This window comes from Argiope bruennichi, chromosome X2 (genome assembly GCF_947563725.1).
Source record: "Argiope bruennichi chromosome X2, qqArgBrue1.1, whole genome shotgun sequence".
Lineage (NCBI taxonomy): Eukaryota > Metazoa > Arthropoda > Arachnida > Araneae > Araneidae > Argiope > Argiope bruennichi.
Genome location: NC_079163.1, coordinates 28,710,095 through 28,782,183, shown reverse-complemented (window position 1 = coordinate 28,782,183; position 72,089 = coordinate 28,710,095). Strand labels below are relative to the sequence as shown.

At 30.0% G+C, this 72,089-nt stretch overlaps 1 protein-coding gene across 6 annotated transcripts; it reads right to left on the bottom strand.

Moving 5' to 3' along the window:
- Window positions 1-17,783: 17,783 nt before the first annotated feature.
- On the bottom strand, window positions 17,784-66,448 carry LOC129960765 (flavin-containing monooxygenase 5-like). 6 transcript variants are annotated; one of them, XM_056074390.1, is made up of 3 exons: window positions 66,314-66,448; window positions 22,313-22,993; window positions 17,784-19,366 (listed from the first exon to the last, which is right to left on the bottom strand). In XM_056074390.1, exons 2-3 carry the CDS (start codon window positions 22,955-22,957, stop codon window positions 18,455-18,457), a joined length of 1,557 nt encoding a protein of 518 aa, XP_055930365.1. In that variant the 5' UTR covers window positions 22,958-22,993; window positions 66,314-66,448; the 3' UTR covers window positions 17,784-18,454. The 6 variants fall into 6 exon arrangements, with proteins under 6 accessions (XP_055930365.1, XP_055930367.1, XP_055930362.1 ...); XM_056074392.1 differs by lacking the exon at window positions 66,314-66,448 and adding an exon at window positions 66,147-66,266; XM_056074387.1 differs by lacking the exon at window positions 66,314-66,448 and adding an exon at window positions 60,917-61,052.
- Between the last annotated feature and the right edge of the window lie 5,641 nt (window positions 66,449-72,089).

The window sequence follows — 72,089 nt, the reverse complement described above, 5'->3', positions numbered from 1 at the left end:
GCCGAAAGCTCCAACTGGGGAATATATAGAGCCTTGAGCGGTGCTACCCTTGATTTACTACAAAGAAGGTGACAGCTTTTGTTACCATTTTTTGCGTGAAAAGAAACATATACAATAGCTGCAAATCCCTTTTCCGAGGCATCGGTGAATCCAAGAAATGCGATTCTTACAGGAGGCTGTAATAGGATAAATCTTTGGATTTTAAGTTTTTTTAAATCTGGTAAGGATTGGACAAATGAAGTTCCATTCGTTGGAAACTGCTATAGGTAGTTTATCATGCCAATCTAATTTAAGTAGCCATAATTTTTGCATGAATAATTTCTTTATTTATTACAGGCCCTAAAAGACTAAGTAGGTCAAATAGGTGTGCGATCTGAAAAAGGACACCTCTCGTCGTGAAAATCGAATTGGTCGGAAGAGAAACTTTGAAACAAAAGATGTCTGAAGAACTATTCCACAAAACACCCAAAGTTTTTACAGTTTCTTCAGATAACTGATCGAAATTTAAGTTAGAAGACTCACTGTTTGTATGTGAGAAACTCTATTTGTGCAAGCTCATTCCTGCACTTTTAAAGAGAAGAATAAGCTCAGTTTTTAAAAGTTCAAGTTCATGGGGACTGGAGCATCCAGTTAAGATATCATCCAAGTAAGCATCTTGCAGAACAATATTAGCTGCAATGGGAAAGTTATCTTTCTCATCCATTGCAAGTTGCTTTAAAACTCGCGTAGACAGGTAACATGCGGGTGTTGTTCTATAAGTGACTGTTTTCAATTTATAAATTTGAACTGGTTCATTTGGACCTTTTTTCCCAAAGGATTTTCTGATAATGTTTCTGTTGGGGATTTATTTCAATTTGTTTAAACATGTGGCATATGTCACAGCTAAAGAATTTACGCGCATGAAGCATTATAGAAAATTAAGTCTTCCTGAATTGTATCTCCTTTACACAGAGCATCATTAAGGGAAATATTTAGATTAGTTTTCTGTGAGCCATTGAAAACTACTCTTAAGTGACGAGTGTGATTGCCAGATCTAAGTATACCGTGGTGTGGAAGAAAGAATCCATCGTCAGATTTTATTTCATCAAATTCTAAAACTTCATCCATATGATCTAAAGAAAGATATTCTTCAATAAATTCTGTGTAAAGAACTTTTAATTTTTTATCCCGGTCTAGACGTCTCCAGAGTTGATCAAGACGTTTAGACGCAATGGTTCTAGAATCCCCTAAATTTACATTCTCTTCAATATTTTGTTTGAATGGTAGTGAAACAGAATATCTACCACATGGTTTCCTTATGTGCGTTCTTTCAAAATAATCTTCACCGTATGAAAGTTCATCGTTAAATTTAGTTGGCACTCCGGAAATATTTTCTGTTTCCCAAGAAACAGCGTAGGGTGTCATCTAAGTTATTTAAACCCTTTGAAAGGAAACAATGATTTGGATAGCAAGATTCATCATTATAAATCCAAATTTAGATTCTTCTAATTTGAAGTTACAATTAGGCAATTTTATTTGGTTTGGACCAAAAATATCAAAAAGGAGTTCACTTCCTAACAAGCAAGAAATCTCTGAAGGTTGATTAAAATCTTTATCCAAAAGGATTCAACCTGGAGGAATTGTTAAGTTCCGAAATATTTATCATATTTGAAGGATTTACTTTTACTATCTCTGGAGAGAGGAAAAGTCAACATCATTCAAGTAAAATGTATCATCTGAGTTCGAAATCGCTGCCTTTGCAAAATGATTAACTCGTGAAAGAGAATTATTTAGACCTTGTACGGTGGAGTTTGTTTTTATTTTATTTAATCCTAACTTATCTGCTGCCTTCAGCGTTAAATAATTATTTTCTGAAGCCGAATCAAAAACGCAATGAAGTTTTATTTTGCCTTTTGGAATAAAAATCATAGCAGTATTAAGCAATCCTTTGCTAATTAGAATCGCTTTTGGAAGCCAAGGTTACTGATGACTCAGACGCTTCGCTCACTGCAGGAGAAATTATTTTTTTGATTAGTAATACATTTTTCTTCGCATAGTAAGATATCATGCATTGCGTCAAGATTTTTGTTTTTGCAGTTTATACAGTAAAAAGGACTGGAGCAATCATTAGAATGATTTGTTGACAGACAGCTATTACATACATGATTTAAATTAACAATTTCCTTTATTGACGAATGACTCTGCGTTTTAAAAAGCAGATTGTAAACGCTCGATACAACATAAAATAAACATTTCTTATTTTAGGATATTACAACCAACGGCTGAAAGTGTTTTTAAAGAGATAAAATAAAAACACAGACTACGTCAATTCATAGTGAACAGCGAGAATCTCACTCGTTCTATTTATTTTTACAACATAATCCTAGTTGCCAGATGCAACAGCAGAAAAACAGTTTCCTTTAACACAAAATAATATATAAAATATTTTTGCAGCAATTACTTCAAGAATAAACATGAACAATTATAACAATTAAACAAATAAAGACACTAACAATTATTTATAATATTTAGTTACTTGTGAACCACAATGACTTGCGATGATGAGTTGCGTTATTCACAACCTGTTCCTACACCTTCCTTTCAGGAATTGAAAGATTTTTAAATTTATCATATTTATATAAAGGATGATAAAAATTACATTCATTCATGACGCATTTTTTTATTTTGATTGTTTTTGGATAAAAGAGATTTAACTCTAGACGAATTATTATTTCCACTGAAAACGGAAGTTTTTGTTTGGGTGTTTTTTGCCGAGTTGGGTTATTTTTTGCCGAGAAATCTGGTTTAATAGTAGATTCTAGCTGCATGCATCTTAAATCCAAAAACGAAAGGAGTTTTCCTAAACTAGGAACTTTGTCAGACTTAATTGGAATAATCTTTGAGATTTCTTATCAATTTTATTATTTAACACGTGTAATATTATATCATCAGATAAAGGATTAGATTCAAATTTTAGATTTTTTTTAAGATCGTATATGATTTCTAACATTATCAATTGCAATAACAATATCTAATTTGAATAAGATTTTCATTATGAAATTTATTAATTTAAAGTATTTCGGATATGTGTATATCAACTAATGCTCACTTATTTTGATATCTATCTTCTAAGGCATTCAACAAATAATCGAAAGTATCTTGATCACTTTGAATTAACACTGCTTCGTTTTTTAAAGAACTTTTCAGATACTATATGAGTTTTTAAGTCTCATCGAATGATGGGTTGGTTCCAATAACATTCATAAATTGAGATTTAAAGAGCTCAAATTCTTGAAATTTTCCACTAAATATAGGCAAAGGTAAGACAGGTATTTTAATATTTGCTTTTGGAATAGTACAAACAGTTTCGCTTTCGTTTTCATATTTGGAAAGAAATACAAGAATGCTTACCTTCATTTCTTCAGCAAAATTTTCCAATTCAAGAGTAACTTCCAAAGCATCTTTTAAATCTACATCATCAGGCAGAGCCAGGGTCGGCCATCTAGGGGGTGCGGCGGGTGCTATGCACCCGGGCCCTGCGACTGAGTGGGCCCCACCGTGATTAAGAATTAAAATAGTGTTCTGAGCAATAATGGCGTTTACACGTACTGAAAGTATATAAGTTTGTTTCCACGTGGCTGGCTGAGCTTCGACTGACGCCGTTATTAGGCAATGGTCGCAATGATACCTATAAAAGGGGGGACGGGACGGGGAGGAAGTTGATTTTTGAATAAAGAAATCCCCTTTAGACATGTTAAGACAGAGCGGTGCGACTTCGGGGCGCTAGCGGCGGTCCGAAGTCGAGGCTGAGGCTAGGTTCAAATGGACTTGTAAATCATCAGCTACTATATACTTTTTTCTGCATCATACAAATGTGACCGATTCAGAAAATAATGACGAAAATGACAATAACAAATATGATAAAGAGAGTATAAATGATCCTGGTTTATGGTCAAATATTATAACTGATAAATTTAGAATGTTTTGTGTTAAAATCGGACCTGTGCAACAGAAAGAAGTGTTTGTGTTATTTCACAGTATAGATTTCCTATGTTTACATAAAAAGAAACAAGTGAGAAGTGTTCCATCCACATTTCAAAAGGATAAAAATATTTAATTTTAGAATAATATCGATTTTCTTCCATTTATTTTGTCTCTTTGCATTCTATTTCAAAATAAATTTAACACCATGGGGTTTATAACCATTTGTCACGTTTCCCTTCTAAGGAAACTTTGATTACATTCTTCGCGTAAATATTTTGATAAGATTTTAACATATGCATTTCTATATTCCAAATCGATTTAAAATAATGAAACTCGATGAAAAATTTATTCTCTGCTGTTTGAAAACGTAATATTTTTACTGAATAGACATCAGTTTCAGAAGAGCGATTTTTAAACGCTTTGACCTTACATAACCTTTAATCGGAGGAAATTCTAGATTTCGCATTTGAATGAAGATGATAGATAAAGAGTTTTGAGAAGTTTAGTAGTTAGTTTTGTTTATTTACAATGTATAAATATATTATTTGCCAATATTCAATAAAAGAATTAATATTTGTAATTGATGCATAATATATATTTGCAGTATACATATTTGCAGAATAAAGCACTATCCATTACTTAAATACTTCCCACTTCATTTATATTGATAATCGAATTAAAGTTGGATGCTAAGGAATGGGGTTAAATGTAAAGTAATAACTATTTTGAAATGCTACCGCTGTTTATACTTTCTTTACAATCAGAAATCGTGGCAGAAGTTAGGAGTTAAAGATGAAAAATAAAACATCGAAATAAGGTGCTCTCCCAAAATATGTACACATTTTGAATCAACATTTCATTAATAATAACACACGAAAATTTTATATTTCAAAGATGAAATCAATACAAACTATTAGACATAATAATTTGTTCAAAGGAAATCTATGAAATCAAGTTTTCGTGCTGCGATAGTAATTCGGAAGTATTCTTTTCTGTTCGAAGTATTATTTTTAAACATCTCCTTAATACATGACATAAGGAGATATTAAGAATGATACTTATTGGAACTTTCAACATTTCTGTTAAAAGTTTAGATAAACAATATTAGTCACTGTAGTCTCAAGGAAGACAGGTGCCATTAATCACCGGTTAACAAACTTTTGTACACAGTTCATAGCATATTCCGCTATTAAACAAGGAATAGTTTCCGTGTAACTGTAATTAGGGTAATGGAAAGAGCCATTATTCAGGAAAAAGTATCTTTTCAAAAAAATTAATTGTAAGAAATGAATGAATGAATATAATTTAGTATTATAAGATTTCCAATAACTTATAAGATTCTACATTTGTATTTATAAACTATTCGCATCTCACTCCAATGAGTTTCATTTTATGGTTACATGAAATAATATTTAGGGTTAGTATAGGCGTACTTACATAACATGGCGCTCTGGGTATATATCAAAAGAACGCTTCCCCCCCTTCCGCTTTTTATAAACTGCAATCTACAGTGACAATATGACAGAAAGAGCTAATATTGAAATTTCAATTAAGCTCAAATAATAATATAGAAAGAAATTTTGAACTAATATTAGATATTATTACAAACTGGGCGCCTTCGATGATCATTTGGTTCTTCCATCAAATTACTTATATTAATTTCATATGTCAACCAGCTTTAATTTAATTATTGTACTCATTTAATTTTCGTACCCTGAAAGCAATAAATGCTTCACACGACAAACCTGCAAATTAGAAACTCCGAAATTAAAGAATGTATTACTATTTAAAATAAATTTTGATTTATAAAAAAGGAAAATATTTGCAGTTTTGCACCAAATGTCTTGCATCACAATTAACTGTCATAAAATTGTTTAAATAGAATGGCTTAAAAAAAAATGAGACTTAATGACTTGTCTATTAGAGCTGCAGAGCTGCATCCCTCCCCCCACCAGAACATATTTTCAAAATTTAAACTTTCATTTTTTTAAATCAAATTTTTCACTTTGAGATTTCGAGATTCTTTGATTACTGTCACTTTGAGAATCCAAATATCAACAAAAACGTATCCCCCCCCATAAAAATAAGACAGGAATTGAGCAAATAAGAGAAATGCAAATCGGGATGAACCATCATGCAGTACACGAAAGACCATTTTGCACGCAACTTATTGGTAGATTTGAAGAAAAAAATCTAATTTTTTTCTCCATTTAGAGATTCTGTTGTTGCAATGAAAGTGAAGCAGGTGCTGCTATTTTTAACAATTCCATCCCGAATACAATTTCGTCCTTTCGATTTTTTTCTCTCTCTCTCTTATTGGATGTTTACGAATTTTGGTTTCGATTCTTGTTACCTTATTGAAATAGAGGTTACTTTATTCTACTCCCATACAAAGGTCGTCCAAGTTATCTTAGTTTTTTTTTTTTTTTTTTTTTTTTTTTCCCATTGGCCATTTATGGATTTTGGTACCGATTCTTGTTGTTTGGAAAGAAACACATTTGGTTATTGGATATTCATTTTTTTTGTTAGAAGTCACTCTTTTGAAAAAAAAAAAATCGTGAGTAATTTCCAAACATTACTTAGATGAAACTTTTTATGAGGAATAAATTATTATTAATTATTACATGTAAATATGATGAATATTGTAGATCCTTTATCACAGATCTTATTTGATATTCATTTTTGGACAAGTATTATCGAGCTGACTGGACGAAGATGGAAGTGAGTGTGGGAAGAGAGGATCTGATACTTTTATCTGTTGAATTATCACTTTAATATTCACATAATTTTTATTGCCAAATCTACAAGGAATTCATATCATATATTATTTATTGAATATGTATGAGATGCACAAAAAACTTTATACGTGGATTTGAAGTTGAAAATTTTTAGGTAACTTATGAGTAAAATAGGTTATTATTATTAATATTATAAAATTGCGATCTCTTGAAATTTTTTTTGAAGAACTACTAATTTCTAAAGAGAGGATCTGATACTTTTATCTGTTGAATTATCACTTTAATATTCACATAATTTTTATTGCCAAATCTACAAGGAATTCATATCATATATTATTTATTGAATATGTATGAGATGCACAAAAAACTTTATACGTGGATTTGAAGTTGAAAATTTTTAGGTAACTTATGAGTAAAATAGGTTATTATTATTAATATTATAAAATTGCGATCTCTTGAAATTTTTTTTGAAGAACTACTAATTTCTAAACTGATGAACCGCTACTGAATCTAATTAAGACTATTTATCATAGGTCAAAAATAAATTTAACATACTATAATTGCACATTATTTAGTTCATAATAATTTGTATATTTAAGCGAACTGTAACGTACAAATAAAATAAAATGAATAAAAACATAATTATATAGGCTTAAGAAATGCCAAATATAATTTAAAAATACAAAGATATGAAGATAGTCACGTTTAAACCCAGAATGTAAAGTTTTTAAATATTTTGTTTGGAGAAACCCAACTCGAGTTGGCTCCCAGGTTATAAAAAGGATTGTATGTTCACTAATGCTTGAATAAAGCCATTAGAAATTTTGAGAATCTTCAGAGTAAAAGTAAAACTTACTTTACTCCTAAGTGCCAAACCAATTGATTTCTGGGTTTTCTGCTCCCTGGTAATGGTGCCCAGGGCATTTAAAGATAGAACTACACCGTATGACAATCGCATTCAATCCATTCCTATTCAAAATTCCAAAATAGCAGGAAAATCGATCAAGAAATAATTGAATTCGGAGTTTTCAGTTTCTTTCATGCCTTAAGGGTGGAAGTCCGAAAGAATAAATAAAAGTTTCCTTTGACAGATGCGCGCCTCACCATAGTGGTACCCCTAAGCCACGAACTGTCCAATTAGTTACTAAAATAGTTCTAAAATCTAAACTAATAGGATTTTGAGAGAGATTTGTAGAAGCAAAAAAGTTTATGCGTAATTTTTAAGGAGAATCTCTACTATTTAGAAAGATTAATATATGCGTGCATCTAGAGACCAGACCATTTGATCTACAGCTACCAAATTTGGCAAATATATACGTCAGAGGATGGGAATGTGCACTCCAGAGAGAGTTTTTTCAAATTTTAATTAATTAAAAAGTTTAATTAATTAAAACGCGCTAACTTCCAAAAATACTGTTGTACAAAAATAAATTTTATATCGCTTCAAAATTAAAAAAAAATCTTTTTATTGATATTAATTTAATAGCAGTGCATAGTGTTACTGAATTTTAAAATTTTTTTAATTAATTAATTAATTTTTTCCTGATTTCCAACAATACATTACACTGTTGCCTGAAATTCTATGTACATTGTTTCATTATATATTAAAACGTGCGATTTTTTTTCCATTATTAAAAACTAAAGAATTAATATCTATATAGTTTACAAGGTAAATAAAAAAAGTGAAGGTACATTATTTCGAATTTCAGAAAACAGACAAACTGGATATTTACATTTTGAATAGCGTTATGATGTTATGGAAAATGTTATCTCCATCAGAAAGATTCATGTATACAATAAATAGAATTTAACTAAGATAATTAAAATAACATGGCGTTAATTTCAGACAGTTTGGCGAAATCACAAACATGAAATTATACCTAACTAATCAATCAAATATAACCAATATTCCTGGCAAACTAACTGGTCGCCTGAGGCGATTAGTATATAATATTTTATGGCTTGATCAGTAGCCAGGCTATTTTTCTTATAGGTGTTCTATGTTTTATTCTAAAATCACCAATATAAGCGAGATTTCAAAAATTTTCACAAATCCCTTAATTTCCGATTTGAAAGCAAAAGATCTGGAATTCCAGTAATATCCAGATCCTCTGTAGTAACAGCATATTTAATTCAAGATATCAGGATAGTATGAGTTCCGTAATTAAGCGAATGTTAACAGCAAACAGCAGCAAACTCGATTCCCTTAAGCGACTGCTTTTCTATTAGATTTATTAATTGAAGAAACGGCAACTTGCTTAGCAAAACAATAGGTTTGCTAAGCAAACCTATTGTTTGCTTAGCAAACAATTATTGTTATTGTTATTCATTTATTGCCTACAGTCAGTGATGTACCTACAAAAAAATGCCACCCAGGGCAAATTACAAAATTATACCCTCCCTTCTTTTTCTTTTGAAATATAATTCGCTTCTTTTTAAACATTTTTCTTCACATGTTTTATGCTCATGAGAATGGAAATTTTTAATTAGTTTTTTATTCACTTTCTCATGTAATAGTGTTCTGAATTTTTTTACAGTTACTAGTTTCCAATGAAAATAGGGTATTTCAGTAATTTTAGAGCTTTTAATCAACAGTTAATATATTAATTTATTTAAAAATTTATTTCATAGAGGTGCATCATCTATAAATTATTTTGAGAAATACTAATTTTTAGATTTCGAAATATTTAAAACTATGAATTATGAAATGCATTAAAAATAAAAAGTAGAAAATAATGAAATAAAGCGGTTTTAAATATCTTTTTATTAGTGTTGTAAAAAGTAGGAAGCAGTGATATTTTTTTATCGAAATTAAAGCAATATTATAAAGAAATACGACACAATGTACATAAAAGAAAGAAATTCTTCTATATTTATGGATAATTAAAATGTATTATAGATGTAGTTAAAATTCGAATTTAGTAAAGAGTTATTAGAGTATTCCTATAAGAATTTCACGCTTTTACGATTGTTTTAATATCTATGTTTTTGATAGACAAAAAAACTGATTAAAATAAAAAAATTATAAGTATTATAAAAAGATAAGAATTAAAAAAAATCATTCGTAGATTAAGAATACTACTGATGCGAAATAAAATATTTGCTATTCTAGCAGATTATTTTAAAAAATAGATTATATTCTTAGAAACCTAGAATGTTAATAGAATGTAATTTTGTTTCGTAATGGAATGTTAGATAACTATTTAGATTATGGGCATGCATTTTTTTAATAGATATGGTATAATGATTTCCGCACAATGATGTAACGTTAACGTGACTGCATTTGCTCAGGTTTTTCATGTCTTTCTGAAACCACAATCAATATCATAAGAAATAAAGAACTGAAAATAATGTATTTAATTTGTTAAAAGATTTTAAATCTGTGTTTGAAAAGTTTTTAAAATCAGCATATTGAAAAGGATTTTTTTTAATCAAAAATCTGCACCCCTTCCCCCCCAAAAATCTTAAAAATAGCAGAAGATTATAAAACTAAATTAATATCACAAGAAACAAAAATTCTTAAACATTCATCATACAAAAACAAAAATATATTACAAATATAATTACGAATCATGCAAAGCTTTTTTTTATCTGCACCTAATACTTTAATATGCTTTAATGAATTCTGTCCTGACTTCCAGATTATTTTTATCTTTTTAAAACACTAATAAAAGCTTTTTAAATTTTTAAAAATATTTATTATATCTCTGAAAATTTATCCCCAGGAGTGCAATAATTGAAAATACATTTAAACCTAAGTAATATTAATATACAAAATGCTTTTGAATATGATTTAGACATTACAAATAACTTCACTGTGGTTATTATATACGGGCAGTGCATTAATCTAAAAGTATAAGAATATTTCACAAAAATGTTTAAAACTGAAATAAAATAAAATCATTTGGGAATAACGTTTTATTAAAAATTATGCTAAATGTTCAAAAAAGTTTTAAATTGATTCTGGCTTTAATCACTTAAACCTTTTTGCTGTAAGCATGGCATATGTCGATTTAACGCAGTTTTCACACTTTTAATTCTTCCAAGCATGGTGGTTTATTTTCCGAAACGCTTATATCAAAATAAAAAATATATATAGTTCACTGGTTAAGTGTTTTAAAATGGAACCATTATGCTTTAGATACTTTAAAAGTGATATAAGAGGTTCATAAAATAAATTACCATGCTCGAAACAGTTAAACAACTGTCAAACCATTCATAAAAGCTATAATTCAATACAAAAATTACGTGAAATACATAAATATTTGAAGTAGTATTCTATAGATTTTTATTTGAATTAAAACGACAAAAGATATCCAAAATAGAAAATGTCATCTAATTATAGTTGGGAAAATCAGCTAGTTAAGGGATTAAAAAGTTAAATAGGATTCATATAAGAAATAATTTGGATATATTACAAAAAAAAAAAAAAAAATGCATTTTCTAAAAAATTTAGATCTTGTACTTGAAAAAAAAATTAAAGCGCATATTAATCACGTATTCCATTAGAAGTCGGCGTCCTTGCATAGGAGTAGCGCTTCTTCCCCGTGATTTCGGCTTACCGGGTTCGAATCCCGGTTCGGGCATGGTTGTTCTTCATCTGTGTTCTATCTGTGAGGTGTGTGAATGTGCCCCCCTGTAAAAAGGGGTTGTGCAAGCGAATGTGTGAGTTTCATCTTTATATGAGGTAGAAGTCAGACTTCTGCCCTTGGGTGCTCAAGGGTCTTTACCCTCACAAGCTACTGCGCCCTCTTTCTGTGGTAACGCGGACACGACATCGTCATTCCATTAGAAAATATCCATATATGCGAATAAAAAAGAAAGAATTATATATATATTAATTGATTAATTTTTTTGTGTATTGATATTATATAGAAAGTCTAGACATTGAAATAAATATTTCGTTAATGCATATAAAATACATAAATGCAAAATTGCGGATGCAAAAGCCTTGGTAAATAAATGAATGTATATTTTATAGTATAAAGAAACGCTATAATAAACAGAAATATTATAATATGTAAATAAATACATTTAAATATCCATTAAAATTTATCTATCAAAATTAATGCTTAATAATGTAATGTAATATAATGATTAATAATTTTTAATGTAATGTAATATAATGCTTAATAATTTTTAATGTAATATAATATAGTGTTTAATAATTTTTTTATTTTGTTCTTTAGGACAGATTTTAAATTCATTATATGGAATTAGGAGCTCACAGAGAAAATTTTAAAATGCTGATTGAAATATGAATTAAAAATTCTACAGTTATCAGTTTGACTATGACGTGCAAAATTACACTTGTTAATCATTTTAATAAACATTATTTATTTTCATAAAAATTATGCATTGTCTCCGAAAAATTTTGAATTGTTAATGCTTCTTAAATGTCATAAATTCACCTGCCTGCCTTTCACGAAGCTAAATAATTTCACTGTGAACAGTTTTTTCCCCCTCTGATTTCTAGATACTCCAAAGAGTAAATTAGAGTATCTTTTTTTTTTTGACTCTCTGAAGCTCTGATATTAATTTATTGTTACTTTCTTTGAAAATCAATTTATGGGAAAAGTGCAGCAGCGAAGAAGAACGTTTAGAACCTACTCTAACTTTTAAAATTTACTCTATTTCTTTCAGATTTTAACCGCACTCTTATAAAAACATTTTGAAACCTTTTCAGGATAATTGATTAAAAGGTACTCTTCTTACTATAAATTTTGTTTGCAAGGCATCATTTCTCTAAAAATAAAACACGTTTCAGCTAGAAAGTAGTTTCAGCTTTCTCCAAGATATTTCATTTCAAAATACATACAGTAATTTAATACTAAAATTATTGTATAATGTATTAAGCATATGAATTACGAACACAAAAGTTATTGCGTAATTTAAATAATTTAATGATTTGACAGCAAAGGCAAATTGTAATGTGTTTGTTAATATTAAAATTCTTTGGTGATAAAAATCACACTAGCTAATTTAGTGGAGAGAGAAAACGCTTCGAATTCTGACAAAAAAAAAAAAAAAACACCACTTAGTATCTATTTATTATTCGTTCTCGTTAATCATTTGAGAAATTGCATTCATTTATATTAATTTCATTGTCAATATTAACATAAATTGTACTTGCATATATTTACAAAGGTTTATGCAGTATTTTCTCTCCCTAATTTTTTATGTGTTTAGTAATGAAATTGAATTTGGTTTTAGTGTAATAAAATCCAAGATCAAACATTATCGTATTTTCAGGATATAAATTATACTTATATATGCAGATATTCAGAGCTAAAAACAATATAAGAATAGTAAAATAGTAGAGTGAATCTTTCAAAGCTAGTTTGACTCCTTTTACATAATGCCAGAAAAAAAAGATATTACTTTTCAATTTGAGTGAAATTAGAAAGATACTTTTTAGTTTGTTATTTATCATGAAGTTTAGAAGCGGATATGAAATCAGTATGGATATGAAGGCTACAACATTTATCTTTAGGCATATCGAAAGAAACTTTGTGGTGTTAAACAATTCCGACTTATCGTTCTTTGTCCCTTTCTCTCTTACCTGGACAAAATATTTGAACTTTCTCTTCCACAGAGGAGACTTTTGGCCATCGAATGTGTTTAACATAATGCTATTTTTATTTTGTTTTGAAAAACCTAGCTTGAATAGATATCCGACTGCCAAAAAAAGTAGGTGGGAGAGAAGGAATCCTTTTGGATTGTTCCACTTTGGTTGAAATCCTTTTAAAATCTTAATAACTTCGGATATAAAAGTTTTTAAAAGTAATTTTTTAATTACAACTAATCGATTCCTTAATTGTGCTGGCCCTGGTTATTGCGCCGAAAACAAGTGACCTGTCTGACCAACTCTGGTTAAGCCATTAGGCTCAAGATTAACAACAAATTAATGAAATGAGAGCATATATTGAAAGAGAATGAGTTCAAATGCCAACTGGCATGCAAAACTCCGTTAGCATTTCAATCGATCGGTTAATTAGCCGTGCCTAGACAATAACTGTTACAAATTTGTACACTTGTGATAAATGATGATAAATTGAGTAATGAGACTTAGATGTGTTGTTATAAATCTGTAATATTGTTTCCCCGCGCAGTTACTCTTAAAATAAAAAGAGAGATTTATATATGTTCATAATGGGTGCCGGGTCATTGATCGTAGACTTGGCGACAAAAATGAAGTTTCTAGAAAATACACGAATATCGGTGATATCTCTGCTAGGAAGCGAAATCTTTATAGAAAATTTTATACCTTGTCACGGAGACTATATAAAGACAGAGACGCATAATCAAAGGGAATCTTTCTTTAGAGACTTGATCTGGAAGTGAGCTCTCTAACTGCATTGTCACAGTAATTTATCAACGATCTGCGCTGTTTACATGTATTCTGTTAATTTCTGCAAGTGCTGTTTTTGTGTATGTTTAGGCTGTATTTTGCTATCAGAACGTCGTGTTTTGTTGCTGAATAAATCGTCTCTATTTGCTATCGAGCGAGCTTGTTGGATTTCTCCTCCGTGCACTCACAGGAAGACTATCATAATAACATAATATCTGTTTCTACAAAATTTGTTCATATTAAAGTTATGAAACCAATTATTTCAATTAATATGATCAGTTATTCCATGAATTAACTAGAAATTATATGAAATCACTAACAGAACATGATCATTTATTTCATGAAATAATTGAATTCTATACTTTAACAATAACAGATAAACTTTTTGGAACCCAGCATATTGATCAGAGAAGAACTAGGAGTATCTGATTCGCTGCTCCTTTAACTGTCAACTGAGATTCGTATTAATTCATTCGCTTCTATCTGCTTCGATGGCTTATTATTTCCAGGCAAATCTTTTCAAAGATATTTCAAATAGGAAGCAACTAAGCATATGAGATTCGGAAAGGCTTGAATAACCGACGAATTTTGAAGCAGGTGGTCGTTATTGTTTCATTAAATAGGATGATGAATTTTACTTATCGAGGCGCAGAATACTGCAAATTGTTTTCACTAAACTACTAAGATAATTTTGTGCCTTTTAACTCTATGAGCCTAGCTAGCGTGAGAATTCCAGTGAATCAAAGTCATGAGCCGTTTTTCGAGGGCGAAAACAGAATGGAATCGTCTTTACCTTCAGAGAGATAACAGGAGGGGGACACCTACTAAGCTATAATTGAAATGCGTAGTCAGTTTTTTACCGCCATGTGGTCGTCACTTACGATTTGAATGAAGGGTATGCTTAATTTGTTGTTACACACGTGTTTCGACGATTACACTCACACTCGACTATTTTAGGTGCAATTTTTTGTTTGCATTTTATCGTTGCTATAGAATTAAGAGTAAATTTTAAAAATAAATTAATTATAAATTAATTAAACATAAAACATTATTATTTTCGAATCTCCATCTGATTTTTTTTTTCAAAAGTGTATTTTTTTACTGATGAAGTATGAAAACATATGATGATAAAAATAAACTTGTCATTTTGAATTTGTATTTCAAAATTAGTATTTTTTAAACCTTTTAAAAGCATTTGAAAATTATCATGAAGTCTTCAAAGATTGGGAAACTATTTTAGCAACAAAAATCTTGAAAGTTCAAGTTTTTTTTTTATTTTATAATTATTAATAATTTAAATTTATCAATATATAATTAGGCATGCTGTTATTTGCTTTTGAACTTATCCAAAGTATTTTTTAAAACTTTGTAGATATAGTGCAATATTAAATAAGGTGTTAGTGACTCGAAAAATGAAAGGAGTCGAATGAAAAGGTTAAAAAATATATATATCTAAAAATGTATTATTTTGCCAATATAAAATTTAAAACATCTCTAATTACCAAATATCAGCAGTAATAAAGAATGCAGTTTGTAAAAATCTCTTCCTTTCTGCATTGTATATTTAATTCCCTGAAAAACTAATTCAGTAAAGATGATCGCGAAGAGTATCTTAACACAATTCTACCGCCTTTTGCTTCTTTTAAAAAAAATATCTATTTTTATATTAGTACATAATTGGGGGGGGGGCGGAGTTCTCTGGCAATATTTCACAGAAAAAACATTATCGTCATCGGTTCCTCAAATGATCATTTTATTTATTCTCGTAAAAAATTCTAGTACATGCAGAATTTTTACAGCAATTCAAATTAGACTCTAAATAAAAAACATTAATTTTAATTCAATTTCATAATTAAAACATAATAAATTTTATTCCAAAGAGTAAGGTTTTTGTATTTGTATAAAACTGAGAAGTTTTGACAAATGAGATAATAAATAAGTTAAGATTATTTGTACTTTTCACACGCATGTAGACATTTATTAATCGGTTCATGATTTTTCAATTAGTTTCACATAAGTTCCTTCAAAATTGAAACTGAATACAAATTTTACTTTATTTCTAAATTTTATTCAGCAATTGATTTTAATTAACAGTCACCATATTTTTTCTAAAATGTACTAATTGTAAAAAGGTGAAGAAGGAAACAGTAATTGTCGAAAATGTTATTTAATATATAATTGAGGTTTTTTGATAATGCAATAAATTTAGAAATCCATCATCAATCAATCAATGCCGCTCATCAATCAATGTCAAGGTTAGTGGAACCCCCATAGCGAGCATATGGTGCGCTCGTCGCGAAATACCTTTCACTCCTTAAATTCACCTTAATGCCTCAAAGCGCCTGAATCAGGATCCTGTTAGACGGGGCGATATCGGGCGAGTTAGGGCTCATAGGGTTAAAGACCGTGATCAATAACACGTTTTAATAAAATGTCTCCTGCCATGCTGAATTCAGTATATATACATGTTATTAAATATTGTTACTAAAGTTGTTTACAAATTGTGATGAATTTCAAAAAAATCAATGCACTAGACTCCAATATAAAAGATAAGCAGGAGATATAGCATTAATTTTTACAGAGCTAAAATCACTTAAAATAAAACGAGACCAAATTTCTTCAAATATCCTACAAATCGGATTATTATTAAATACTAAGCAATGCTGCTTCAAAAGTTTGATGTAGATTGATTAAAGCCCTGTTTAAAAGCTGTTCGAAGAATATTTTGATGCGACTCTGGCGATTTCAAACCGTGATTGATGATTCAGAGGATATTCCATTCTTTTATAGTCATACGAATTTGTAATATTACTTTCCTGCACAGCCAGTCTCATAGTAAGGAAGAAAGATTTACCGATAGTTTTTATGGATGCTGATCGGCCTTGGCGACAAATTTAATTATCATTCGATGAAAAAACGAAGGTTCTAAAAAATGCAAGAATTATGATATCTCTAATTAGAAACAGAGATCCACAGATAGTTCTAGAAAATTCTATGCCCTATTAGAAAATTCATATAAACGCTGGAAAGCTAAAAGAAGTCAAACAAAGGAATTCTGTCTTTGGAAGGTTGACTGGAGAGCGAGCTCTACAGCTACATTATGAGCGCCTGTTTAATAACAATTTGCTATTTAAACATGTGTTGTCGATTACTATTAATGCCATTTTTATATAAGCTTTGACTGTGTTTTGTTAATATTGTTTGGGGCTTTCTTGTAGAATTAAGTATCGTTATCCATTAACGAGCTTGTTGGACTTCTAGAGCCGTGCATTCATTGGATGGATTTTTGTAACAATAGCATCATTCATAATGACATTCAAAAGCGATAGTTAAACTTGTATAGAAAACTTTATCAAGAGAGATGTTTGAAATTTAAGAGGAAACAATCAGCTAGATTTAATTATCTTCTCATCAGTATAAGCAGTTCAAAAAGAAATATGAAGAATTATGCTTCCTCTATATAAAAAAAAAATTGTGGTTGTGGTACGATCGAGCGACTATTTGTGGGTTAAGTAAAAAAAAATTTCAGATGTACCAGTAATGAATTGTACTAATAATTTTGTGGAAATTCTTGGTGAAGTTTTGAGAAGTTTGATTCTTGTCTTTAATTTACTTCACAATACTTAACAATTTGATTATTTGCTTCTAAGTAAATTCATCGATAGCAATTACTGCGCTATTAACGCGCAAAAAATGTTTATTAAAGCTGAAAAAGAAAATACTTTATAAAATTCATGAAATTAACTGTGAAAATTTATTCAAGTCCAGTACTGTTATAAATTACAAAATGAAATGGAATTCAGTAGAATTGAAACATTTTAATACATATTAAAATGTGTTAAAGCGCATCATTTACAATATAAATATTTCGAAGGTCCAATATGATATACATTCAATGTAAAATCCAAAATTAAAAACCATTTTTTATGCCAAAATAGTAATATTACAAAATAAATTAATACAGTCATAACATAGAGAAAAATCAGCAATATTCACAAGAAAAATTACTTGCATGTCTTAAACCTTCCTTTAGAAGAATTGTTTCGATTTATCAATGAACATGATTAACATCAATGCTCTCACAAATGGAAAAGATTATTTTTCAATTATTTCTCTTCAAACATTGATGTGTACGTGATTCCTTGTGCAACATACATTACAAACTCCTGTCGTAAAGCGTGTTCATACGTATTATAACAACGTGTCTGCATGCACCAGATTATTTACAGCTAAGTTTTATTCGACAACAAATTTGCAGTACACAAAACTAGATTTAAATGGAATATAAATATCACATAGGAAACTAGGAAAATACACTAAAACCGGAACAGACTTTTGTTCTGCTCTTTGCTGTAGCCGCATAAACAAAACATTAAAATAAAAAAAAGTTACATTACAGCCATCACGCATTGACAAATTGATGGCGACTTTCATACCGAGTTCTCAGTGGAGCCAGTACTCTCTCTTTGTAATTCAGAATAGCATCGCGGGCCCCAGACCAAGCATGAGGCCCTTCGAGCCTGTATTGGTAGGGCAAGCAAGGACCCATCACACAAGCCCATGACAATTTAGGATCCCTCAAGAACATTTTTCTGAAGTTTGGTTTTGCACCAATGAGCTTTGCAAGCTCATCCATGTAAGGAATTGCATAAACTTGCATGCAGTTTCTTGCACTGGAATGGAGAAGTTTCGTTTCCTTTTCCGTGTTCAAGGTAATGTCATTGATGATATCGCCCTTGTCAGGAAAAGGTATCTTGTTGTTCAGAACATTTGCAAACCACCTAGCTTGCATTTCACACACCGGGAAAAAGCCACCCAATACTTGAGTCATGCCAATTATGGCCATGGAGGGTACACTTAAATGAGGTGGAAAAACATGTTTGAATAAAGGAACATGATCCCCTATTACTTGGAATATTATATCATTTAAGAAAGGAACTTTCAACTGATAACCAGTGGCCATTATTACAACATCAACGTTTGTGACGTCATTTTCGCCTCGGAAAACAACGCCTTTCTCGGTGAAATGCTTGACAGCACCTTTCAGAATGATGTCCCCGCTCAAAACTTTGCTTCCCAGATGGTCATTGATAGTTGGACGCTTCGTCATGAACCTGTGCGCTGGTTTCAGTTGATAAGTATTGTGATTAAAGTTTTTGTTCACTTGTTTTTCCATGTACCAAAATACAAGTCTACGGGGAAGTTTTCGGAATGCTGTGTTAACGATACGCCGATTGTAGTTCAAATCAGCAGGGAGTCCCTTCGGTCCAGGCCTCTGCACAACCCATGTCCCTTGTCTTGAGCTTAAATATACCTGAAAGAAAACCCCGTGTTAGAAAAAAAAAACAATTTCAATCCTTGATTATGGAATTAAATTGTCATTAATAACACAATATGAGAATATTATTTTATTTGATAAAGAAGGTTTTCAAAAATTAGTCAAATTATAAACATAATAATGAGCAAACAAATAAGGCTACAATATTGCCCTAGTCATATTTAGAAAGTTTATAGCAGTTCATATTACCTACTGTTTTCAGATGAAAGAATTCACGCCTTTTCTCGACTTGTTTGAATATTGAGCAAACAAAGTATTATTGATACGATATATTAGAAATAAACTATAATAATTACATAACTACAAACAGTGAGTGAATGACGTGTAAGTATTTTGCAAAGAGATTTAGGATTAAATTATTCAAATACCAAATTTTATATTTAAATCCTGATTTATGTCGCTTAAAGAGCATTTGTAAATAATCATTTCATCAGTTAATTAAAATGTTGATAAATTATAGATCTCACTTTCAAATTGAATAAAGAGTGAAGGAATTACTATATCAATTTTCGTAATACTTTTTAGCTCTTTAGGTAAAAATATAAACAAAATTGAAGGTTTAAATTAGAAAATCATATTTCTACAGATTCACCAAAGATGCAAATATATTTGTCAAATTATTATATTTAGAGCTATACCTCCATCGTGCCTTATTTTTATACTGGATTAAGTGATAAACTATTGCCCAAACTTAAGACAAAAAAATTCAGCACTGTACAAACCTTTTTATGTAAATGATAATTTCATATTATTTACATAACAAATGATCGTTAAAGAAAGGTGCTAATTTTTAATATTATATGGGAAAGCAAACGAAGTTTTTTGCAGATCTACAATCTTGCATGGCAATATTTAACCAATTTTCAATCGCCAATGAGAATCTTTATTTGTGGTGCAATGTGTTAATTAAATACGATGAAAAATATTCATTTCAATGTTGGATTGAAAATGAAACAGGATTTGATCTACCACGTCGGAAAGAATCAAATTCTTGACATCGGAAGTATTAATTTGCATTTTGCGTCATCGGAACATTTCATTGTGACTCTTTCGGATGTTCCTCAAAAACTGATTAATTTCAGCACGAACAGGAATTAATAATTAAACCCTCAATATTAAATTAAATGACCTTAGATTTATCGAATATATTTCAATCTATATTAGAACTTAAATACCGGAGACATTCAAATGCGTCCACAAGAAATCTACAGATGATTAAATGCAGTTTGCAATAGCAAAAATTTTATAATTGGATGCAATTCAGACTTGCTATTGTAGGCGAAAGGATTATAAAGAGCGCAGGCAGTAAGTAATATTATATACTTATTAAGAGGTAATGTTAATGCAATGAAAAAAAAGAGGGGGTATTTAGGTAAAGGTGTATTTTGCAGCGTAAAAAGGTGTATTAAAAAAAAAGGTGTATAAAAAAGGTAAAAAAGGTGTATTTTGCAGCGTACACAAAAACTCCTGATACAGAAATATATTGATTGTAAGTAATCACCGTTATTTACTGATGTTGATGACAGGTTAGGGAAAGGAGGCGATATAGATTTTCTGAAAGCCAATATTGAAAGCTGCCATGGAGGCCAAATATCATCGTGTTTATTTTACTTTTTAAAGCTAAATATGACAAAGTAGGGTGAAAAAAAAGTACTTTTCTTTGAGCATCATTTACTTTGACTGTGCCACTGTTTTTTAACCACAGGTGATTCATAAAAATAGCGAGATACGATTACATTAATAGAAATCCTGCGTCCATCAACAGCGCCTCATGTAAAACGCGCGTAATTGCTTAAAAATCCCGAATCTCTGCACTATGGAAAAAAATAAAACAAAAATCATCATGTCCAGTTTTGACCAATGTGATAAAGAGAACATAATTTAATATGCTTTTGATAAGTGTCAATTTTGAATTGGGGAGTTGAGAATTTTTGGAAGTTTTCGAACTATCATAGACTGCTGCTTTTCGCGTAGTTGATGGTCAGATATTATTTCCTGAATTCTGATCAACGATTTCACTCTCCGTAATACCATAAAAAATTATAAGTGAATACTTATCAAATAATTTCTTTGTGTTCACTTTCAAAATCCTTTTCGTTTATTTTCTTACACCAAGTATTATTTATCCTCAATTCAAGTATAATATTTTATAAGGAACAATTTCTTTAAACAAATTTTGGATAGTGAGAAATCGAGGCATCATTCAGACGAAATTAACCGTTTTCTTAGAAGCTTTGGCAATCAATCTGCTAAGGCTCTTTTTAACAAATGATCTGGAATGTAACAAGAAATTTGCAACATCTTTATTTATAACACAAATATAATAATAAAAATAAATAATAAAAAGGTAGCAATAAAAATAACAGATAAGGCAAGGCAATAAGAGTATAGGCAAGTAGGAAATATTTTCTTTTTGGTAAAATTAAATAATTGTTTTAGGTTGCTGCATGATAAAACAACGCCACAACATTGATTGGTTGGTTGGCTGGTTGTTTTCATAGGTTTTGGAACATGTTTTTTTAAAAATGTTTTGGGGAGGGGAAAAAAAGAAAAAAAAAAAAAAAAAAAAAACGTGTAAAGACAAAAGCAACTTAACCGCTACAATATTTTGGATTAACACAGAGCATTTATTTTTTCAATTCTTTTCTTTCTTGTTTTTGCCGAACCAAGAGTTTGACTAAGAACTTCAATACTGTAAAATAATTAAATATTTATTTTACATTTCAGAAAATAAAAATACCAGACGAAAAAAGACTTTTGAAAAAACAATTCTATTGAAAAAATAGATTAAATTAGAAATGTGAAGATTGTTAATTAACTATATAAATTTAGATATCGACGGAAATATTCGATTTTACGTTGATTAATCAATAATTGAAACATAATAAATCACAAGAAAATAAGTGGGAAACATTAACTCACTTGTTCTGCAACTGACGATAAATAAACTGCTGCATCAGCACCAGAATTTCCAGCTCCTACTACAAGAACTGTTTGATCTTTGAAAGGTTCTGCACTCTTTATGCTGTGAGTATGTACGACTTTGCCCTTGAATGTATCCAAGGAAGTGAAGCTAGGTATCTTTGGGAAGCCATAGCGTCCGATACAGACAGCCACGCCGTCAAAAACCTCAACTAAAATTCTGTTTTTAGCATTGTCCTTGATAGTTACTTCCCAGCGTCCTGTCCTATAGTTATCAGCTGTAGGCAAGATTCTTGTGACTTCGTGTCTGTATTTTATGTGACGCAGAAGGTCGTAAGCTTCCGCATATTTCTCGAGATATTTTAGAACGTATTTATGCGACATAAAATTGGGGAAAGACCTTGGTGGCGGGAAGTCGCTGAACGCCATAAGCTCCTTGCTGACATTTGCTACTGTGCTTTTCATAATTGAAGCCACCCCTTCCATTTCTTCTTCCCGGTACTTCCATAGCCCTCCTAGATCATCAGTCTTCTCATAGCACACTACATAAAAACCTTCTTCCTTCAGGCTCTTGATTGTAGCTAACCCACTTGCACCAGCGCCAATGACGGCAACAAGCTTAGCTTGGCTCATTTCTTCCAACATTTATGGGCTTGGAAAGGAACAGTCACACAGAAACATCTGAAATAGAAAAGGGAAATATTAAAACATGCAATGAGTACTGTTTAAGGAGATAATTTTCAACACCATCGATCAAAACAAAAGTATTTAGAATCTCATCTGATAAATTGAATTCAAAAATTTTGGCTATAATATGCTTTTGTTATTAATAAGAAATATCTCAAAGTCTTTGGCTTTAATATGTTTTGTTTTGATCTGTTTGTAATTTAGGAGAGTTGGGAAGTTTAAAAAATTATGATACTATTGCATTATATCTAATGATGATATATTAACACTAGAACGCATGATGTTAATATGTATGACTAATTTTATCACGGGGTTTTGATCATAATGGCTTTCATTGTAACTTTTGGCTTAGTTTATGTAATAAAAGAATATAATTTAACAAAAAACATTTAATATACTCGCATTGTTTTTCAAGTAATTCTTACAAAAGTAAAACTGATAATGATTGCGTCTTGATTACATTTACCAGTTAGAACATTTTAGTTCTAAACTGGATCGTAATAGGAATAAAATAGATCCCATTATAACGGCTGCAGAACACTTTGGATCAATTAATATAATTTCACATGAAAAATGTAATTCCATTTTTTCCAGGAAATATCTAAAAGCGATATATAAATGAATGTAAATACGTATTGATGTCCATCATTGCATAGATGATCCATAAAATATTTTAAACTTTTAAATTGCTAAAGCCGTCTTTTTGACGGTCTGGGTATAAATAGATATAGGTCATACTGAATATGGAAGTAAAAATGGCTGAGTGGAAATTGAATAGGAATATGCAACTGTTCTTAAATTTCATTAAAAGTCGTCATAAAGTTCTAGAACAATACATAAATTATATCAAAATTTTAAGCACAAAATTTGAAAACCGTCGAAACGACGGTCTTGGTAGTTCTAATGTTAAAACAACAGTATTACTAACACATTTATCACAATCAAATTTTATAGGACTTTCAAATAAAATGAAACAATTTATGAATGAAATGTTCTACAAAATTCACATTTGTAGAAGCAGTCGGGTAAAATTTAAAGTTCTACTGTCAATAATACAAAGATGTACATAAAATATTTTAAACTCTTAATATAACAGAGCATTTAAAACCTCATCGTTCTCAAATAAGCAAGCAAAAATCCTGTAATGAATGTAAAGCATTCGGTTATCTCGAACCGTTTACTAGATGTTGATGTTACAAAAGCACGACAGTTATCACAGGTTAAATAAGACAAAATCTCACAGGCAAGAATTATTATTCTCAAAAAAATGAATGAATCGATCAATAAATGTAATGAATAATTTCATGAGATTGTTGATAGGTCGAGATTTGAAACTTAGCTTTAAGAACAATTGGATTTATCCTTTTTATTTTGGAAATAATAAAGGGGTGAGTAGCTGAATATGGTGTACCGAAGCCAAACTACAAATGGAAAAACCAAAACTTTCTTTTTGGCATGACTTTGATAAAAAGTAAATATAAAAACGCGGTTTCTACCCTTTTTCGAGTACAAAGGTCGAGCAAATCAGAGTGAAACCACGTGGAACTGATAATAGTAACTAAGATGCAACAAAAAGTTTTTTTTTCCCAATAAAGTTCTTTTTCAAAGAGTTATCATGGAATATCTACGCAGCTGAAATAGATTAAGTATGTACTTAAATGAATACTCAACAGGTTGCTCGGAGTCTAAATAATACGGGATTGTTATATCGGTTTTCTCAAATCTTATCAGTAGTCGAGGACTTTGAAGCGCATCTACATGGAAGTTCCAATATTATCTATCAGGGTCTTTCAGTTTTTCAAACAAAAATTTAGTATTTGAAAACCATCGTTCTGCATTTGAAACTGTCATACTACTCATTCATGATTTGTATTTAAAAATCAGTATTAAAAGTAACATTAATAAGAAAGCTATTAAGGATTCAGCATCGTCTTTATTTTTCCCCTTGAAATTAACGTAACTTCAATTATTTATATTATTATCAGTAAAAGAATATTGTTAATTATCAAAAAAGTGCAGAACAATTCGAAATTTATTTCTCTTCTGTATAAGAGTTCAGATTTTCTATTGGCAGCCATGGTGCACGAAATTTCAAATTGTTTGAAACTTGATGTAAACTTTTAAATAGAACATTTCGAATAGAAAATAAGCCGATTAATTAATTCGTCAGATGGCAGCATTTAACTTTCCAGATTTTCACACCACGCATTAAAAGCAAAGACATTCCACTCATATTGACGGATTCAACGTGTGCCAAATACACATACCAAGCGATTAATTGCTATGAAATTGAGTCTGAAAGCTTATGAATAAATAGTAAATGGAATAAAATTGATCATAGTTTTAAATTTACAACAGAAAAATGATGTTGCCATATTCTTCTTTTATCGAAAATAATTTCCGTAAAACTAATGACTTTAAATGTTTCGTCTATGAAAGTCTTTCAAAGAAATTGTCTTTCTGTTTTAATAAAGAAGAAAATTTATTACAAAAGTATTAAGTGCTCAATTCGTTGATAATAAATTATCCAAAAGAATATTTATGTTTGCACGAGCAACTAGGACAATATAAAGTTAAAAAATAAAACGGAGACTTTTTGAATAATTTAAGAAAATGCTGAATCATAACTAAGATGTTTGTTAAACTAGAAAACACAGAAGTTTCAATCCAGCTCTTTTCTAATACAACTCATTTCGTCGTGACAGTTGGAAGAAATTCGGGTATTGTACGCTTACAACACGAAAACAAAAAAAAACAGTTTCATCCATCAGTGAGTACAAACAATAGAAAAGTTGTGTATTAAAAAATTCATGAATTTTGCATGCATCAGTCGAAATGTCCCCGTTACTGAAATGTCAACTTTTGGAAAAGAAAAGCCCAAACGGTTTGCCCATCCGCTTATATTTACAACTTTACAGTAAAAGAAGTAAAAAATCGTCACTATCCATTTTCAAACAACATAAAACAAACAATGAAGTTAAAATATGACAGATGTTAAAAATTACATAAGATATTTAGGGATTCAACGGTTGACACATTTTATGTGTGAACATCTGGACTTGAATGGCATCGAGAAAGAGCAAACAATTTTGATCTCGGTTTTGAGAGAGTGCAATTTTCGTTTCTTCGCAATTTACAGAAGAGATATATTCTTGTTTTGCTTTCTCTTGCTATAGCTAAGAATTAACATAATGTTATTAGATTTTATTAATGCAAAAGAAATGTTACCCTAGAAGAAAACAATACGATTTTGCCAGAGTATTCAATTTATTCAACACGCTTTCACTAAAAACGTACAGAAGTTCACGTTTTAAAAAATTTGTGATAGCTATTTAATAAAAGCGATTAATTGTTTAGATAATATTTAATTTATATTTTATTTTCAGAATTCTTTCAAGTAGCATAGCAAGATCGTGTTTTCTCGAAACGTATATTTTGTACTAAAGACATTGTTCAAAACAGCTACATCTGATAACAGATCTAGATATTTTCTATTAAATTCGATCTTCCTTTTGAAAGTCACTACAATAAAGCTCAGAAAACATGTATTAGGTTGTTTGAATTTAACAGAAGGTTAGAGAGAGCTTCTTTGAAAAGATTTCCCCCCCTTCTTTTTGTTGACATTTGATTTGTATGACTTCTAAGAAACCCAACGTTTGCTTTGTCGCTTGAAGAATGGTGAAATTCGTTGTTACTTTTATTTGAGATTCCGAATATAGTGGAAATACAGTTTCTTATAGGACTTTTTTGTTAATTTTGTAGTTAGTCATTAAACAATGGCTATAAATTAAAGTAAAATCACTAAATTATTAAATGTGCTGCTGTATTGCCGAGTTTGACGACATAAGCACTAAATTTGAACAGATTAAAGCAAAAAGAAGACATTCTACATAGGAAAATAGGGTAGCCACCGAAAACATTTTGTAAAAAATACTTTGTGTGTCAGCACTGGTCCAAGGATGGCGTTTGCGCAGTTATTGAATCAGCATTTAAGACATTAAAATTTATATTTTACACAACACAATGATTTTGCTTACATTTTTCAGAAAGTATAAAACAAAAAAATTTGAAGTTGATACCCAGATATTATTCGCACAAGCGCGCTAAAATTTCTTTGCTTTAATTTTACAAAAACAAAACTTCAGTTTGTAATCAATGAGTTACTACGGTTTATAGAACCAAATGCATTTTTTTTAAAAATTAGTTTTTATTTCCTAACGCGAAATTTTTCCTAGCGATAACCTTCACTTAAAAATGATTGCTTGAACAGCCTTGAACCACAGTCGTCAAAGACGGTGCGGAACGTTGGAAAAAGAACATAACATGCTGGAGACATACCATAAACAGTTCAAAAGAATAAATGCTCGCTATTAAAGCGCTCTGCTTAACACGCAGAACTGGACAGTCCACATAACTATTACAGGTTTGGAGGCATGGAATTTATTTTTTACTTGACGATTCTATACCTTTTGACACATGTCATGGATCTTCAGACAAAAGGTCGAATGTCAGATGTGATTGTCTGATGAATGGAGAAACGAAGGAAAGGGAACTGAAGCATTGCAGTAAAGTTGTGGTGCCATATATAAAGACGAGAATGCAGTAACAGTCCAGTATAGCTAAATTACTTAGAAAGTAGTTAATTGGAGGTCAAAGATGCTAATTTCCAATAAATGTATTTTTACTAATCCGGCAACATATGCTTTAACTGAAATGACTATAGTACGGGGAAGTTTTATTTCCATTTTGGTGAGAAGTATATTTGCTTTTTTATCAAAATGTAAATTTATCGCTTGTCTTTTTACTTATGCTTGTATGTTCCCAAAAGAGGATAAAATGTCAAAATGAAAACGAACCATGTTGGAAAATAATCATATTCCACTTTTCTATTGGTGTATTAAATATTAGTTGATCATTATGTGAGCCAAAAATCAAAATAATTTGAAATTAAACTACTATGTGACTTATCGACAATACTTAATTATAATTATTTTATATTTTAAAAGCCTATGAAAATGAAAAGAAATTACAACAGCTTCGTTTGTTAGCCGATAAGGATTGAAACGACTATTTAGATAAAAAGGCATAAGAGCATACTGATGTTAAGGAAATAAAAAGTACTTTGTGTTTAAAGTGCACTTATAGGTTATTAGAGACACTAATGCTCCTATGAGATTTGAAAAAATATGCTTATCATTATTAGAAGACAAAGAAAAAGCATACATGATAGTGAGTCATTCAAATGAAAAATTAAGCAATTGTTTAACAATGGAAACTTTTTTTTCCCCAAATCACACATTTAGATGGCAATGGTAAATACAAGTGTAAAATAAACTCAAGTTCTCCTAAACTTTCAAAATATTAATGTAAATACTTTTCAGATTTCACTGAGGAAAAGTCTATAAAACTTGAAAATAACATTCAAGAAAAGTTATTCTACAGGAATTGAAATATGTACCTTTCATTCATATACTTAGTTTTAAAAATCAAAAAAGAAATGCTCTTTTATTAATTTCGTACAGATACAGAAACTTTAGTATCTTATTGTGATAAAGTTAGAAATACAAAAGCTGAAGACACTAAGAGCCTGCGGTCATATTTTTTTCTCAGAAGTTAAGAGGTCATAAAAGTGCGTAATTATAGGTCATTTGACATGCTTTAAGACTTTTGACGAATGCTTTGTTGTGTTTCAAGACAGTAGAACTTTCGTGCGAGTACGAGATTAAGAAGATGAAATTTTACAACCTTCAAGAAATGGGCACGATAACCTTAATTGATAGACAGGTAAATTTATCAGCTAACATGGATTGTCCATAATGTTTATATTTATCATGGGAAAAGAAAGCATGATTCCCGAATTAAATGTAGTTTGCCATTATCGGAGAAAATCAAATATTTAGTATTTATGCTTCAAAACGAAAGATAAAAATGTTCTCTCAAAGTATATATAGACACCATATCATCGCTTAATAAACAAGGGAATTTGCTGATATTTACTGAAAAGGTAAAAACAGAGAACTGCAATAGACATTACAAAAATTGGATTTCAAAAGACATTGGAGTGCAAGAAGGAAAACTTTAGTGTATTGTACAAATAGAACGTTATCTTAAACAATGGCAGAAATAAATAACAAAAGTGACGTTATTTTAGCAGTTTCGAAGAATAATAATGCAATAACAAGGCATTTTGCAGTAACTTAAGAGACTTAAGTATTACAGTCGTAAATACGACCAATATCAAAATTTCATATATAGATACAAAAATATATAGTCAAAATAGTATTTATAAATACCCACATTTTCATCAGAACAATAATAAAAAAAATTACTAAGCAACAAAAAATGTCAGCTACGTGTGAAATTTTTTTCAACAAATTACAAACCAAAAATAAAGAAGACAAACCTAAAATTATGTTATTGCACACTTTTGTTTAACTTAATTCATGTTTGTAAAGATGGAATGTGTAATGAATTTTTAATTCACATCCTGATATTCTAGAGTTTTGAAATGCTCTACACCTGTGTGTTCTCGATGAAATACAATATTTTAATATTTTCAGGATTGAATTATGAATTAATATGATTCAATTTTCATTTCCTTAATAGTGAGGCTTACTGATAGGGAATTTCAAAAAATTCCTTTCGAAATTCTGTAATTTTTATAATAAGAAATGATAAAAATATTAAAAATCATTTTCGTCTTTTAATTCATTAATAAAAGTTCATTTTAGAAACTGTTTTTATTAAATTTATTATAAATGTAATTTAATGTAATTAATGCTTTATTCAACATGAAAACAGGATTAGACTAAAAAGATTTAAACGTGCCGATGTTTACTCAAATTCTCGTCACTGGGCTTTTAAAGGATCATTTTATGGCGAAGTCTAGGAACTTAAATAGTTTAATCCTTTCATCCCTAATGACCGTCCTATGTAATATTAAGGATCAAATTTTGGCGGTTTATTTATTTACAAAAAGCATTTCAAAAGACTTGAAAGCTAAAGTGATTGGGGGACAAAATGATTATATGCTATTACTTACATTTGAGTAAATGGAGAAAAATTTATAGAAACCAATTACTTTTAACAAAATAATCCATTAGTGAAAATTGCTTGTCAACATATTTTAAAAATTAGATTAAAAATACCGGTTGAAAGCTGAGTTTTCAACAGCAAATATAAATAACAGACAACACCTCCCACGACATCATTTTATAATTACAAATTATAAGGGATCAGTATGAACAATTATATTAGTAAATTTATAATATGCAAGAGTAGCAAGCATACATCGTTCAAGCGATTGTCATATTTCTTTAAAATTTTTTTTGTTCATGCACAATTGGTTCCAAATAAAATTTCAAATTATAAATGAAAGACATTATTATAAGTCAATGCCGATCCACAAAATTTATAACTTCTTCAATCGTTTTCCTCATAGTTTGATACTATGGTTCACGACAGATATTTACTCTTTCATATAAAATAAGGTGTTCATCTCGTGCATCTTATTATAGAATTTTGAATTTTTAAATCGACAATTAAGTAAACGTAGACATTGATTTAAGGGGACAGTGGACTTAGTTCTAAGTAAAAATGGACGAAAACGTGCAATTTTATTTTTAATAGTTTTATTGAAATGTATTGTTGAATAAAATAAATATTTGAAGGGTTAAGAAGAAAAAAACGTATATCTTAATGATTTCTGAAAATGATATTGTAATTAAGATTTAAATATTTTTGAAATGTGCCAGATGTCTTACATTTTGAAGAAATTAAATGAAATTGATAATAAAGATTTCGGTCAATACCAAGAAATAGAAGAAAATAAGGTATACATTTTATGTTCCGAGTTTTTTTTATATATAGTTAAAAGTCAATTTTAATTCAGAAAAACTTCAAATGTCTATAAAAATCCAGGAAGTGCATAAAAATATTTCTAAAAAATTAGCATTTAATTGGAGTTGCAAAATGATATAGTTTTGTTTCAAATAAATTTACATTTAGTAATAAGAAAAAAAAAATTAAAAATGAAGTCCCCTGGAGTATTTTGAAATTTTAAAAATTATATACCTTTTAAATTTCTTAAAAATAATATATTTCGTTTCAAAATGCTTTTTAAAGAAACTTGAATTATATATTAATACATATACATAAAAAATGTCATAACCCTAAGTAAATAATTCGCGAAAGTGTCTAATTAAAAGAGTCCACTTTTCCCTTAAAATTCTTGAATAGGCTCAAGAATTCCACGTGTTCTTTAATTAGCACTTCTTGTGGACTGAAACAGCAACCGAAGCCCACAAGAAAGTGTCATCTAATTGGCAACAGTTATTTATTAAAAATTCGTACATCAAGAGGTTAAACCAACTAGTTTCAAAATAGTTTTAATATATGAAAAACATTTTTTGAGGGAAGAAACTATAAACAAAAATGTTTGGCTCATGCATTAATCAAAAGAAATTTTAAAAAATCAAATTAGGAATTTAAAAAAAAGTTAGAAAAGCATTCATTATCTCAGGTGAATAAAGTGAAAATACCTATTATTTTAGACGAGGCAAGGATGAATCATTTCTAGCCCCAAAACCACCGATGAGTCAAGAGTTACTGAATATACTTAGATCTATCTGCACATTAATGACAGAAATATCGACGCCGCGATTTATTTTTCCGAATATAATGACAAAAAAAAGTGTCACTCGAGAGTAATGATAGTGTCTCACGTGTTCCGAGAACACATGATCACTTTTTCTTATCAGTACAGAAGGAAAAAAAATACCGTTGCGTGAGGAAAAACGATTGGTTTTTATTAAAAAGACGAGAACATACTCTAGCATTTCTCCTTAAAGCTAAATTCTGATGCAAACGAGCTGCTATTCATCTAATTTATATTAGTCAAATATATTCGTAGTTTACCAATTTCAATTGAACAGGATTCTTTTAAATTCTCTACTCGAAAAACTTTTTTTTTTAAAGCGGAAAAATATATCGCACTCTCATTTTCGTTCTAAGAATTTCGTTATGATCGCAAATTAAGAAAGCAATAAAGAAAATTATGGATTGATTAAAGACAGATAAAAAGGGAACTGATGGTTTAAAAAAATTATTTTTTTTTTATTTTCTATACCATTTTTCGTTACAGATATTGAGAAATTTAAAAGAAAACTGTAATGTGAAAGATTTCGAAATTTCTTTGGTGAGAGTTATTAATAACAGAATTAGATGAAACATGTTGCAACTTTATTTGGACATCACTATTTCGAAAATTTGATCATTTCAATTAAGAATTTGAAATCTTCATATAAAAAAGAGCATTTTAAAACAGACTAATTATATCGCCTTTCTTCAGACAATAAAATAATACAAAAATAAATACATGTCACTCTCTTTGTTTTTCTTCACTTTAAGCAAAAAGTAAAGTGATTTAATGACATTAGACAACTAATTATGGTGACAACTTTTCATAAATATCAAGCTGTAGTTACTCAGATTGCCAGAAAGCATTCGTCACTGCTATTAGATGTGCATGTATACATCGGTATGGATTTGGAACTCAAAATTTTCCTGCTTGATGTTAAAAATATTCACACATTGATGTCAATCTCTGATAGTGCACAATAAAATACACGCGACATAATAAATTCTTTACTAGAAGTGATTGTGTTATACATAAGAAGAATATCAGAAGGCTTTATGTCAGAAAGATCCATCATGTATGTCGAGCTGTTACACATTAAATCTAACGTAAAAGATATACATTCTTATCATTGGTGCTCAGGTGTTGTCAACGTCATCTGACCACTGTTCAAAAATAAAACTTCGTCCCGAAGTAAACATGTATCAAAACAGGGATTTAAATAACTAAAGTATTGCATAAATGACTTAAAATTCATTATTATTTTGAAAGATTATTACAGAAATGAAAATCTAATACCCATTAAATATGTTACAAAAGTTGCAATGTTTAAAAGTTGTTTTCTTGAAAGTAGGTCACTATTCTAGCTTCTGGAATGCAGAATTAAGTTTTATGCAGTTTAAAATATAAAATTTGTTACTTTAATTTGTAACAGATTGAAAACAACAAGGTGATTAAATGCAATGTATGGATCATCTTATGGTAAAAACATGATAGATGAATCATCATTTCAAGCATTTCATACTCACATTTCTAGCATAAATGAGAAGACGCATTAAAAATGTATTTTCAAGGGGAAAAAAGTCATTCGAAAGATGTAAGGGTAATAATCTCGCCATTTTATAACCGTTGGAATGTTAAGTGATATAATCTTCGACAGACAATAATTAGAGATGAAGATAACAATGACAGAGAAGCAGAAAATTAATATAACAATGGACTGATAAGACAAATTGCTCTCGGTCAACGCATATGACAGTTTATGAAGAATGATAAACCTATTATACGTTAACGTATTCACATAGATTCGTCAGACAGTGGCAAGAAAATAGCATTCACATGCTTACTAATGCATCATTTATTGTTGGATTACAAGAGCAATATCCTATAACGGAGATTTTAACATTTTAAATATCCTATTCCAGAATCTCGCACTTATTATCAAGGACATCTCAATACTAAGAAAAACTTGTTTGGTTAATTGGTATAAGTGATGTAACGGCAATAATATTCAACCGCAACCTATCCACATTCATTCCTCAGCTGTACAGAAAGTATACCACAAACACGAAACACAATACAGATAAACGAAACGTTAAATATAGAAAAAAAAATTAGTTTCATTTTTATATGTTAATATTTCATGAAGTACTTAAAATAGTTTCTGAATTATTTTCTGCCAGCCGTGAATTAATTTCTGATCCCGAGGAAGAGTCTAGGTCTAGGGATCAGAAAGACGTGTGTTTGAGTTCAGATCTGTCAATGACTTCAACAAAGATTGTCTATGTAAGTAAATTAACCCTAAATAACTAGTATATTCGTCTTTACTCTTTGAGAAATACGATTTTAAGGAAACTAAAATCCAAAGTTACACATTTTTTAAACGTAAAAATGTCAATTTAAACGTCAAATGTAAAAATGTAAAAAAAAAACAAAAAAAAAAAACATTCATTTCGATCATTTAACATAAAACATTACTGAAAAAACAAACTAATAACGTTCTTTCAAGTCCTTTTTTAGAGGATGGGACATACGTAAACCCACAACTTCACAGTTTCAAAATTAGTATAAAACAACATGTTCTTCTATACTTATATATAAAGCTCAATGTGTGTGTGTGCGCGCGCGCTTGTTGGCACTCTACAGAAAAGACCATTTAACCTACAGCTACCAAATTTGGTACGCGTATACTTTGGAGGTCGGGAATGTGCACCTGGGGTCCCTTTTTTTGAAATTTTAATTATTAATTAAAAACTAACTTTCCCGCGAAAAAAATCCTTTCATTTTCCCCACCGCCAAATGAGTAAGGCTTCAATTTTTTTCCCCAACAGCAATGAGGCTAAGGCTAACATTTTTCGGCCGATTATTTCAAAAGATTCTGTTTATTTCCTTAATGTTTGATGCATTTAAAATTAAACATTGTTAATGAATCGATCTTTCAGATTCATTCTGAAGTACTTTTGAATTAAAATAAAACAGATTAAAGGAAATTAAAAATTTCTAATCTACATAGCGTTACCCCAACTGGCGTAGAAAAATTCATGCATTTGTGTTACCGTAACTGGCGTTGAAAATTCACGCATGCGCATTGTATTCTGATTGTTTACATTTCAACGGAAGTGGACTCGATTTAAATTAGTTTTAGGTTAGTTGTATGCTTTTGTAATTAAATTGTATTTATGTTAGTTTAAGTTAATCGTTTTTTAAGTTTTTTTTAACCTGTTTTCGACCGATTATTTTAAACGATTCTCTTTATTTTCTTAGTGTTTAATGCATTTAAAGTTAAACATTGTTAATTAATATACCTGCTCAAGATGAATCTGAAAAAATTTTGTTGACAAATTCTTGATATATTACATAAATTAAGAAAGATATTCTTTAGTGCCGATAAGGTTTAAATGCTCAGTGACTCTGTTTTCGGTAATCATATTACAAAAAAAAAAAAAAAAATGCTTTGTTTTAGTAAAAAAATATTATATTAATTGCAGCTTAATCCTTTCCACTTTAATTTAAAGTATAAATTCTACGGGAGCTAACAGAAAATTGGAGAGATACAGATTACGTTATGAGTGAAGGCCTTTATAATATTCTGAGTGAATTGAAATTTGAAGTTTTAAAATATTTTAATGAAGAAGCTATTAAAGTAGGAATTACATAAAATAGTTAATTATTAAAATTTTAAAGAGCATTAAGATTGGCGAACCGGATGGTCGCCAAAGGCGGCTAGTTTATAATAAAACAATTTATTCATTCGTCATAGAACAACACATATAATCATGAACGACAAAAATCCACTAATCACACAATTCGCCGACCTTAATCACAGCAGTACACACAGCTTACCGATGCGTTTTGATTTGTATAAGTTTTCACTTCTTACGCATTTTCCATTGGTGTATAGTATTGCTAACTAAATGAAAAATTTGAAATAAAATATAAAACTATATGTATGAGTAACTTCAACTTTTCGAGGAGGGTTAAAATATATTCTACTATGCATTGAAAAGCCAAGCAAAAGGTGGGACAGATTTTAACCCACCTAGTCCCAAAAAGTTAGACTATCGATCCCTGACAGTTTTGCGAATTCGAGATGTTCCCGTTGCGCTAACACTACCTTTTTCATAGTACTTGCCTAACTAGAAAAATTAGTTAATCGAAAGTGATAAGTACAGTTGTACAATTGGTAATTCTCGAGATATGTTGTAATCGTTATCTAATAGTCGAATGTTCTGTGATAACGCGGAAAAATTTACGTTAATACCATAATCGGCCAACTGAGCATTTTTGAATGTTCCATGCATTTTACTACCATCATATTATATTATATATATACAGTTTGAATTCGAGAAAACATCAAAGAAACTCAAAATTAGTAATTTTTGTTCGTTTAATAAATGCAGAATGACAAAAAACGTATGCAGCTGCTGCAGCAAGGCTAACTTTTAATCTTTTGCACTCAGAGAAGCAATTCGATGTATAATTACTCACCGAATACAAGGACTTCTTCACTGTTCCGAAAAATAAATACAAATAATTATTTTAAGTTGAATTTCACCGAAAAAAATTAATCTGTATTTTCTTAACACTCTGTAGGTATTTTTAATAATCAAAATAAATAAAACGTTAAAATAATGCATTGTGATGAATGGTGGTGAAATTCGAATGGAAAGGGTTAACATCAGCCAAGAGTGCAAAAGCTAATTTTTAACATTTATATTTTTAATTAAAATATTATATTTGTCTTTTGTTGTATTAATTTGTTTAAAATAAATAAAAGAAATATACTTGTTTCTAATTCGTAGTCTATGATTAGAATGATTAGTTGAATAGTAACAATGATTTAAATTTAGTCAACAAGGGTTAAATCAGCAGGTTTAACCCTTTGCCCTCAGATGAGTCATCTCGGGCACCTTCAAAAAGGTGCAATGTTTTTTTTTTTTTTTTTTTTTTTGATTATTAAAAATACCAACAGAATGGCAACAAGATGTAGATTCATTTTTCGGGAAAATTCAACTTAAAAATCCTACAAATCTATTTTCCCGAGCAATAAACAAATCTTTGTATTAAGTGAATTATGCATCGAATTACTTTTCTGAGTGCAAAAAGTTAAATGTTCATCTAGTGTGAACATTTGAAGGAGGGGGGGATAACGATACGAGGTATCACCCTCTTCATTCGAGGTTTGAATTTGCGAAATCCGTCCCAAAATAAACCCTTGTGTAACTTCAAAAAGCAAACATTAATTTAACAGAGCTAAATAAACTTGACTACTAATGTTCAGCATTTTAAATGAAGGACACGTTGTTTAATGTTTCCGTGAACCAAAAATTCATGAACACGACCCATTTGGAGAAAGGAAACTTATCGTAAAAAAATCCTTGCTCTAGAGTGAAGAACAACACTATCATTCCTCGGAATCTTCTCTTAAAGGAAGACCATTGGAACTTGAGAGAGACGATATAATCTTCGCTAGACTGTAATTAGAGATGAATGAGATAAGGATGACAAAGAAAGAGAAAACAATCACGGCGGCACAATTTAGAAGTTTCTCATCTTGATCGATAAACCTATATTTTGTTTAAAATTTCTGTTGACAATAAAATACCAGAGAAACAAATTACTCATGTTCTCGTGAAAGAAATGTAGGAGAGAAAATTACATACACCAAAAATTATTTTGTTTCAAGAACTGCAACTGGAAAAGCAAAAACTAAGCTCCGCATATAATGCTGTACTTATCATTTTATTATATGCAAAAAGAAATCACTTATCTAAGGGAAACTAAACGAAATAAGTTGCTTAGCCGATAATTCTTTGTTAAAAGTAGTTCCTTGCAAAGATATTTAAATTCTATCTCAGAGGCAAACTGAACAAACTACATTCGGAGATGACGAGACAGCCTTGAGACGAGTTGCTTCTAGTTTTAAATATAAAATTTTTTCCAGAAACAGGATATATTATTCTTACAGAAGAGAATGCATTAACAAAAGATAATAAATCAGAAACCGCTATAGTTGCCTAAATGAAAGTTTCTATGGTAATTATAGAAACTCTTTTATAGCCGCTATAATTACAAAACGAGAGAATGTAGTTCAAAATTACAAAATATTATAGTTGAAATTTTACAGAAACTTCAATAAATATTTTTATTATTATCCAATGAATATCTTCAATAAATATTTAGAGGGGATATATTCCACGTAATCAGCTATTGTTATCATTGGGAAACTAAGGAAAATTTAACCCTTTGCATCCAAATGTCTCGTCACTGACACCATTCAAGACAATGCTTTATTTTTACGATTTATTTAATTTTTAATTTTGATAGTTAAAAATGCCTACAGAGTGGCAAGACGATGTAGATTAATTTTTCCGATGTAGAAAATTCAACTCAAAACTATCATGTATTTATTTTTCGGAGCAAAAAACATCTTTGTATTAGGTGAATAATTATGTGTCGAATTGCATTCTCGAGTGCAACGGGTTAAAATGATGCTGAGCTCCGGAGTTTTGAAAAGATTCCCTCAAAAAAATATAACAGGAACTAAACATTTATTTTATTCTTCCAAGTTAGCTGACTAGGAGCCAATTCACACAGTCGGATAGTGAGCTGTTTCCAGGATCAAATAAGCTACATCCGCTATTTGTTTTCGAATCGGATTGAAGCGCCAATTGGCATCCGCTGTTCGCAGAGCTGAAGAAGGTTTACATTATTCGCCAAGATGGGAAAATAAGTCAGTCCTATGAAAAGTGTTGTAATAATATTTTCTAAAAAAGAAACTGAAGATATTTATGGTTCGTTCCTAAAACTATTGAATTGTTTGTATCTGTGGAAATAGATGTATTTAAACGCAATCATTAACAGACGAATCCTACGCGGTGTCATTTTAAAAAGTAAGGCAATAACCAAAAAGTACTTACTGTATCGGCTTGATCCATATTTTAAAATTTTTATTAACTATTTGTTTAAAAAGAAATGAAATCTATAATGAGTAAATCTAATTAAGATGAAAATACAATAAATGTTATTTTTATCCATATAACTTCATGTAGGCGTTGGATCGCTCGTCTTAATATCGCGTTGAATTCGTGTATTTTGAGGGAGAGATTGTATGGAATAGGATTGAAAAGATAACTTATATTTCAATAAAAACGCAATTTTTGAATAAAAAATTGACACCAAAAATATATCAATAGAAGTGAAAACTCTTTAGATGTTTTCACACTCGCTGATTTGTCCATGACTTCAGTGATAGATCATGTTTGCGTTATTATTATTGATAAAAATAATATACTTAAATAAAAAGTGAATTTCAGAGTATTTCCTGGTAATAGTTTAAAGGCTAGTTTACATTACTAATTTTAACCCTTTTCACTCGAAAAGGTAATTCGATGCATAGTCCCTCTTTCTAATACTTACCTTGTTTAGTGCTTCAAAAAATAAAAATATATATTTGTTTTAAGTTAAATTTTCCCTAAAAAGTAATCTACATCTTCTTACAACGATGTAGGCATTTTTAAAAATATAATTAAAAAAATAAAACGTCAAATGATGCACCATCTTGAATGGTGAGTGAGAGTCACCATCCGAGAGCAAAAGGTTAAAAAAATTGCGAAGTTTCAATAAAATAAAGCGTTTCGGCAGACATATCAACGCATTTGACGCAAACTTTGGAGTATCAGGTCCAAATCCGAGACGGAATTGGGTTGGATCTATCAGTGTTGATCTCCTTATAGGTCACTATCTACAACAAAATGCCATTTATCGATCTAAAAATCCTTCTATAAAAATTGAAATATCTTCATCAAATAGTTGTATAACAACTTCGTTGAAAAAGTAAAGATATTTTAATTCATTCAAAAAGATAACAAAATTGCTATATTCGAAGAAACTCGATTGTAAAAAGGTCAGGTTTGCATGGTTGAATGGCTCAATCGTTTGCCGTTGCTCGCTTCTACGTGATAAGAAAGCCAAATGATCCCAAACCAAGTTTACGAGTCAGTGGAAAATAAAAGCAAATATTCAGCAATCCTGAATCGAGTACTTCCTTTTACCCTTGACCACATTCGAATTGTTTTCATGATCACGTGAAAAAAAATTATATGAATGAAGGACAGGAAGGAAAACTGGAAACATCAAAAACCAGACCCAGTTCATAGCTTTTAAAACCATATTTTATATTCCAATGACTCAGCGAAGTGTCTGACTCATTGCGTGCTATCTGACTTGAGTCAAATGTTGAACCACTGTTTACCACATTTTTTTTTTCTAGTAACATCCACTCGTCTGTGAAGCATTACGAAAAACCACGAAAATTTATATTATTGCAAGGTGAGAATAAAATATGGTTGATAATAAACGACCGAATCGCATAATAGATAAGATGCAATATCTTTCATAAAAGTTTTAAAATGTGTCGAAATCTTTATAATTTCCAGCTCAAAAAATGCGACGCTATCACTCATAAATAAGCAATTTCAAAACAAAAGCGAGTTTCGCAAGATTATTTAAATTAGCAAAATGGTTTGTAGAAGTGATCGTTTAAGTTAAATGATTTTTTTATGCAGGAAGAAAGTATTAGTAGCGAAAAAAGTAGTTTATGATATTTTGCAGTTCTATTACTTTTTTTTTTTGGCATCATATGTAGTGATCATTTTTTATACTTCCATAGTTGAACTCTGATTCCAAAAAGGTTAATCCTTGAGACAACTATTATGACATAATCTCAAGGTAATTTCGAATCGTGCTAATGCTGCTATAGGCATTCCTGATATTTTGCAACGAGATGTAAAATATAACATTTAAGTTTTTAAATAATCAGAATGTTAACTGGCTTTATTTGAGATGCAATGCATTCAGTAGCAAAATTCTTATAGATTAGCAAAAATAATATAGCAATCTTTTTCCCTCTAAAAAAAGTCTTAAGCTGTTATTGGGTTAAGTTTCCTTCAATCACATCAGTAAAACGTGCTGATAATGAGATGACAATCTAATGCTTTTTGCTGAAATCACCAAGAACAAGACTAGCGAAAGAAGGGAGGGGGGTAAAATCTGTGGGGCCCAGAATAAGAAGGGGAGGAGATAATGGGAAATTGAGTATGTGTTGGGGGAGAGTGTTCTCACGACAGTACTTTGCCCAAGGGCCCAGCTCGGTCTCGGCATTCCTGGTTAAGAGTAAGAAAATTTAATTTATTACAATATTGCAAATTAAAATGAGAATATATTTTATCTTTTATTTAGAAGCTTGATAAAATTTCTACGATTCTATACATGCATAATTTGTAAGTGAGATTTTTCTAATTGTTATGCTATATGTAAAACGTTTCCACATGACGAATTAAAATAATCAAAGAATGAAAATTGCATTCTTTAGAAAGAAAGAAATAACTCAGCAATCAAAATTAAATCTCGCGAAAAATAGGAGATTCTTCTTACTGGAAAATACGCATTCATGAAAGCATGTAGGAAAAGCATACACACATCAGGAAGGGGAGTTCCGCATGGTTGAAACATGAGTGATTCGCACTCAATAGAAGGGAGATTTTTCTAAAAGAGAGAGAGAGGAAAAAAAAAAAACTCAGTCAATGAATAATTTTCATGTCAGATTCGGAGTCAGTGGACTTTTTTCAAGGGGAGGGGAAAAAATAACCAATTGAGGACTCCTCTGTCCATTAATAAGATATGCAAGTGGTTGCAAAAACCGGAAGAATCGCGTGAAGGTCAGTATGTAGGTGCCAGAGGGGACAATGCACTTGGAAGACTGATCTCTGCAAGAGGTCAGCAATTGTCGAGATTTCGCCATGCTTTCTTTTAGGTCAAGCATATACTTTCCGTTTTGCATTGATAAGAAAGTTTCTAACCTTATATGTAAAAATGAAGTACGAAATGAACTATTTAAGTTCAATTTAGGAATTTCTTTTCGAGAAAGAAAAAACGGGGGAGAAACACACACACACACAAAAGAAGAAAAAAAAAAAAGGCGGAAGGAAAGTTGAATGAATCAGACCGTTGAATACTAAGAAGCAAGTCGATGATACGTTAATGGCCTCACGTGCTTAGCCAGTAATACTTTAGGCAAGTGTATTCAATCAAATACCAAAAGATAAAATGATTTCATTGAAAATCTTATTTAAGTTTAGTATCGAGAATATTAAAAGATTTTAGTCTATATTAATCATCTTAGAATGCGACCATTTATTAATGTTTCCTTACAGAATAATATATCCAAGCAAATATAAATTATGGAATTCTAAAAAATATGGAATCCGACAGAGGCACATGTTGATATAAATTCTGCGACACTAAAACTCATGTATACAATGCCACTCAGGTTCAGAACACAGTTTAAGCTCCATTTAGCCTTCTAATTAGATGACAACTATTTTCGATATTTATTATTTAAACCCATATAAAGAAAGTGAAGGACTCTGATGTTGATTGTCGCGCGACTCCCCAGTGATTCATATTTAATTGTACTCGACCATCTATTTAATTAGATGACCTCTTCTCTACTATAGTTAAGAGATAGCAAAGCGACCATTTAATTAAATTAATGATCGAAATATCAGGTGTGAATCGTGGCAGCGAGCGTGTTATGCGTATCTTGACTAATTTTTTTACTAAGCGTGAACACAGATTTAAATATCTAAAATATTATAATTTGATGTATGTGTTAGAAAAGTCACCTTCGGCGAGGATGGTAAAATATTAAAGCGACCTCGCAGATTAAAAATTGTGTTAGAAGATCTATTATTTCACACAATGAACTGACAATATAAAAAGTACTTATTACTTGATATTCACAAATGAAAAACTATAAATCTATAAATATCTAGTCTCTAAAAGAGCTTTCTTTTGTAAAATTTGGTTTCATATTAATTAATGTATCCCTGGATCAAATATTTTTGAAAAGTGACATTAATGGAGAGTTTTAATCTACTGCCCCGAAATAGCTTTTCACCAACAGCGTAGCAACAAAATTATTTGTAAAGTTATGCATATATTTTTGAATAACAAAGAAATGTGAGAAGTATATGATCTGAATAATTCATGGGAAGTTTATCAACATGCGTGAAACAATCCAGTTTTTATGATTTAAACACACATGTAACTTTAGTTTTAAAAACTAAAAACAGTAGTAACAAACCAAATCTGGAGAAAATACAAACTAAGATTTCTTTTTAGACCTAGGTTTATATATACGTATTTGCTAAATCTTTGATCTTACTCTCCTTGTGGTCTTGGATTCAAGCCTACGGGTTTTCGCAAAAATTACATTTAGATTTGGCATCACTGTCAAATCCCTATTTCATCGAAATGTACGCGGGTCTAGAAAGTATCTTCATCTGCAGATGCCAAGATGTGCCACAATCAGGTGGTAAAAAGTTTTGAGAGTTGAATGTTTACTTCTCGATTCGGCCACTAAGCAAAATAAGCACTAACAGTAGTGTTAAGTGATTAAAGGACCAATCTCCAAAGACAAGCCATATTTCTGTCTATATTTGTTCTAAATAAAATAGCATGAGATCAGTCCTCCCATGTGTTGAAAATGGAGGTTGCTAGTAACAGAGCCCGAAATAACTATTTGCAGCAGCCAGGTCATTTCAGTTCCCGTCGGATGCCCAGGCAAAGCGAAAGTCAGTTCTCTGTGTTAAGCATTATGTTTTTTATCGGGCAACGATTAAAAAAATAAGGGACGTCAAAATAGTCCACAATGTAACTTCCAGAAAGGACGTTAATCCGACAAATCAATACATGCACCTTATGCGAGAGAAATAGATGACGTAGAATTTTTTTTCTGCTTGAAGCAATAATTTGGACAAAGGAGGATTAAACACACTTTCAAGCATGAGTACCTCGACAGATGCATGTTCAAAACTTGATTCACAGCTTTTGTTTTGGTAGCTCAATAATACTAAATGAATATTTATGCAACTGTTTCTAAAATCTTGTTTGAAAGAATTAAGGTTTTATTTATTCCACTCTAAATCTTAAGGCGGCATTTTTAGTTGAACGCTTGAGTAAGTCGTGATTTTAGTGCGTGACAATAGACTAACAAGACTTTTGTTTCAAACCAAAGAAAATTTAAGAGAACAACCGCAATACGAAGACAATCAAGTAGCTGTATTCTAAAATAGAATAATCCTCACGCACACCAGAAAAGGATGTTGAAAATTCTAAATAAAATATCGCATATAATTTAGTTTTGATGCAAGTATTCAGAATGAAAACCAACATGGTATCAGAAATCCAAATAAAAGCAAAAAATAAAGTTTCAAAATGAAATATGCAGCTACATATTACAGTATTTTTAAATATGTTTTTTAGGTGTTTTTAATTAGGTATAACTCAGGATTAAATTTCTCAGATTATAAATTTTTCGAATTCAACAAACCAAAATTCAAGCTTATAGTAAGCAGTTATTTGCCTAGATTAAGTTCCTTATTTTCATATATTTTTCTTGACTTCGCTTAAATAATCTATGGCATTCATCATGTTTTCGACATAAATATGGTAATACAACATTCTGATGATGGATGTACTCTCAAAGTAGGGCCACGGCAGTGGATGGCACAGTTTGTCTTCGGTAGGTCGCAGGTTCAAGATATGGTGGCACTAAAAATACGCCATATATACGAGCCTAGTATATATTATACATCTTTCTTATGTTTAAGTTAAAAAAAAAGGACGCGCCAACTAAGGTTACTTCATTACCATATGACTACGATTCACCGCAGCAAGATCCATCCCCAAACACTCTTCACGCAAATTTTTAAACGGAACGTCTATCAACTAATCTACATCAGCATATGCACATGTTTGAAAAACAGATTCAGGATGCTTATTTTTATTTTATTGTTGAAATTATTTTAAAGATAACATCGATCAGTAAATTTATGTTGCAAATTTTATCTCTGCATTCAACTTTCAGTGTAATTTTATTTATTGTTTTGAAAAGCAGCATCGATAACTTAATATATTTGGAAATTTTGCATCCGTTTTTTTCTCGGCAAATAAAGGCTGAATTACTTCATTGAAATACGAAGCTTCACAAATAATGACAGCCTTTAATTTAAATGAAGACGATTAGATTTATACCGAGAAAATTCAGTGGTCAATTTTAATGGATTTGTTTTCAGTTGGATGCATTATTTGCCAAACCCGTCACCAGTTATTTGAGCCCTTATACAGCACTTATTAATTAGATGGGCAATTATCAATTCATGAATGCAGAAGCTGAGATAGCAGGAATAGAAAGCGGATAAACCTCAACTACTAATAGAATTTGTGAATGAGTGAAAACAAAGCTTTCTCCTTTTCTAAAACTCTGAAGCGTTAGAAACTAATAGGCCGGAATGCAAAACTGATGGAGATATATGTACCGTAACTGACATTAGCAAATTTGTTAAAAACACACACACACTTCAAAATGAGCATTAATTTTTACTACAAAATACTGCTGAAATATATCTTTACCTTCAAATTACTGCAAAGTAATAATAACACAATTCAACCAGCTAACTTAATCAATAAGAGCTATATTTTATTATTGATAGAAGTCTAGAAACAGATTTGGATTTGTTTTTAAACCGATAGATATATATATTACATACAGAGTAATTTCTTAATTGAAATATTCCACAATATTTGATGTCTGTTATGCAAAAAGTTTCTTCTACATTGCCTAAACTGTTTTGAGAATTCGAACTGGAATATCAAAACTTGATTTTACTAGTAGCCTATATATGACAACAAAAGATATTAATGTCAAGATAAACCCATTTAAAATAGTATTAAATTGTGCGTCAAAATTTAATCTTCGAACCTTATTGAAAAAACAAAAATAAAAAATATAACCGACGAATACTGTTTAGCTTGCAAGAGTTTTATGGCTTTAAATGAAGCGGTCAGATTTTCTGAATTTCAATACAAGCCCATTGCCTAAGTCTTGCACTTTTGAGTTAACGTGCTTACATGCAAGCCGATGTACAGACAGACAAACAGTCAATCGACTGACGGATTTGGTTTAAAATTTAGTACATATCTACATTTTAAATAGGTGACAAATGCCACCCATCTAGCATTTTATGTTTTATAATTATCGCGTTCACTAGCTTTCAGAGACACATTTCCTGTGACTAGATTTCGTGCAAAATTTTATAGACATCTACAAGTTTGTGAGCATAGACTACATACCAAATTTCATCCTTCTAGCTCAAGGTTTTTTTGGTTATCGTGTTCAAAGACATAATTTCTAAAATGTTCATCGGAGTCGGAGAGATCTGAAACATGGAAATTCGTCAAAAACTTAAGCTTGAATTTTCTTTATTAACTATTACAATACTTCCTTTTCGCTAACTTCGTATAGAAAAAAGTAAAAGTGCATTTTTCTACTTTCGTTTGCATTAAACTTTAATCGTAAATCAATCAACAGTATCGTTTTATTTTCAACACATTTTCATTGCGTTGTAAAATTTCTTACTTCAAAGCTTGATACCGTAGATAACTATCATGCCACAGTACAAAAAAAAAACTCGCTAGATAAATGGAATTAACGACCCATTTTGTTTTCACGACTTCAGCAGAGACGGCTACCAGTGCAAATACAGAAAGCTCAAATTATTTCTTGCATTCCAACTATTTACTTTTTTTAGCATATTTGAATAGTCTGTCTTATTTTCAGAGCGCAAAGCAGCTTGCTAAACAATACGAAAGTTATTATGTAAGAGTAAATAAAGAGGTTGAATCACTTTGTACTCTTAATTCTATCACTGCATTTGCTCTATTGAGACGGGGGGGAGGGGGGCAGTTATCTTTAGAGGAAAAAGGGACAGAGCCCAGGAAAGGTGTGAAATCATGGAAATAAAACCCCACATGTGGTTTCTAAAGAAAAAAAATATTTTAGTTAAAGCAAGAACCCTTATACAAAAACCAGTTATTCAAAAAAATTTAAAGAAAATTATTTTAAAAATTGTTTGGGCTCTTTTTCTACCAGTTTCAGGTTTTTCAAAGATGAATTTTGAAATAAGATTTGACATACTTTTAAAACTTCATTAGGTCCTTTTTTATAATAGTAAAATCGACTGAAACACGCGATAAATCAATACAACATACCCAAACTGATCTACGAAATACATGCATTTGAGATTACATTTTTTTTGGAAAGTAAACATTTCCTTAAGTTTAAATATGAAATTATTAATAGCAAATATTAAAAAAAAAATCTTTAGAAAAATTAAAAACTATTCTATACAATAATTATTTCAAATCTAAACTTGTTTTAGTTATTTAATTAGACGCTGGTCTACTTTTTCAATGTACTCAAATATTTTTTGCTCTGTAACAATTTCAAAAAGCAAACAGCAAAATATTTGAATATCTAAATTAATGTACAGTAAATTATCAGAACCATCTAATAAACTCTTATCAGTACAAAGTAACAAATTTATTCCTACAATAAACCATATTCTGATAAATAGATCCAACCCGGATATCCAAGAACTGTCAGCCACCCTCCCTGTCAAAAAATGATACTACCGCATTATAAAGTAACTATGTTAATAAGATAAATAAAGCGTTAAATATTAGATGACCCCATTTGGTAAATCTATACGTCTGTGGTCATCGAATCTTATGTACATAAACCTGTTTTCAGAAAAAAAAAAGAAAAAAAAGTTAAATTTAAGAGGCCTGTCTCTTGTACAAAGGACGATGAACTCCTTCTCCTTCACGTGAAGCTGATTCATTTAGTTAAGAGAAATTAAATGAGAATATATGCAAAGCTGAGTAACAGGATTAACTATGACATACATTAACAGATTAATCACCGGACACAGACTTAACAAGATGCTTCGCGTATGGCACACATCAGTAGTAACAGGATTTTAGTTTAAAGTCTTTCGCCACTTTGTTATAAGCTTTCTTTGACGTATTTAAAGGCGCTTTGTTCTCTGGTAACAGAAGCTGGACTTTTTGAGAGGCCCTTTAAATCCCGTTTTAAAATGCGGTGATCGATTTTTATATTCTGTTCGTAGTATCTTGCAATAAAAAAGCTTTTACGTCACAGGAGTTTTGCAAGGGTTCAGATGTCGAAAGACGAAAGTACGAGATTCTTCAAACTTCTGAATGAAATGCCGAGGAGAATGATTCTTCAGATGTTGATTATTTGAAACAATTTTTACTAAAAGTGACTTTAATTTATGACATACTCTTTTTAATCGGCGCGATATGATAATTTGTTGAATAATTCAATACTAGCACCTTCTAAGACCGTTTATAGGAAATGCAGTATCCAAAATCTGTTTTTTATTTTCTAGTATACTAAACAATACAAAACATTGTAAATTGGATAAATGAAATTTGGTATGTGATTTTTTAACTATAATTGTAGTTCAGTGGTAAATTTCGATTGCAATCTAGCAGGAAAAAAGGCGTTTAAAATGCATACTCGATATTTCTTCACAATTTATGAAGCACAAATCTCACTTGTGGGGTATCGTGGCGGGCACGGTTTTGTTCATGATTTTATACGGGGGGGGGGGTATCTTTTCTTGGAAGTATGCGAGAAAGTTTCGGATAGACTTATGCTGCTGTTTATGCTATTGCTAGAAAGAACGGAAAAGTGTTAATTTTTTTAAACTTAAAAGTATTTCCTGTTCATGGTCTTACACAATATTTTAAAATCGTGCTGGGTATAATCACTGGAAAGATGTGAATTCTTCAGTGAGAAATCATTTAAAATCTGTGAAAGCTGTAAAAATACAATGTGCATTTAACAGATTTCGTAATATGTATTTTGAAGCATTAAATTTTAAATTCAAATGAGAACTTAGATAAATTTTGATACCCATCACACGATTAAATGGGTGACCTATAAAGTGATGCTTGAAAACTGTGCTTTGTGAAGCTTCTCGAATACTTCCTTTCAAAGTACTCAAAGAGAAAACATTGCAAATGTTAAAAAAATGACATGATTTTAATAAACCTCTATATTATAAACCTCACAAAGAATTAGAAACTTTTAGAATTCGTTTGTCTACAATAATTCAATAATAAGTAGAACAAACATTTTTGAGAAACGCTTTTATCAGAGTATTAAAAAGGAAATTTAATCTTTTCACCTAAAATCTGGAGGTCACAACAAAAATCGTAAAAGCGTGAGAAGCAGAAAACAATAGAAGGCCATAAAGCTACAATAAAAATACAGGTAAAAAAAATCCAAACATTCCTTATATGAAAATTATAATAAATTATAAATGTTATTGGGAATCCAATTAACTTAAAATTCTTCTATTATAATAATTAATGTTTCTCAAATTTTTAAACAGAGCCACTTATATGGAATAATTTTTGCTAAATTAATACATTAATTGATAGCTATAGGATATGTAATGAAAATATTCAGTTGCCACCAGGAACTAAAATATGTATAAAATTTCAGAATTTAGAAAATTAAAATTCAGGAAAAAGCAATTACAAAATTCCATTCTATAAATTCCTAAAAGGAATTTAAGAAAAAGCGTTTAAAAAAGAAAAGTTATGGAGTCCTAGTGATAAAAATTGCAAATTTGTCACCAAATTTTGAATGAAATCAGTCCACGGAAAGATGTACTTTTTTCAAAATACGCCTTCAAATTTTTTTATATTATACGACGAACTCAAAACGCAGTAAATTTATATGAAAAGGTCGAAAGATGAACTATTCAATTGTTTTTTAAAGTACATAATATTTAACACGTGAGCAGATACGCAGAACTGTTCACTTTACATAAACCCATAAAACGTTTCTGAGAAAGATATTACAATTGATTTTTATTTCGTTTAATAATTAACAAAAGTAGTTCTTGATAAAAAAAAATTACAGTGGTATTTTCTGCATATAGTTCACGTAACAGTAAAATTATATAAATTACTACTATCTGCAGTAAAAAGAAATTTTAAACTAATAGCCATTTTAAAAAAGATAAAATTAACCAATGTCACGTATCATATTGTGATGAATAAAAAATAATTACTATATAGTTAAACTTACATATTTAAATATATAATATTTATAACTTTTGTTTTTCATGGTGTAGCACTCAAAAAGTATACAAAGTATACAAACAACTGATTTTAGGGTTTCCATTTCTTTTTTAGATCGAACTATGATACATTTTTATCACAAGACAAAACTTTGTATCTTTCAGCGGAAAAAAAAAGTTTATCAATCATAGTTATATGCACAGAATATTTCTATATTCCAAAATTCCTCCTTTTTTATTCGTTAATTCAATTTTATGTTTCTAATCGAAAAGTTTTTTTTAAGTATTTTGTCTATTAAACAGAAGCGAGTTCCTTCAAAAAATTTTATTCAAAATTCATCTACTCACCTCCGCTTTGGTTTCGGATCACAATTAATAAGCCTCGCCCGACTAGCAGTTTCAACCTTTGACAAGCCCTTGGGACAACAAAAACAACAATAGCTTTTCAGTATTTGACACGAGGATTAAGAGTGTTAAAAAGGAATTCGGCTTACTAAAGCAAAATATGATCCTGAAAAACAGCGAAAGTAAAATATTCAGCGTCTGTTTTCAATGTAACTGAGGATATAATGTACCTAAATGAGTCAGATGAACAGTTTCGCAAATGGTTCGTCACAAAGGCGATTAACAGCAAATCAGTGTGACGACACCGCGTTTAATAGTAGTGAGTGCGAACAAGGATTCTCCCAAAATAGCAATGACAAATGGAATCCATTCCGAGCTGTAAATCCGTCAACAGCTAAAAAGCTTACAAAAAGATCCAATAATAACTGAAAACATTTTAAGCTCGGTGCTTCAAATCCTTCTCCTTCAAAAGGAAACTATAACATTAAAAATTTGATTACTGTTTTATTTTTTATCAGTAAATAACAGGTTATTTTTGGTGGTCTGAAACACATGCGAATTCCATAAATTTGAATATATTTGATGGGGAAATTTACCATTAGAATTAATATAATAAATAAAAAAATCTTCTTTTAACAAAATGCTATTATTAATACATTAAAAAGGTAAATTGTTCTGCTTTAAGTAAACGGAAATCGTAATCACATTCATCTCGTATTTAAAATTTTAATATAATGGGGATTTAGGATTTTTTCGTTTCTTCATTCCATTAATTTGAATTCATTGTGCCTGTATGACTTATTTTTTTCTATGCCTCACGATTTCTGTTTTGACCTCAAAATTATTTTCCCTTTTTCAATGCATTCATAAAAGCATTTAAAAAAAGTATTTCAAGTTGTCTGGTCTTTAATCTACATAGTGGCATAAGAAACGGTGTAAATCATACAAGCCGTATCTTGGAATCGAACGCGGCCAGGCTGACGATGTAACGTTGTACGCACACCATCACGCAAACACCTTCAGTTTTATGTTTACATCCATATTCTAAGCATTCATATAAAAATTTTATAGTAAAGAAAATTACTTTCTATTAATATTCGCAATTTTTAAGAAAATTTTTTCTAATTTGTACATAATCTATATATTTAATATTCTATTGAAATAATCAATATTTCATCTTAGATTAGCAATATTCCTATTCACAATTTTTTATTTCTTATATTTTTAATAATATCTTAATTTCGCATTGAAATTGTATCAAAAACTTGGAGGCCAAAACAAAATTATGAAATTCTAATAGAAGTACTCTTAAGTAAATTAGAATTTTAATCACAATAATATATTTAAACTTTCAATGAATGTCTAAAAATTTCTTATGATTGCATCATGCCTTTATTTATATTGCTTGATTATCAAAAAATATTCTCCCTCTTACTCAACTAATAAAACGGTATTTAAGACCTTTTTAATTTTTATTATTTTCTTGTCTTTAATCTATTCCAAAATTCATGATTACAGATACAATGGAATTTTAAAGGGATATTTCATTGTTTATAAATGGCACCAACTCTTTGTGAAATATATTTTAAATTAAATTAATATGCTAATTGAAAATTAAGGGTCCTAAAATTGTTAAAATATGCTTCCGCCATCGGTGACTAATTGCTGCGCTAAATTTCAGAACTTAAGTATATTAGAAACTGAATGAAAACTCGATTAAATATTCGCTTTATTACAAACATGAACCATTTGAAGGTAAGTAAAAACGTTTAACGGAATTAATGAAATGTTTTGAATCATTAGCTACGATAGGAAAATTTAAGTATGTAGAAAACAAGTGAACATTTTCATAAAAGTAACAAACATATTTAAATGCAATTTACGATTTTCTTTTTCAAAAGACAGTGTATATGGTTTGCTTAACGAAATTAAACTACTCGATGAAGCAATATCATGACAATTTCTCATGGAATGCTCAGAATTACGTCCTAACACCTCTTTCCGAAATGAAAACAAGGAAAAATACGTATTCATTTAATGCAAAAAAACACTCGCTCGCATTCCAAGCGACGACTGCAGCAATTACATTAACAAAATATTTTTTGTAACTGCCTGTAATGTCGAAAACAATTTCCAGGTTGCATTGTTTATCGTGGAAGACTTAAAAAAATAACAGGCAATTCTATTCTTTTTCCATAATTAAAAAATCGACATTTCATTAAATAATTCTGAATGTTTTTTAATGAACAGATAAAGAAATTTGCATTAAAAAGATTTTACAGTGAAAATAATATGGGAGGAAAATTATCTAAAAACTGACTTTATACTTAAAAATATCGAGCAATGCGAAATCTCAATTTTGCAGTTTCTGTAATAATAACCAATTTTATGGTAAATTTTATTTTATTAGGCTCATCTGACTATAGTGGAGCATCAGATGCTGTATATCAACAATATTGTAATTTAACAATATTCGGGAGTGATCGATACTGATAAAGATATTCAAAATGTATTCAGATTGGAACACCAAAATAAATTATAACAAGAATTACTAAATACTACATAGAATCGATTTTTAAACAATTAAGCTGTTTATATAATTAACATTTCGTTTTGAAGCTTCTTAACGCACTGGTTATCTGGCGACATATATATTTTTTATATATATAAAAAAAGTCACTTGAATAGTCACCGCTTCCTTCTTACCACCCCACCCCCGCCAAACTTCTATGACTCGCCATTCTAAAAATATATGACCCGGATGGATATAAAGTACACCAGACTAGAATTCATGTCGGATCTGCGATTAAACTGGGCCTCGAAGCTACGACCTTCTAACACAAAGGCAAGAATTTTGTTCTAAACGACTGTGCATCGACATATTTAGTATATAAAAGAAACATCAACAAGAAAATTTTCTTTCAGTAAAAAAAATACCAAGAGACATTTATACATATAAAGTGGTTCGCTGGTATAGAAGTTGAGTGAAACATTTAAACGGAAAATGTTTAATCTAAGAAAAAAAGAGAAGTCCTTGTCGAATGATTATAACTCACAAGATGACTAACGCGGATTACAACTGCACAAAAATGTAACGAAGTTCAAGTAATAAAATGAGAAGGTCGCGGATTTCAAGTTTGCTATGTGAACAATGTGATATTACGGTTTCTTTTGATATGTTTTTGAGCACCGTTTAACACGTGTATGTTTTCAAGTTTGCTTTGGCGCAATAACTACTTCCGATTTATTCTTATCAAAGTCGAGTTTTTACTTTGACTGTTAATGACATCGAGGCCTTGAATCAGTCTACATATTAGGATGCTGATATTTATAGATGTTAGTTATCAAATGGATTCAAAGTGATCCGATTTTTTTTTATTACGTGGCGTAAAAAGAACAAGCAGCTGAAAAAATAAGTATCAATTAAAAGTCATTAGTTCGATAGAATGCGTAGCAGGAGAGATCAATATGGAAGATATTTCCCCTTTTTATCTCACAACATCTGCTAGTCTTAAAACAACGGATCAAAAGGCACAAAAAATCTGTAAATAAAACTTAAAAATCAATTATAATGAATTTTTTTTATTCAGTGGTACTGATGTAATAAGAATTGGATATTTTGTCTTATAGTGAACTTTCATTATTTATTATACATTGTTAACAGAGAAGCATCCAATACCTCAGTTTTTCACTTAAATATATCCATCTGAGTTCAGGTTTTAAGGTTTCGAGGTACCAAACGACAGCTGCACCACTCGATACGGAAGATGGACCTTGGAATTTTCAAATGAGGTCAAAAATTTGCATATCATTGCTTTCATATTGAAAACCCACAAATCAAAATATACGAAACTTTGATGTAACAGCTGGAATAGGCATTTTAGAACAACATACAAAAATCACATAGAACTGTTTCAGAGCAGATGCAATTAAACTATATAGTGTCTCCTGTGTATAAAATGTTTAGTATATAATTTGTGAATATATTTTCCTAAGCATAAAATTTGACGTGACATTTTGGTATAACATTGGCAATATGTGCTAAACTGTTATTTTTTGATTACTAGGTCACCATCTACTTTCGAATGCATAATGGTGATGGACTTTGCTATAGTGAGGCGTGGTCAGATGATGAATACAACCTTTCAGTCGATATCGCACTGTGAACTTCCCCACCACTTCAACGTCAGGAAATTCACGTCAGAATAGACGGAATTTGTAGAAATCCAAATACCTGACATATCCTTGATGTAATTGACTTAATTTTCTCAATTCCCATTTATAGAGACATTCGCTAGTAAGGCACAGCGAATAAACTTTCAGAATGTTTGTTTTCTCTCATTTTTCCCCACGCGAACAACAAAGGTATGCTAACTGATCATTTTCCATGTATTCCATGTATTTATGCTCATAAATTAGTTTTAGATCTTTTCTTTTAAAATATAATGATGTGGGCATGTCTCAATTTAGATTAATAATAGGGAAATACAAAAAATATATTTTAAAAGCACAGGTCAAATGTTTAAACCTAAGTAGACCTACAGTTATAAGTCTGTTTGATTTTTGAAAGTTAATAATCGATTTCACAGTTAAATTTTATAAATTGTTAGAGATAAATCTCGAAATTCTGAGAATTAGTCTAGCATCTGAAGCACCTTTCACTTTGTAAATTTTTGTAATAAAAAACAAAAAAAAAGGTCAGATTATTACCACACGATCAGATTTAATATCCAAAAATTATACTTAAAAAATTAGCATTTAACAATTAAGTGCAAAAGACACTTGAAATACGAACCTTTCATAATAAAAACTATAAAACCAAATTACCGAGATCAATGTTTACAATCTGATTTTCAATTTATAAATCAATTAAGCTGAATGAATGTTCACCATGAAATAGTGCATCCAAAATAAGATTGAATGTAGTCAAAAACGCAGAATATGGCTGCACTTTCTATTCTTTCTCGTCTTGAATTATATTTCACACATCCTTTCTATCATTTCCGTCATCTCTTGGCGAGTGATAGAAAGATCGAGATATGATCTTTTCGTCATCCGCTTCAATCAAACAGATGGACGTCAAACTCTATTACTTGGGATTAAAGCAAATTACGCGGATACGATTATCACAGGAAGTTGAAGGTTATATAGATTTGGGCATTCCTTATTAAACCGAATGTGCTCATTGTCAAAGTTCATATACTATATGACGCCATAGATCAAATTAAGATTCAAGACACTTGACTAATTTTACTATGGAATTCTACTGCAACAGTTATAAATCATTGATTGATCTACAAACATTCAAATCTTATCTATCACCAGTAGTTAAAAATACCCAATTTCCGAATTTAGCTAACATCTGTTATTTCGTTTTCAGGAAATGAAGCTAAAGGGAACTTCGATAGTTTTTTTTCTTCTAATATCATTCTTGCAATTTTTTTTTTTTACACTGAAAGCGTTAACTAAACCTGGATTTTACGTCTGTTCTACAGAATCCCGGCTGTTGCATTTTTCAATAGAAAAATAATGATGGATTTTCTTGAATATTCACATGTTATTCAGGTCGCAATTGTTGCAAGTTTCTTTTGTTTGCTAGTTGAAACTAATCCTTCACATTCTTTTATTGACAATGCCATTTTTTATTTAATAACAAAGCAGAGAGTGGTCTTTATTTGACATTGGTCTTAGCCTGATATTGGGAGTTGAGTGAAAAAAAGTACCACAATTCGAGAATCAAAGAGTACCAAGATTCACATTCTAATTAAATTACAGCTTAATTTAATCTGTTACATATCATATGTCGAAAAAAAGAATGGAAAAAACATACGAAATTTTGATATTACAAGTGAATCTCTAGCTTAAGGCATTTTGTTACAACACACAGCAATCATATGTCAAATTGAGAGCAGATGTAATTACTCGATACAAGTGTTTTGCAACAAAAAAACTTATGGAAAATCGGACATCCGACATTTTTATATATCAGTGATGATTATTTTCACGGATAAAAAGCAAAAAGTAAAGCAAACCAACAAGAATATTCTACTTGCGTTATAACACTAATTTCTTAGTCCACTTGTAAAAAATTAAGTAGTCATCCCACACCCTCAATTACTGAAAGGCGGCTGATTTTGCTTTTCAGTTTTCTCCTCCTCGAGAAGCCCCAGGCAAAAAAAACTCTACAATTAAGCTTAATATTTTAAGTTTCATATACTTCTTTTGCAGTTAAGTTTTATGACATTTTTCTCTTGCCATAATACGCAACTGTGACGATGCAAACATTACCTGCTTGTAGGAAGATACGAGAAGGGGATACCAGTATCTGATATCTTTCTGGACAAGTTTGCTTAAGATTCAACTATCTTCTAATCAGAATATCGGTCATTATGATAACTAAGTATCTTCTAATCAGAATATCGGTCATTATGATAACTAAGTAGATCCAGTTTAATCAGACGATGAAGACATTTTAGTCCAAATAATATACAGCATTTCTTCTCAAACATATATTTTACTCAAATTGTGTGTGTTCTGAATTATTCAATTCAGTTGATTGAACAGTATGACTCCTCTTACTAAGGAAAAATATTATGGTTTCCTGGAATAACTGTAGTTATGGCGGCTGTTTCTAGTAAACAATTATATGAGGAAGTTCCGGTTATAGGGGTTAATATTCCCTTTGAAATTACTTAGGATATATTTTCAAATGGCCTTCATAATTTTGAAACATGGCCAGATGGAACGGACGACACTTGAATTAGTCTTGCCTCCGAAATTCTAAGCCACACCAGCTTAAGAATAGTTTTAGTGCATACATAAGCAAAAGTAGAGGTTAAGTCAGGCTGAAGGGAATGCAGTTTATATTTTAGTTTTTATATTAATTACAATAAGCACTTTTCTGACAAACTGTCGTTTTTTAAATGACGAAACAAAAATTTAAATATCATACAAATAGTATTTATTAATTCTGATGAGATAAAAGTATATTAAGAAAAAGTAATAAATAGGTTTCGAGAAAATACCAAGAGATACTTAAAAGAATTGAATATTTTTTTATCGAATATCACGTTTTCGAAAATTCTGAAAGCTAATGCTTAAAAGCCCTCTAACCGGAATATCCCTTAAATATCTCTTATTTAAAGATACACTTTAATAGACACAATGATGCAATATTTCGGTCAGAGTTAAGCAAAGTAAAAGTATGGAAAGTACACAAAAGTAAAACACACGACAAAATTTTGTAAGTAAAGCGAATTCATATTTCTGAACAGAAAAAAAATACTTAATTGTTTTAAACGTAGTCAAACTATATCCCATTTTTAGTTTCTGATCTTTTATTTAATTACTAATTTATTTCTACGAGCTGATGACAAAAATTCCAGATCCACCGTTATATTTTTTGAAAAATTTCATTATATCATCATTATAAGAAAAATCATGTCTTCTTTCTAATCATTATAACAAAATTGATTCATGCATTTTAATCGCTGTAGTTTATTTATTATAACTGACCCACTGGAGCGAAAAAATAAGATTTCAATCTGCATAGAACAGAAAAATTTGCAGTAAGAAAGAAATTTGATATTAAATTCTATTCCAACGCCAGGGCAGATGCTACCAGTTGGAAGGTAAAGGACTCATCGCCTCCGACGTCATTCATGGCTGACAGATGCCGACTTCGAAAGTCAACAGAATACAATCTTCTGATAAGAATAAGAGAAGAGAGAATAAATAAGTTGAGCGATGCTCATTTTAACAGAACAGTTACGAAAATGAAACTAATCCTCAGTTTTCAAATTAAACAAATTCGTCCATTAATGGTTTTAAAATATTTCGTTCTCAAGAAATACATTAACAAGTCATTTAGAAAAAAAGGAATTCTACGACGAAAGGAATTTTACATCTGAGGAATTCAGATGATGTTTTATTCAATGATATATTCAATGCATTGCTTTAAAAATTAATATATGAGCATACGTGTTTGAGAAATCATGTTATTTGCGAATTTCTCTTTGTTTAGAAGTCTCCTGTTTTATTTTTATTTATATCATCCTGTTTTGACATAATCTACCACGAAAACATTCACTCAGTTTGTTTAAACCACTGATAAAACAATTGCAAATTACTTGCATTCTTAAAAAATCTAATCTCAGTTTGATACTAATATTCAAAACAAATGTTTACATGAAAACAGATGAGTAATAAAAATGGCTAAAAATAAAAAAAAAAAAAAATATTAGCTTGAGGATGCGAGAAACATACGTTGCGTTAATACTGGGTCTTGCATTGTATATTAAACAGTTTATGAAAGATTTCTAATCTTTCAACCGCAAGATTTGTAGGAATTTCACGTGACGAACTCCAACCGCGATCGAACATACAATGAATGAGTCATTCTGCATTTAGGTCATACTATCTAATAAATGATAATCAACAATGCGTCGTAAAATATCTAATCAGAAACCCAATGACTTTTGACACTGGATTTGTTGATGAAACGAAAGCTTAATCGAACATCTAGCGTCCAATATTAAAATAATTCCTTAATGGTTGATTCAGCGTTATTCGAATTAATATTCTTCAAGCACTAGTAAACAATGAGAGGTTAAAGCAGTTTCGGGTGGTAAAGATGGGAATGGATGTTCAGCAATTCTAACCGGTTTCAGCTTTTAACTATTCATAATTTTAAGGAAGGCCCAACTAGGCGATTTTCAACATTTCACTTGGAATAAGGATGGACATCAAAGATGCAAACTTTCTTTATTAAATAACACTGCTTTTAAAAATTATAGATGGCCTTCAAAACTAATTTTTTTTATCCTAGTCATCTATCATTATTTAATCTAGAAACAATTAATTTTAATCTTCGTTTACATTACTTTTTTGCAAGGGAAAAAAATCAGTCCTGATCATTCAATAAAAATTTTTTTCAGTTCATGCATTCGAAACGCGATTTCAAGAATTTCAACAACACGCCCAAGCAGGATTCTTGATGGCTGACTTCATGACACAAATTTCTAATGCCTTTTAACCAAGAAACTGCATTTGAAGTTTTCAAATCAGAGAATAAATCTGATCTTCACACCCCAGTCTAGAATGAAATAATTCCATGCTCGTAAAAAAGAACCCCCCCCCCCCGAAATTTGCGATTAAAATTTAGCAATTAAATTTAAATCATAATCGTTATCAATAATTAATTTCTCTAAACAACGGTCCATAGATATATTTTCCTCAAGATTAATCAGGAAAGATATCCATTTAATTTATTTCAAAGACAAACTCTTTCGATTTTACGATTAAACAGCAATTTATTAGAAATATAATGAAATGTTAATTTACTGTAAAAGCAAGAATTCGTGGGTGGCAGTGTCTATAAAAATAATTTAAAATTTACGTCATTAGAAAGAAAGTTAAATTTCAGACTTGGAATCAGTCCCACAACTCTGAGCGCGTGTCCTAATTCCCAGTAAAGAACCTCTATGCAAGTTTACTTGAATAGTTTAACTTGACATCACTCTCGAAACCTGGATATCTGGTCTAGCGACCTTACCACAATGTGAATGCTTAATTCAAGCAATAGTGAAATGGAAAAGCAAGCAAACACAGAGAGAACATTTAAAAAAAATTGTTAAATGTTTTATTAAATTACATCCGCGATATTTGTTTAGATTTAAAAAGAGTCGCGAGTATATATATATATATATATATATATATATATATATATATATATATATATTATTACTTCAGCACAGTTTTTATTACCGCATAAATTTTATCATTTTGAAATCAGTGAAACTTTATTTGGCTTAAGTAATAAAACAATAATTAAAATTTCTCAATGTTGTAATAGATCAAATGCAGACTATATGATTGATATTATAAAATTCCTGGATATTAGTTAAAATTATAGAATGACAATTGATTTCATGCTAAAAAAACAATGTATAAAAAATTACCACCAATAAACTTTCCTGAAAAAATCATTCGATTTCTTCTTATTATTACAGTACTTCTTATTATTAAGTAAATTAAAAATAATGCGATAAAGAAATTTGGTCGTTGTACAAGATATTTTTTAGAATTCAATATTTCACGAAATAATTAAGAACCAACATAATGATTCTCAAATAATTATAAAAACAATAGGCAATAGAATAAACAGAAGTTTACTTACAAATAAAACAGAAGTTTTCAAGAAATCTAATTTTAAAATATCTGCATGCAACTATCATAATAAATAGTCGGATAACTGGGATTCAAATAAAACAAAAACTTTTTAAATGCTTAACATATATTTTAAATTAACGAATACAGAAAAACAAAGATTCACGCATTTCACTTTTATAACAAACATAATATATTGCACGGCTAAAACGCTACTTCATAAACATTTTAATAAGACTAAATGTAAAAAATAAGGCATGGCCATTTTTTCCCCAGAAAATCATACATAAATAAAACTTAACTAAGAAAATAAATTCTGATCCATGCGATAAAACGGCGAACTTTTTGAGACAGCAGTCACAATGACAGATCTGAAAAGCATTGAAAACGAAAAACTTGACGGGGAAAAAAATAAAGAAAAAAAGAAACTCGATTTCAAAACTGTTGCTCCATTTTTCTAAACTAAGCAGTTTTTAGATATATAAACAATTCTCAAAAAAATTTGTGAGTGATGACTTTAAAAATTATCAAGAAAGTAATCAACATCAGCTGTTTCGGTCTCACCTGGGCAATCGTATATTCGAAACACGGAGGCTGAAGTTATCACTGAGAATCCTCGCTGAATGAAAACATGTTCCGCGAGTTTTTACGCCAGAGAAGCGGGTCGCACTTTACCATTTCAACGGTCATAAAGTGTGAAGAAAGTTTCGATTTTGCCTTTAGAGAGTAAAAAAAAAAAAAGCTTACCTACAAGATCCAAATGTTTCAGGTCACAGACACTCGCAGTCATCCATCTAATGGAAAAATACCTTTCAAAATTTTCTGAGTCTACGCGAACGCTGCTAGAGGGCAAATGCACCGAGTTTTCAGGAAGCAAACGAAGACGCGATGACAAATGCTTCGCGCAAAGTTTCACTTTTCTTTTTCAGAACGACGTGCTGCCCTCTGGTGTCAGGCGTTTTATGCTCCAGCAATTATTTTTGAATGAAGCCTTTGGGTTCAAAAAACATTTTGACATGGGAGGGGAAAAAATTCTTCCCATGAGTAAAGGCCGTCTACGAACAATTTAGAAATAAATGTCAAACATGCCATTTTTATTGGAAGTTTCTGTAGTTTGTTTTTGCTTTTTGATTTAAACGGAAGACAGTTGGAAAAAATTAATATAATTCTTTCATTTTTTACCTTTTTTGTCTTTTATTGTATTCCTTCAAAATGTTAACAGAACAAAGGAAGAAAATATAGACATTCATTTCATTTCATGTTTTTATGCCTTTTGAAAAAAAATGAAATTAAATAACCCAATTTAAAATATATGTTGGATCTTTTTTTAAAATCTTGATTTAATTATTTTACTTTTAAAAGACAAATTTGACAAGGAAAGGAAAGAAACAATATTTTGCCCAGGGTGTCACAGACCCCGGAACGCCACTGTTTTCAAAGATGTATTACCATTTTGGCAATCCAACATCTGTCAATATATTTTTTAAATGTTTTTTTTATATATATTATTTGAATGAATTTCTCTTCATCACATGCAAAAATCTAAAGCTACAAACGAATTATGATAATGTATAAACAAAGTCTATTCAATTTAAATATTCAGGCACGAACTTAGAAAGATAAGAAAACATTAAAATTATAACATGCGTATAACTTAGGAATAAAATACATATCTAGTGGAAATTGGAAACAATTTTCTTCTAAATTATTTTAATATAAGATAACTTTTTCTATTAATAAAATATTTTCTCAATTTTTTCCATTTGGTGTGCTTCCTGATAATATACAGAAAATCTGATCAAATATTCTATATATCTGGTTTATACATACGACTAAGATTTACAGGTTTTATAAAACTGTATAGATAGAATAAAACATATCGTGTAACGTATAAATGTATGCCCTTTATTTTCATAAGCTGCATTAGTGATAATAACCAAGACCCGATTAATGGAATTTAAACAAAACACCGAGATAATGCCTGGACAAAGAACATCGACGAAATGGAAACGCTCAAGTTACGTTTTATGCAATTTAGTTAATGTTCTGAAGAGAGGTACACGTATTGCAAAATGAAAATCACATATGTATGGAATTTAAATATTCTAAAATCCATTTTTGAAAGTGATAATAATGCGTTTGTCTTGTATAACATTGCAATTGTATGAAGTTACATAATAAACTGCTTTGTTTTATAATTTATTTCCTAGGAAAGAGCAAACCAGATATTTTAAAACACATATAACCCTATTCTATAAAAAAAAATTACACGTGATTTAAATGTTCTTTCTTATTATCTTGTCATAAAATTGGTAATAATAAATGACATCTGTCAGTATTATCAACAAGTTAACGTATAGACAAAGAGCATTAATAAAATCAGAACTCTTACAATGCATTACGTAATACTTAAGACATATCCCGAAGGAAGTACAAATAATCCAGATTAAAAATCACCGATGCATGAGATGGAAATATCCTTATATTTACTTTTAAAGCAAATTAGTAAGTTTTTTTTTTTTTTTTTTTTTTGTATAACATTGTGTAAAGTCAGATAATAATTTTTTTCTTTTTGTTTATTTATTCCGTACTTTTGGGTGAGAGGAGTCAAAACTTTTTGAAAATACAATTTATGCTTTCTGCTATTTGATGCTTTTCTTCAAAATTGTATTTAGTATTCAAAAGTAAGGCATTGATTACTTTTTATCAAGGCTTTATGAAGTCGATCCGTGTTATGTTGACGCAGTAACTGTACTTTAAAAATTCGAATGGTGAATAAACAAAGAATTCATTAATTCTACAGATATTAGCAAAACTGCCTATGAACCTCAGCAATACGTGACACGCAATGAAGTGACAAACGTACTTACTGTTTCGGAGAGAGGAACTATGAGGAGAACTTTTTGAAAATACAATTTGTAATACTTTTATTTAAAACTGAAAGTTCAAAAGTACGGCATGGATTACTTTTATCAAGGCTTTATGAAATCGATTCCTTTTATGTTGTTACAGTTATTTTTCTTTAAAAATTAGAATGATGAATAAACAAAGAATTTATTAATTCTACAGATTAAACTCTTATGACCCTGAGCAACACGTGATACTCAATGAAGTGACAAGCTTTGTGTTTGGGGGAGGAGAAGTAGAACTTTTTGAAAATATGATTTTTTATACTATTTTTAAAAACTGAATGTTCAAAAGTAAGGGACTCATTACTTTTATCAAGGCTTTACGAAATCGAATCATGTTATGTTGTTACAGTCATTGTACTTAAAAAATTCGAATGGTGACTAAATAAAGAATTTATTAATTCCATAGATATTAGCGAAACTGCTTACGACCATGAGCAATACGTGACAAGCGTACTTACTGTTTCGGGGAGAGGAACTACGAGTAGAACTTTTTGAAAATACGATTTTTAATACTTTTATTTAAAATTGAATGTTCAAAAGTACGGCATGGATTACTTTTGTCAAGGCTTTATGAAATCGATTCCTTTTATGTTGTTATAGTTATTGTTCTTTAAAAATTCGAATGATCAATAATCAAAGAATTTATTAATTCTACAGATATTTAAAACTGCTTATGACCTTGAGCAACACGTGACACGTAATGAAGTGACAAGCGTACTGTTTAGGGGAGAGAAACCAGACCCTTTTTGAAAAAATGCGGAGATATTTAATGCATTTCTTCAAAATTGGATATAATGTTCAAAAGTCAGGGCTTTGATTATTTTTCTCAAGGCTTTACGTAGTCGATTTGTGTAATATTAGTGAAATGATTGTACTTTAAGAATTCGAATGTTGAATAAACAAAGAATTTATTAATTTTACAGATAATAGCAAAATTGTTTATGACGCTGGGAAATACGTAATACTGAATGAAATAGCAATTACATATGAAATAATATGATTGTGCTTAAGATAAATAAATAAATTAACATTTGTTCGAATCATTACAAAAAATGATAAAAAAAAAAGATTAAAAAAAATTCTCTTGTCGATTAAACTTTTTTTCTTTTGATTTCCATGTAATTAAAAATCTTTCTTTGGTATTTTTTTCTATCAAAGAAAATAGACTAGCAATGAATTTCCTTTCAACAAATTTCCCGCACTTTTATTTCTTTTGTAAATTTTGAAATAACTTTTTCTTAAGGATAAACAATCATAAAAGTAATCATTATTACGTAAAATAGTGCTTATAACATAAAATATGCCTAATGGATTCGTCATCAAATAGAAGTATTACGTACAAAAGGAGATGCAACTTCTTACAATTTAGTTATGTATTCTTTTTTATTATTATCAAACAAATAGAGTCAACACGACTTTAAATATATAGTTACATTATTTTATTAGATACTTTTATTGCTTCATAACTCATCGTATTTCAAAGTACTTTCTTTTCTTTTTTTTAAGCAGGGTATCTTAAAACTTATGGTTTCCAACCAAAAGTGGGATCAAACATTAATTTTGGAGTGAGAAAATACAGGTTTCGATTGGCCTTACATTTTTTTCAATATAAGCAATCAAAAATAATCTAAAACAAACATAGAAATAAATGAAAATTGATAAAAATTTTGAAAAAAAAAAGCAGCATGTGACTAAATTACTTTTTTAAAAATCGCTAAGTAAAATTTAATTATCCTGTGATTGCCCTTCTTAAATATTTTGTAACCAAAATGGGATCATGAGAGAAAGAATTTTAAGAAGACTTGCTTTAATAAATTTTTGAAAATAATTTTAATTATTCTATATTTTTAAATAACAGACGACAACTTTTTCCGAGACAAGACGCAGCATCATTACATATTCCCTTTTTTGACTGCCTTTTGTACCATTGTCCTATGTATTACTTTAATTCTCTGCAAACTGCCGATTTGAATGACAAAAAAAAAGTGTATAAAAAGAGCGTAAAATAACATATAAACTGCATTGGCTTTCCATATTCATTGAATTTGGATTTCCAGACTCCAAAAGGATGACTGTTTGTCCCGGATTGAAAAAAAAGTATCCAGAATGTATTCAATATAAAATTAAATATTCCTTCTAAAATTTTGCTTAAAAGCTCATATTAAAAAGATTAATTAGATTTTATTTTTAAAAAGTTGGATAAAAAAGATAATTTTAAATGAAAAAAAGTGTTAGGGTAAATTTTTATTACCATCTCAAAATGTCCGGTACAGTCGCAATTCTTAATTCTGTGTTAAATAGTTCCAAATTGCCCGTTTTTCATTTATCAGCAAACAGAACATTACAGAAAAGAGGGCAATTTTGATTTTAACCTTGAAAAAGAACCTTGAACTTCTAATACAGGTAAATTTTAACCATTTAACTGCTTTTGACGAGTATACTCGTCATGGAAAAACATTTACAACATTAAAAACATTTACAATATTACTCGTCAAACATTTACAACATTAAAAACATTTACAACATTACTCGTCATTAAAAACAAAAGTACAACATTTTGCATTATGACGAGTTTATTCAATGACAATTATTATATTTATATAATAATTGATTAATTGTTGTATTTATAATTAATTATTTATTATATTTATATAATATATGTATGTTTATAACGATTCAGACATGCATTTTCCGAAGAGGTCGAAACAGTTAACTGGTTATATGATTTATGTGAATGTATTAACCTGAAGTGAAAGGGAAAATTGTTATTACATATTATATTATTTATGCTTTTTTTAGCTATTTGTGCTTTCTTTTGAAATTTTTAAAAATTATCAACTATTTTATTATTTCTACATTTATTTTATTAATTTCTCTATTTAATTATTTATTCTATCCTCAACTCTCATTTAGCGTCCAAAATTGGGGGAATCTAGAGCTTCCTGGGTTGATGCTTAGAGAATTTGAACTCTTCAACAATACATACAAGTAAATGTAAAAATATGAATAACTTAGAACGAGTGAATTAATTCTATAAAGTTTATGGAATATAAAATCATACATACATCTAATCAGCCATTGTTTGTTTCAGTTCATCCAAAGAAGAATAAGTGATTTTTAAAACGGAATTGACGTTTTTATACTTCAAAACTAACAGCGAAAACAACTTATGAGCCAAAATAATCATAGAACAGGATATGCTGTAATTAGTAAAACGTGTGAAGTTACTTACATACGAATATCCGCCAGACAGTTTTGAAGTCTTCACGGCGGGCGAGATGTGTTTGAGAGAAATTCTTTAGAAAATTCTCCGCACCGTCGCGTCAGAAAATAATTTCTATTTTTAACATTTTTTCTTTTTTTCTACAAAGCAGGTCAACTCTGTCGATTTACGAATCGACGGAGACTTCCGATTTCTTCCTTTTCCTCAGTTAAAGGGAAAAAACGATTAGTTTTTGTTTTTCGTTAAAATCTCGATTCGTAATATACTTATTCAGTAGTAATTACAGGTCCAAACGTTGAATCTAATCTAATTGCAAGCTGATAATTGTAAACAAGTAGATACCCTATTTTTATCATGGAGTGTAATGATGCGTAAATGAAAGTGTTTTTAATCAATTTTATCTGTAAAAACGACTTGATAAATTTCGATGAAAGTAATGAATCTTATTCACTAGTCGACGCCGAGGTTTTAATGAATAAAAAAGAATACTTACAGTGATCATTCAAAATTATCTATGCACTTGTTCCTTCTAGGTTCATTGAAATCTTCTTTCTCCCAGAAAAAAACTGAACTACCAAGAAATTTTGTTAATTTTCATTCAAAAATATAGGATCAAATTACCTTTTCAATATAAATGTAAATTAACTAACCATTCTATTGCACAAATCTCTTTAATCGAAAATATAATTTAAAATATGTTGTGTAAAAAACAAATCCAGTATTTTTTTCGTGTTATTTTGGACATTTTCGCAGTTTGTTCCAATTGAATATTTTCGTAACAGTTTCATAATTGAGTAGTGTGTCAGCCATAATAAACGTAATGACACGAGAATTTTATCTCAGCTAAGATAGAACAAAAGAGAGAGCGAATATAAATGCTAGTTTCTAAATAGAAAAAATGCAAACTCGTATTTCACATCGACTATTATCTATCAATAGAAATGATTCAAGATACCATGACTTAATGTATTAGATAAAAAATTGAATTATTGCATTCTGCTTAGAAGTAATTTATCATGGAATTTTCTTGTTTAATTTTTAACGTTGTCATTTTTTAAATCGAAATATATTTGTGCTGTAATGAGATTTCCTGTGATTTTCAAATATGTGTTCTGCCATTTTATTGAAATTTGATGAATTTTCCTTTAGTTTAATTATACGAACGTTCTGTTTTGAAACAGAAGAATGGTTATTGTGAGATGGACTTCATAATTTTAAACTGTATTTAAATGAAGAAAGTGACAACTCTTTTCAAATTTCTACGCCACACCGGCTCTCTATTTGCTTCGTTAAAGCTTGATATGACATCTTCATCCTGACTGATTTTGCCGATAATATTGCTATGTAAAACTTTTTCTTTCTCTCCTCTTTTACTTTTTTTTTTATCTCCCCCCCCCCTTTTTCGTAATTTTACCATCCCCGTTTTTGTAAATTTCTCTTTGTAAAATTCAGTCAACCATGCAACTGCAGAATCTCTCCCAGAATTGTTAGGTCTTGAGGTGAAGAACCTTTGAGTTCAAGTACTCCATTAACCGCCATCTTATAATAGCAATCGGCATAGTGCCGGGAACAGGTGAATTTTTGCTTAGGATCTTAAGGCTTCTACTTGAAACTGCTGGACTAAGCGAACGGTTTTCTATCTGTGGGCCTCCGCTGATTACTTAATAATGAACCACGGAATGGCCTTTTCATATTTTATTTGGGTGTTACTTTCCGAAAAAACAAAAGCCAATGGAATTGAAATCCTTTTGAAGAATACCGAAAGAAATTGCAAGTATCAGCAAATGAAGAAGCTAATTGAATAATCAAGAACTTAATAATGAACCCCGGAATGGCCTTTTCATATTTTATTTGGGTGTTACTTTCCGAAAAAACAAAAGCCAATGGAATTGAAATCCTTTTGAAGAATACCGAAAGAAATTGCAAGTATCAGCAAATGAAGAAGCTAATTGAATAATCATGTAACCAGATTCTATTGCGTTTTGGAACAACATCATTGGTCCCGTCCTGGATAAATGTTCGGCAGTATCCAACAATTGCAAAACTTGCGCTGACACATTTAATGAGGTTCTCGACCATTTATTTGTGTGAATGTGCTGTAGTGTTTGTAAAATAAGGGCAGAGACTATTTATTTTTGATCCAGTTATTGATTTTCTTGTGATGTATAAATAAGGATATAACCCCAAATAAATTTATTTTTAATAATCCATACATGTCATCGCTTGCTCTCATATTACATTAATATGTTTGCAAATGGTAGCATAAACTATAAGCAAATGAAAAATGAATAGATAATATAAATTAATTATCCTGGAAGGTATTAATTAATTAATTAATCTGGATGAAATGAATTTTTTGAATATAAAATGTTCCTAAATTATTTTTTAATATTTAATTTTTTACTAATAAATAATAACTTGACATGAATAGAAGCAAAAATATTGAAAAATAATGAATATAATAATTGTAAAAGTCCGTTTATCAAAATTCCAAAAACGTGTAAACTTGGTTGATGATTAAAAATTTAAGGAAATTGGTTTTAAAATTTCATTTGTATCATAAAAATTACGAATAAGAAATTTCGCAGGGGGTATAAAATGGATAAAAAATATATATTTAAAATAATTGTTTAGTCCAAAGAATTATTTGTTCAACCCTTAGGATTAGTCAAGCCAATTTTTATTTATATAAAAGTTTATGAACCCTAGATAAGTCACCAGTGGTTCACTATTCCTCTTCAATATCACCAACCATTCTTGATAAAAATCTCAAAAATATACTTCATTATAAATTCCCTATAAGGTTAAATATAGGCAGAATTATAAAGCCACAACACTGGATTGATTTCGCCAATTTTTACTTCTTATGAATCTCGTGACCAACAGGTACGTTATCAGTAGTCGCTTATCCACTATCACCTCCCATTTTTGATAGAATTCTCAAAATTACTATTTCATTGTAAATTTACTCTGAGAGAAATATTGAAAGATTACTCCAGCCACAGCACGGGCTCTGATTTCCCCACTATTTATTTCATATGAAAACTTTTGACCCCTAATAGAACCTAATGATCCCTTGCCTTCCTCTCGCCCTCCAGTCTCAGCGACTGAACCGATTTTGTGACCTTTATTTCTGAATTAATATTGAAATATTGGAAACATAACTAAAGAATTAGAACGCTCTATATTAACTGAACGAATAAAATTTAAAATAGCACTGTGATGAGATGTGATCCATCAAGGTTTGTTGACATTACTAAATTGATTCTATTAATATGGTGGAAGAATTACTGGTCCCCGGGGGTGGCTAGATTTAATTTATTATGAAAGTTTTCTATAAAGACTAAAGCTTATATAAACTGTTAACGATTATATAAACTTTGTAGATAAACTGAGATGGAAAAATAACTGAAAAACAGAACCATGAAAACTTGATAGATAATGCTGTTTATGATAAATAACTATGCGATATGAAATTATTTAATTTAACCATTATCACAATAAAGAATTTAATGATTATATAAACTTAGTAAATAAATTAATATAATACTAAATCAAGTATCATTTGGAAACCAAACTATAAACATTTATTACAAATTTTACTGTGAATTTAAGTTTATTCATTCCATTTCAGTTTATTTCAAACTAATATTCGAGTTGCTTTAAAATTTTCTTAAATGGCATACAAGTTAAAAAATAAAATTCCAAATTATTCAGCGAAAAGATGAAAAAAATGAACTCATATTATGGAAGTAATTCAAGCGTTTTAAAAATAAAAATAATTAATTTAAAAATGTTTTTATAAAAAGACTGCATAAAATCGAATAAAAAATAAAGAAGTGCGCCTTTTATGTTGAACGCATCATTTATTTCAAGTTTCTTAATTTTAGTTTAAATCTTTGAAATTCAGAATAAAATTTTTAGTTAGTGCATTTTACGAATTTAAAGAAGCATATCATTTTTCATAATTAGAAAATAATTTTAAATTCTTTGAGCAAATTAAAAGAAATTTGGAATAATCGGTGCGTAATAAATAAAGAGAGAGAAAAGAGGTTAACTATTTTTTTAAAAGCTGCTTTAATTCAGGCAAGATTCTAGAATAATCATTAACATGGAATTAAAACATTTCTTTAGCTTTTCGGAGAAATGTTTGCTCAAATAGTTTTTGAATTGGTTACATCATTTTAACCCTATATAAGAACATTGTGAATTCGTTTTTTTTTTTTTTAAATCATCTGAGAGTAACAAAGACGTATAAAATTTCAGTATCTCGGTATCTTATTCATGATATGTCATGCATAAATAATGTCATCAAAAGATCGTGTATCAAAAATTCCATTCGGCTGAATTCCAATAGTCAGCTCCCTTTCATATCATCATCACCAAAGGATGCCAAGTTGGCTTTGGTTTTTAGTTTAGTTACATTAAAGTCCCGTTTTAGAGAAACACTAGAGATATTTTGCGACGGACTTCGCAATTTTGAGCCGCGGTCAGATGACGAGGACGATATCTGAGTTGGTACACTCCCCCACCTCCAAATTTCCACACTATACCAGTCACGTTGGCAATACTTTGTAGAGGGAGGACATTGGCGACATAGCATCTATTGACATTATAAAGGAGAACCAACTAGCAGATTTCAATCAAACTGAATTTTAATATACGACTTTTTCACTGTGAGTGCGATATATTTCATAAATTGATTAATTTTTTTTTCATTACGAACAATAACGAAATTTTACTTTCTTATATCCGAAGTACACACAAAGAAAGTATTGTAATAAAAAAAAAAAAGACCTTGAGAATTTTACGAATTTTCACGCTTTAAACTCTCATAAGTAAGAAAAATGTATTTTTAGAATGACGTCTGTTTGTCTGTCTCTCTGTATGTATGTGAACATGATAACTTAAAAAAGCATTGAACTAGAGAGATAAAATTTGATATGTGGTCTTAAAGTCAAATTTCTAGATTTCTAGAAAAAATTGGATGAAATTCGTCCGTGTGATTTGTCTATATATATGTATGTATATATGCATGCATATGTATGATATAACTCAAAAATGCGAAGATCTAGATGGAGAAAAATTAATAAATAATTTTATCTACAAATATTTATCTTATATGTGTATTAAATTTCGGATCAGATCCATTAAAAGAATGATCATCTGCTGCCCAATTTTTTTTTTTTTTTTTTTTTTTTTTTGTATGTGAACGAAATAGTTCAGAAATAAAACGACTCATATAAAATCAATCTGGTATGCATTTTTGTGGTTAAAGTTGTAGATAAGTATTAAAATTTGCATCAAATCGTTAAAAGATAAAGCGTCCAAAATGAATACTCGATTTGTAATTATATTACGTAGCATGAAACACGTAATTTCCCATCACGAAACGCGAAAATAGGAGGGGAGAGGACACTCATGTTGCACAATAACGTGATTTTCTAACTCCCTCCCTATATTATCCTAACCCCGGTATACGTTCAGGGGATGCAAGAGAAGATAGATTTTTTTTAGATATATTAACGTCCCGTTTTAGAGCAACACTAAAGCTATTTTGGGACGGACCTCGCAACTTTGAACCATGGTCAGATGACGAGGACGACACCTGAGCTGGCACCCCCCTCTCCACACCACGCCACAACGTTTGGCCAGGGTGTTTAACGTGCACCAGATCTGCTTACACGACGGTTCTTCAGTGGAATAGGATCTCGAACCTGAAGCCCTGCGGTTCCGTAGCCCAGACCTTACTACCAGGCCTCCGCGGCCCAAAAGAAGATAGATA

Bases quoted from the DNA above. Each gene is read 5' to 3' on its own strand.
- LOC129960765 (XM_056074390.1), bottom strand. From the start codon at position 22,957: ATGTTGGAAGAAATGAGCCAAGCTAAGCTTGTTGCCGTCATTGGCGCT. The intron at 19,367-22,312 runs GTGAGTTAATGT...GTTTTCTTTCAG, and splicing joins TATCGTCAGTTGCAGAACAA to GTATATTTAAGCTCAAGACA.